Source organism: Cannabis sativa, chromosome 2 (genome assembly GCF_029168945.1).
Source record: "Cannabis sativa cultivar Pink pepper isolate KNU-18-1 chromosome 2, ASM2916894v1, whole genome shotgun sequence".
Taxonomy (NCBI): domain Eukaryota; kingdom Viridiplantae; phylum Streptophyta; class Magnoliopsida; order Rosales; family Cannabaceae; genus Cannabis; species Cannabis sativa.
Window position 1 is genome coordinate 70753189 of NC_083602.1, and position 72089 is coordinate 70825277.

The 72089-nt window shown below is 37.6% G+C and overlaps 1 protein-coding gene, 1 non-coding gene and 1 pseudogene across 2 annotated transcripts; 2 read left to right on the forward strand and 1 right to left on the reverse strand.

Annotated features, from left to right (window-relative positions):
* The first annotated feature begins 28455 nt into the window (after window positions 1-28455).
* LOC133035109 (uncharacterized) lies at window positions 28456-36949 on the forward strand (annotated as a pseudogene).
* LOC115708441 (small nucleolar RNA R71) lies at window positions 31323-31429 on the reverse strand. Its single transcript, XR_004009941.2, has one exon. It is a non-coding gene; the product is annotated as a small nucleolar RNA R71 (small nucleolar RNA).
* Window positions 36950-55229: 18280 nt separating the features above from the next.
* Window positions 55230-56335, forward strand: LOC133035108 (uncharacterized). Its single transcript, XM_061110839.1, has 2 exons — window positions 55230-56008; window positions 56107-56335. Exons 1-2 carry the CDS (start codon window positions 55486-55488, stop codon window positions 56112-56114), a joined length of 531 nt encoding a protein of 176 aa, XP_060966822.1. The 5' UTR covers window positions 55230-55485; the 3' UTR covers window positions 56115-56335.
* The last annotated feature ends 15754 nt before the right edge of the window (window positions 56336-72089 follow it).

Consider the following 72089-nt stretch of genomic DNA (forward strand, 5'->3'; position numbering starts at 1 on the left):
CTTAGATATTCTGTAGAAATTTGAATATTGCTTAATTTAGATATTTTGACATATAATTATGGTAATTATTATTTATTTGTTATTTTATTCCTAAAATAATAATTATCTAACTAAATCTATTTTAAAATTGGTTTATTTTATTAAATTATAAGATTTGAAAGTGATATTGAAGATTCTTTCTTTCAAATCATTGATCTTATTAGATATTTAATTTAATTTGATTCAAATAAACCTAGATATTTTAAAATTAGTTTTTTTTTTTTAATTTTGAGATTTTAGGGTTTGTTTTAACAACCCTAAATTTTCAAAATCTAGTTGGTTAGTTTAAAAATAATAATTTAATTATATTAATATCTTATTTCACATCTGTTACATGGACAATGTTTGTTTATTTTTATATTGTTTATTCAAAACTTTTTTTAACAAACCTATTATTTATTTGATCTAAATTGCTATGATTAACTTGTTGACAGATCAAATGATCTGATTTTAATCATAGTCCAATTGTCAATAGATCTTATAAATAATTTATAACAGGTAAATTTTGTACTTCTTTCATCTGTGTAAACCTAGTAACATGATAGGACCCATCCAAATCATTTGACCTGTGTGAGCCTATATGTTTGCTATTGGGCTTAGATTTGGGCTTATTCAATGAATAACAATTGCTTATTTAAAGGTTAAATTCCTCTCTTTTGGGCCTTATGTGAGAGTTGGGGGCCAATAAAAGTGGGTACGACATACTGAACCCAGCTCCCCCTCACATGAACTACCCCAATTGTGAAGGCCCATTTGCCTTATATAAATAATTGTATTAGGTTAATTATATTAGTCTAACCTAATTAAAATTGAATTAGCAACATAATTAACTTTTAAAATATATGAAATTTATTTTTTATTTTAATATTTTAAAGTTAATTTTAGAAAAACACTTAGTTAATGATATATGTTGTAGATTGTTATTTCTATACTAGTTATTATTTCTAATATTAAAATAGGAAAATATCATTGATTGTGAAATTAATTGTTTAATAATTAATTTTTGTACAATCTAAGTTAAGTATATTTTTCCTAGTATTAAACTAGAATTAATAATTAAGTTTCCTCTATACTTAATTATTTATTTCTTGAATTTAATACATTTAATTTAATTGAAAATTTCAATATCTAAGTTGATTTTCATCATGATACTTAAATATTGTTATTTTCATGTTATTTAATTAAAGTGAAAAATTATTTTAACTTTGGAATCTTATTTCAGAATAACTTAAATTTGAATAATTTTTCAAAATATATTTTATTTTATTTTACTAATCTTTTTCCCACAATTTCGAAATTGCATTTCTTTATGCAGAAATTTCGAATTTTATTTGAAAAATAGATTAAAGTTGAAAATTATTTATTTTAATTTTGGACCAACTTGAATCAATGATTTTTTCATTTAATGATTAATTAAAATAAATGAACTAAAATATATTATAATTAGAAATTGAATTAATTAGTCAAGGAAAGTCTAGATAGTTATTATCTGTTTTGCTTGAAGTATTTTTCTAGTGTATTTAATTAAATAGAAAATTAATATTTAAGTTGATTCTTAATCATGATACTTAAATATTTGAAATTTTTCTTAAATATTTATTAAATAGGAAAATTATATTTTTGTTGTAAATTAATTTTATTAATTAATTTTGGGCCAACATAAAATTAAGATAATTTTTCCAATATTTATTTTTATTTTATTTTAAAGCATTTTCGAAAGTAGTATTCTTATACACTTCATTTTTCGAAATGCAATATATATTTATAGAAAATTAAATTTGAGTTGTAAATTAATTTAAATTAATTTTGAAACAACTTAAATTGCATATTTTTCTAAATATTTTTGGAAATTATTACTAAGATGGAAATAATTCACGTTATTTTCATATCCATCTAAGTATAATTTATAAATATTACATTTAAATTTATATTTAGAATTTTTCATTCTAAATTGGAAATTTTAATTAAATAAATATATATATTTAAAATAAATAAATTAAAATAAGTTTCAAAAGAAAATACAACTTTCATTAAATAATGAGCTTTATTATTAGGATATTCGATCTCCATTGTTGGTTTTACATAGCTATTGTTTCAATGAGTAATCCTTCCTAATGGAGGAACGTTCATTAGCAAGTTAGCACCGTTTAATCTCGAAAGATAAGTAATCTTGTAAGTTTTTTATATAGTATTGATCACCCTAATGGTGGCGACTGTATAAGACTTGCAAGAATATGAAACAATGGTGGAAGCTCATAAGATAGACTTGACTCTCGCCTAAACGGGACAACGCGGATTCCAATATTGATCGAATAAAAGGTTGCAAGAATGTTTATCATTTTAGATAAGCTCACAACTCTATTCAATGGATGGTAGCTTTGACTCTCGCCTAAACGGGACACTGATATCAGTTTGTTGAAGACCTTGGAAATTATTTAGGATTGTATGTTTTAGTATTTTCACTTGTCATTCCTACTTGCTATATGTTTAATAATTTCTGAATTGTGTATGAATTTATATTGAACCATGTTATGTTCTGTTATTAAATTGTAGTTTAATTTCGAATCTTCATTGTTAGTCTAACTTGGTTTGTTTTTCTAATGAGATAAATCCCTAATGGATTTTCACCATTAGACTAACATAATAGTGTTAGATCTCGAAAGATAAATATTGTATATGCAACATCTAGCTATTCATCAATTGATGACACCTTAGACTAGTATTTTACAATATGAAACAAGAAGATTTTATAAATAAGATTACTTTGACTCTCGCTAATCGGAGCATCGTTGGATTCTTATTTAAATACGAAATTATCCTAATTCCTCTTAGCTTATTCATTTTGAATTAGCTCAATGACATATCATTGGATGAATGGTCTATAAATCATATAAAGTCATTCTATTTTTTCTCTTAAGAAATTAAATGACGAATATGATTATATTCCCGAAATTCTATCCTGAAATGATATAAATCCTCAATCTTAGAAATCTCCTACTTGTATGGGCAAATCAGACTTAGAGTTAGATTAGTAGTGGTGGTCCAAGAAAGAATTATTAATTATACAGTTACACTTTCACAAGTGTTCAATAACCATTTTCTTTCAATGGATTCAAACTGTATGAGTTTAGTATTTGTGACCAGAATCTACTTGCACTATTCTAAGAACTCTTTGATGTAACTAAACCTAAGTCATAAAAAGATACAACCACATATTTTATAAATCTATGGCATTTGTATCTTGTTCATAGTGTTTTGACAAGATCATTCTCTGTAAAGAGTCAATATGCCTATATCCACTGAAATTAAGTTCAACTCATGCAGATGGATGTACATTCAGGGGTGGATATGAGTCTTTGTTGTATTCTTAAAACGATCACTCTAGATTTTACCTTAAGCAAAAGAAATTTGAAATGTTTGAAAAATTTCATGAATTTTTAGCAATGGTGAAAACCATTAAGGTAAGTGGTTAAAGATCTTGCGAATTGATAGGGGTGGAGAAATAGTTAGTTGATATGCAGTTCAAAGATCATTAAATTGATTTTTTGAATTATATCCAAACTTACCTCCCCAGAAATTCAATTTGCATACTGATAATTAGTTACTAGTCGTTGCCTAAATCCTTCTATGGTAATATAATTTCAGAATGATGCAATGGTTGTATACTTAATGTAAATTATTACTAGATTCAAGGATGACCTAATCGAAATCTTAAGAAAAGCTAGAACTGTTAACCTTGGTTTGCATGTTTGTTAGCTATTCTAAGTGATTAGGAGTGGAACATCCCATAGTCAATAGATAAGAAAGTGTTTGTTTAAACAAATACTACTTTTTTAAGAGAATGACTAAGTCTGAAAAATAAAGTAGCAAATAAAGGAGATATTTTTTTTCTTGATTCCATAAGTGTTCTATCATCTTATTCGTTATAAGATGATCCCACTGCCTCTGTTGTCTTAACGCAACCGAAGAGGTCAATACCATTTAGTTTTCTTAGACATAATTCACGGTACCTTGTCGTAGTGGGAGAATTTCAAGGAACTCACTCTTCTTATGACTTGGAGGACACTAGTGATTAAAATCCATTGTGAGTTTAAACAAGTAATGGATTGTCAAGATAAGAAACTAAGAAGAAAGCCAAGAGAACTATGGTTTAATCCATTCACATGGAGTAACCTAAAGTTTTCTATTACAAGGACATAAAAGGAAATTTTCGTTAATAAGTCTATTCAATGGACTTAACAAAACTTCCTGTTCCTAGTATTATAGGTTTGAGTTTATCTAAACCGATGGCTTGTGGTATACCTGGTAATTACTTACTCTAAAGCAAGCAACTTACTTTAGTAAGATGCTGAAGCATCTTCTTTCCAATAGAAATCTATAGAAGCTTCACAACTTCTAGACATAGATTTTATTTATCTAAGGAAAAGTCTCAACTATTCCAGAAAAGATAAAGCCATGAAAGAATTTCTTAAATCAACAGTGAGATGTCTCAGATATGCTTTAGTATGCCTTAGACTAGACACCTGCTGTTGAGTGGGAGTAATGAGTAGGTATCAGATTAATCCAGGAGAAGAACATTGGAAGACAATCAAGTAAATTTTAAGATTAAGAAGAGGAATTATATGTTAGTCAATAAGGGTGGTTTTAAAACTCTTAGACTACACCACATCAGATTTCAAAACTTGCCTTTGTGCTAGAAAGTCTGCTGATAAAATGGTGATTACTCTGGGGGTGGAGTAGTGATTTTGGAGAAGTGTAAAAACCTATCTGAAGTCTCTTAGTCTACCAGAAAGAGACTGAATGTTAAAGTTGCAGGAAAGGTACTTATTCAGTCTAAGGAAAGTTCTATACAATTGTGGCACCGTTCCAACTTGTCTTAACTACTAGTGTTAATTTTCTGATTAACCAAAAGTAGTTGCCAAAGGTATAGAATCCAGTATCCCAAAAGAGTAGACATATAGAGAGGAATTTCACAATATCAAGGATTTTGTGATTAAGGGAAAGTAATGGTGGAGAAAAGGTTGTTGTTAACTCAACCTCTCAGATCCTATTACGAGGAGTTTACTACTACTACACTTGATTTGTATATCAAAGTGTTAATGATTATTTGAAATCCACATTTTGTTTTATATTAGTGCAAGTGGGAGTTTGTTGGGTTTTGTGCCCTAAATAAAACCCATTTCAATATAATCAGATTTACTTATTAATAAAGATCAGAAATAACATTTTATGTTGCATGGTTCACATGATTTATTTCATGATTATATACATATAATGTATGAATTCTATTTAAGTCCAGAACATATGAATTTGTTAAAAATTATAGTGTTGTCAGCACAGTGGAATATAATCTTAATTATATGTTCGAAAGTTTATTCCCTGATTTGTCAGAACACTGGATTTAGACTGACATGATATAATCAGTGATAGGTATTCTTACACCTTGGAAAAGTGTTATGTCCTTTCCAGGACATTGGCAAAGTTTACCAGTATCGGATGTATGGAGTATACATCGGAAGGGACCGATATTGAACTTTGATTAGATATATTAAAACTTACCGTAATATCTATTCAATTCAATATAACCTGTTGATCCTAGATCAAATGATCTTAATCCTTATATGGTTAGGTTCGATCTCAAGAGTACTATACATGTTCTTTGATTTGTTAGTTAAGCCTACTTTTGGGTCAGGGTGATACGTACATTTTGGGAACATGATAGTATAATTGAGTGAGAGCGCTACCATAAATATGGAATCTATAACTTCTATAGGAATTTAGAAGTGAAACGATGATATCCTTTGAGCTTGGCTAAACAGAGATAAATGGTGGACATCTCATTTCACTTTGCTGAAATATCATTTATACGGAGCTAAGTGTTTTAAGGATAAAATACATTGAAGGTGTGACGGTAACTTAGTGCCTTTTCAATGTAGATCATCTATTAGAGGGTCATTGATCACATTAGGATTATAACAATGGATAACTAATGACGTGTCTATATCATGGAACATATAGAGCGTTCTATATGACTGAGAGTGCAATTCCAAGTTCTAAGTGTGGATTCAATAAGGAATTAATAAGTTAGGGAATTTACTTGGTAAATTCGGTTCGACTTATTGGAAGCTCGATTATATAGACCCATGGTCCCCATACTAGTTGAGACCATACTGCTTGTAAGACTCAGTTAATTGATTTTGATTAATCAATTATAATTCTAAAGTTAGACTATGTCTACTTTATGAATTTTCACTAAACAAGGGCAAAATTGTAAAGAAAAGAGATTCTAGGTTTATTTATTAATTAAGATATTTTATATGTCTAAATTAATAAATATGTTAAATGACAATATTATTTAATAATTATTCTTAAGTTATTAAATAATTAGAATTGGCATTTGAATGGTTAAATTGGAAAATTGACATTTTTGAGAAAATGGGAATGAAAAATAACAAATTGGGAAAGTTGCAAAGTGAGGCCCAATTTCCTTATATGGGCTGCCCACTATGCATAGGCTTTTACCATTTTATTTTTTCATTATTTTAATGCCATACAATTCTAACCTAAACCTAGATGACATTTTATAAATAGAAAGTGTTGGCTTCAGGAAACTCATAACTTTGCACACTTGTTTCTTTTAGAAAAAGCCTACACGTCACTTTCTCTCTCTTTTCCTCTCTAAAATTCGGAAACCCTTGAGTGATAGAGTAGTGCCCACACACATCAAGTGGTACCTCAATCATAGTATGTAAGACAATGGAAAATCAGCACCAACAAGAAGGAGAGAAAGAGATCCAGATTCAGATTTTGATTATGCTCTGCTATAGAAAGGAATCAAGGGCTAGAGATCTGAATGGAAGGAGTCATATTATTTCGCTGCACCCAGTGTAAGATTTTCTTAAACTCTTATGTGTTTATTTCATTATTTTAGAATTCATATTAGGATGTTAATCAAACATACTTGGTAGTAAATCTAGATCCTGTAATAATTTCCAACAGTTTAGAGATCTAGATGAAGAAGATTCTAACGATGACCCATCGGTGGAATGTGTCAAAGGAAACACCAAGGAAAACCCTACCAATGTTGGAACCTCTGCTCTTGCACAGAACAAGGGGAAGGCAAAGGTAAGTGACCCTAAGAACCCACATGCTCTTGTACCTCCTCGGAAAAGTACGAATCCAACCAACAGGCCCTCTTAAGAGCAGAAGGCGATCGACGCCTACAAGCTCGGACGCCTTTCAGCCTCGAAAGGCCCTATAGCGCCAAAAGGGACTGGTACAAAAGTGCCAAGGCCCAAGGGAAGGAAAAACTGTTGGGATTTTATGCCCTAAATAAAACCCATTACAATCTAATCTGATTTGTATCAATAAGAGATTAGAAGTGATTTATGTTAACATGTAGTTTTCGTGTTTATGGTTTAATATATGTACAAAATCTGTTAAGTCCAGAACATATAGTCATTCACAATTATAGTGATGTCAACACAATGGAATGTGATTGTGATTATATGCTTCGAAAGAAAAAGTCCTTGTTTCATCAGTACATTGGATTTACACTGATGTGATAATCAGCGATGAAGTGTACTTACTGTTTGCATAAGTGTTATGTTCTTTCCAGAACATTGGCAAAGTATACTAGCTTCGAATGTATCGAGTATACATTGGACTGGATCGATATTGATCTTAGTTAAGATATTATAATACTTACCGTTGTATCTTTCCAAGACAATATCACTAGTTGATCTTAGATCAAAAAATCTTAATCCTGATATGCTTAGGCTCAATCTCAAGAGTGTTATTCATGTTCTTTGATTTGTTAGTTAAGCCTACTTTTGGGTCAGGGTGATACGTACATTTTGAGAACATGATAGTATGATTGAGTGGGAGCGCTAAACATAAATATGGAATCTATAGCTTCTATAGGTATTTAGAAGTTAAGTGATGATTTCCTTCGAGCTTGGCTAAATAGATGTAAATGGAAGAGCTCTTGTTTCAGTGATTATATTTTAGTTCACTAAAACATCATTTACAGGTAGCTTAGTGTTTTAAGGATCAAAATACATTGAGGGGTGAAACGGTAAATTTATCCCTACTCGGTGTAAATTATCTATATAGAGGATCTTTGATCATTGAGATTATAACGATGGTTAAATGTGATAGCGTATCTATATGGTGGAACATATAGAGCGTTCTATATGACTGAGAGTGCAATTCCAAGTTCTAAGAGTGGATGCAACAAGGAATTAATAAGTTAGGGAATTTACTTGGTAAATTCTAGTTCAGCTTATTGGAAACTCAGTAATATAGGCCCATGGTCCCCATTCTAGTTGAGACCATACTGCTTGTAAGACTCAGATAATTGATTTTAATTAATCAATTATAATTCTAAAATTAGACTATGTCTAGTTTATGAATTTTCACTAAGCAAGGCAAAATTGTGAAGAAAAGAGATTCTAGGTTTTATTTATTAATTAAGAGACTTTATATGTCTAATTAATAGTTATATTAAATGACAATATTATTTAATAATTTATATTAGATATTAAATAATTAGTTTTGGCATTTAAATAGTTAGAATTGGAAAATTGGCATTTTTGAGAAAATAGAAATGAAAATTGTCAAAATTACAAAAGACCAAGTGGGGCCCATTAACACTATGGCCGGCCACTTTGAGAGGTTTTTTCCAATTATTATTGTCATTGTTTTAATGCCAAGTAATTACTAACCTAAACCTAGTGGTTACCTATAAATAGATAGTGATGGCTCACACTTAATAAGAGATTGAAAATCAGAAATTTTGCCTTCAGAAAAATTGAGCCTCCTATCCTATTGTCTATAGCTGAACCTCTCTCTCCCTCTTTTCTTCTTCAATTTTCGAAACCTTGAGTGATAGAGTAGAGCACACACACATCAAGTGGTATCTCAATCATACTCTGGAAGATTGTGAAGAATCCAAACTGAAGAGAAGGACATTCAGACTAAAATCTTGGTGATACTCTGCGACAGAAAGGGTACAAGCGTTAGAGATCTGAGTGGAAAGAGACATATTATTCCGCTGCTCCCAATGTAAGGTTTTCTAAACTTTATATGTGTTTAATTTATTATCGTTTTAGAAGTTCATATTTAGGATGTTAAACAACATACTTGTTAGTAAATCTAAGATCCTGGTAAAATATTTCCAACAACTGGCCTCAGAGCCATGGTAATTGATATACTTTCAAGAAATTTGGACTTAAAACGATTTGTCTGTGATTTGGATGGTTTCATGTTGATCTGTGTGTTATTTGATGATTGATTGATGTTTGTAAAATTTTATGAAAAATAATGGAATTTTCGTTTCTAAAATTATTTTTGTTGGATAATTTGGAAAAAATTAAGCAATTCACTTTTTTACAGAACTTAATTTCGATTTATTTGAATTAGTTATGACTTTTTGAAAATTGAAAAAATTAGGGTGACATCACTCACCCTACGCGCGGATCCCCTGGTTCCTCGGACGCGTGCGGCTTCGGACAACCTTGTGTCCGAGTTCTCTCGGTCAGGACAGGGTGACATTGTCTGAAGACCACCCTGGGCGCGCGCGGAGAGGCTGCAGCCTCCTGTGCTGTGTCCTCTTGGTCAGGCCCCCCATCTTGTGCGTTTGGACAATATGCATTGCATACTGTTCGTACCACTTACAATTTTTTTCGTTTTCTTCGATTTTTCATGCTATTTCATGGAATTAACTTACTATTTTTTGTGTAGTTTTGTATTTTGATTTTACTTTTCAAATTTCAAATCTAATTATCAGAATTAATTAATTGGATTTTTTTTAAAATTAATTTAAGATATTAGTGTAATTTAAACTTGAAAATACGTAAATATCTATTTTTTTTTGCTTAATTACCTATCTTATTTAAATTTTTTGATTATTTTATCTTATTTTTTTTTTAAATTTAATGTCAGATATTAATATTTTTTATTTATTTTTTAAATAAATTGACCTTATTTAAATTTTAAAATAAGATTATTATAATGATATTTTGAATAAAGATAGGATATTTTGCTAACTTTTAAATTTTGTTATTTTTTTTATTTAAATTAAATTATAAAATCAGAAAAAGGATATTAAATTATCATTTTATTTTATTGAATATTTAATTTATAAAATAACATGAAATTTAAAAGATGATTAGCATTTTTTTGAAAAGATATTTAGTTGAAACCTAATTTTTCAAAATTGATGGTTTAATTTTAAATTTTTTAAATTTTTTTTTAAAAGCCGAAAATATTTTTTTATTATTTTCGAATTGTTTTTATATAATAAATGGGAAATTTGATATATTATGCTAAAAAATGATAAAAGGTGTTTAATTATACCAAAAATTTACACATAGTAAAAGGGTGTCAATTTTTCAATTTCCTTCCAAAATTACCCCCATCCTTTCACTTTCCCCCTTTCTCTCTAACAACCCTCTCTCTCTCCTCCTTCACTCTCCATTCGAACATCACCGTCGAACCCAAGAAAAACCATTGGAACCATCACCCACCTCCCTCTCCGTTTGAACCAAAACCCTCCGCTGTCGCATACATTTGAACCACGACCCACCCACGAACCCACCCACCCCCTTGATTTAATCAGACGCCCCAAGAACCACCCACCCCTTCGTTTTGAAGCAGACGACCCACGAACCCACCCAACCCCTCCGTCGAACCCACCCACCCAACTTGCACCGTCGAACCAGCACCGTCAAACCCACCCACCGCACTCGCACCAGTCTCGGAGCACCGTCCCTGCCACTGCCACCGTCCCAATCGAGTAAAAGAGGTATTTTTTTTATATTTTTTTAATTTATCTTAGAAATATGCCTTAATTTGTGGATAAATTTGTGGTTAAACTGAAATTGTTATTTAGTATGTGTTTTTTGTGATAAATTGTGCAAGAAAAATCTGGGGAAATTATGAGTTTTGGGGTAAACTCTTTTTTCCTGATGTTGTGTTTTTTGCGACATTATGCAATTTATATGCGATTTTCGCCAAGGTCAATACATTTAGGAGATGTTTAGCAATTTTTAGGCGGCATTTTGCGATGTTTGTGCGATGTATGGGGTATGGAATAGGTTGTGCGATTTTGCGATGAATGTGCGATGTTAACTGACAGAAACTTGATTTGTTAGTTGTTTTGTTCTGCATTTTTTTAGCGATATTATGCGATTAATGTGCGATATTTATGCGACTCTAATTGACAGTGGCCTATTTTTTGCTGTCTTTATGCGATTTTAGGCGATGTTTGTGCGATTAATATGCGATATAATCTAATTAATCTTTTTAAATGTAGATGGCTCCTGAACTTATTCTCCCATTGTCAGAGCACTTTCCAAGGCGTATAACATACAGAGGGAACTGATACTTTGCTTCAATAAAGGCTAAATTTGAAGCTTTTAACTTGACTCTGAAGGTGAAGGAGACGCCCTTTGGTGTTTTTCGGAATGCCAGTGAATTGAAATTCAGTGGGGTTATTGTCCATCAGCTGTTACTAAGGAAGAAGAAAGTGAGTGAGGCCAAAAATGATGAAGTGTGGTTTTACGTAGGTAAAACCGAAGCTAGATTTGGGCGGTCTGAGTTCAGTTTGATCACTGGCCTAAAGATGAGCGGTGGTCCTTCGTCAGAAGAATTGACTACACAATGTAATTCTGATCGGATTTTGCGAGACTATCTCAACAATTCAAAAAGGGTGACCTTTAAAACCCTTTGGCTAGCGTTTGAGGCATGCGATGTTACAGACGATGTATACAAGCTGGGGTTGTGTGCATTTGTCGAAGGTGCTCTGCTGTCACGGGCCGAGGGTGTGTATACCTGGACAGATATGCTAAAGTTGGTAGAAAATGAAGACAACTTCTTCGAGTATCCTTGGGGTCTTCTTTCTTATCAGAAGTTGTTGTCTTCCACAACTAAGAATATGTAACAACTCAGGCAAAACTACATGGATAAGGTGTCGAGTAAGAACGATAATACTAAGAAGAAACACAATTAGGAGAAAAAGGTTGCTCAACCAGAAGCAAAGTACAATGTGTACGGATATGCACCTACCCTGCAATATTGGGCATTTGAGGCCATGCAAGTTTTGGGGAAGAAGTATGGCGAGTGCAAAGGGACTTGATTCCCTCGAATGTTGAACAAGAGCACCCCCAACTCAGTCACGAAACACGATGTGAAGCAACCTGATGTGGCTGCACTGTTTGAGAAAAGGGTATGTGAATCTTTCTCTATTTTTGCTGTTTATCTTTGCTATAAGTGTAATCTGTGTTTATGTGCGATATTGATGCGACATTGTGCGATATTTGTGCGATTTACTTAACAGTGCATTATAAATGTTCAGTTGTTTAGTGTATTTTTTCTGGCGACTTTATGCGATTTGGTTGGCAGTCTCTTATAACTCTTCACTTGTATTGTTGTATATTTTTGGCGACTTTATGCGATTACTGTGCAATCTTTGTGCGATTATTAATGATAGTAGCTTATAAACTTTTCTACTTATGTATAATAGATTTTTGGCGATATAGTGCGATTACTATGCAATCTTTGTGCGATTTTTAATGATAGTAGCTTATAAAGTTTATTAGATTTTGGTCGATATAGTGCGATTTATGTGCAATATATGTGCGATTACTATGCATGAAATTTTGCGAGCTCCTGCGATGTTTGTGCGACATGATTGCGATTTAACGTGATATTCACTTTTTACAGATGGTTGTTCTTCAAATTTTATATCCTCGGAATTGGGAGGTTGATTATTGGAAGACCAATTGTGAGGGTGAGGTCCCCACAGTGGAAATGGGCTTGGATGAGGTCGAAGAAACACAAGCTGGGGAGCAAGATTCGACTGCATTCGAGACCCAAGCAAGACGGGTGGCGAATTATGTTCAAAGTGCAAATATTATTCCACCATCCTCACCCAAAACTGCACCAGACCCCTCCACATCTACAACTGTGCCCCCAACCCCTGCCTCTGTGCTGCCAACTGCTGCTGCAGCTAATGAGTTTGAGTACCTCTTGTTGGCAAAGAGATTGGAGAAGGTCGAAGCGCAACAACTTACGATTCCACTGCCCAAACTGAGATGAAGGCTGACTTCAAGAGAAGTCAGAAAGAGATGAAGAATCTTATCATGGATCAAATTGCGACCGTGATAAGTTTGTTACAGAAGCAGCCTTCAGAGCCGACACAACCATCAGGGCCGGCACATCAATCATCGCCAACACATCCATCAGACCTGGCAGAGCCATTATAGACGATATATCCATCACCGCCGAAAGATGATTTTGATGAGGATGATGTCTATCCAGAAGATTGGGAACCCAACGTAGATGAGGTTCCTTCTACTCCTGGAAACGCCATTGTGATTGCCCTGGGTGATACAGAATCTCAGGATGTGGAAAACTTGAATGGGCCACCAGCTGGGGTGGACTTCTCCAAGGTTAGGCGAAAGCGAAAGCCGGTTTTCTTGAAGGACTACACAGCGGGGAAGAAGAAACAATGACATGGGCCCGTTGAAGTAGACACTGTGAAACCGGCGGACTCCCGACTGTTAAATTTTTTCCAGAAGTGGATCACTTATGCTAGGGACAACGACCGTCCTAGGGATGTTCACACTAGCCCAGCCAATCGATCCTGGTTCGTGAAACTGATGGTGCAGGGAGAATGGCTTGACGATGCTGTAAGTTATTTCTTAACAGAATTAATTTATTGTGTTTTAAAATTTTTGTGCGAGTTTAATGCGATTTATATGCCATTTGTATGCGAAATCTATTTAACTAGTTTCTTTTGAATCTTTATATGTGACATTTATGCGACTTATATGCGATTTTATGCGATTTATTCACTTCTTTAATTTATGTATTATTTGTGCGACTTATGTGCGATTTTTGTGCGATTAATGAAATAGTTTTTTAATTTCTCTTGTGCGATTTCCTGCGATAATTGTGCGACATTTGTGCGATATCTGTCTTACTGTTTTCTTTTGGAACACAACAAATTGATGCCATGGCGCACTTAATGAGAAGAAGACAGAACCTCTATCCAGAAGTCTACACTCAAAAAGGTGTAATTTTGGAGACATCTGCTCCATAGATATTCTCCATGTATTGGAATTACTATGAGGGTGACAAGAGCAAGATGAAATGGGATGAGGCCGTTATGCATTATGTGAAGGGGATGGAGCACAGACACTTGCCATGTTGGGAGAACCAAGATTATATCTACTTTGTGTTGAACCTTCCCAAAGAGCACCACTGGGTGGTAGTTGAGGTGGATATTGATAATTGGGAGATCATTGTATATGATTGTGATATCGGTGCCACCCCTGAGCAGAACATGGAGTCATATTTGAAGCCTTACAGCGAGCTATTTGCAAATCTAATTCGAGCTAGTGGTTATTTTGAACTGAACAATTATGTACTTCCGGTTGATTGCAGTGATCTATGTCAGCTCCTACCCCTACATTATAGAAGAGCTACCTCTGAGGTTGTACCACAAACGGATACAAGGTAAATCTCTCTCTCTCTTTTTTTTTTTTTTTTAATTTAAGTAATTTATTTAATTTTGCACTCCATTATGAATTACTTAACTTAATTGTTGCTAATATTTACTATTTTTTTAATTTGTAGTGGCGATTGTGGAGTGTTTGCCATGGAGTACATTGAGCACTGCATGTTGGACAGATCGTTTCAGCATGTTAATGATGATAACATGCTCACCTTTAGACATAGGTGGTGTGTGGACTTATTTTACCAAAACTTGACATGGTAGTTTTTTGCAATGTTATTCTTATATACACATAAACTTTTGCAATTATATTATATTATACTGTGAAATGTTAAATCGCTCAAATGTCGCACATATATCGCATAGACATCGCAAATAATATCACAGTTGTAATAATAACTTGCTTAGCTCGCTAAAAATGTCGCACATACAAGCGGTATAGGTCGTTTTTGCCTGATTTTTCTCTCCGTACAACCTGCGTACAGATTGGGGCCATGGCAAAAACTAGGGCAAAAATACAGGGGAAGGCGAATATGGATGCAAGGAGTTCGAGGAAGACGAAGAAGAAGGGTCCATCATCTTCGGGTGATGTGAAAAGACGAAGCGGATGGAGGAGGTTCTTGAAGTCGAACCGCTGGCATTCTTTGAGGATGTAACACCCTAACTAACATAGGCGTATTACGTGATTTTTAAACATGCTGTGCAGCTCATTGCTAATCAACGAGGTTTATGGAAAACGTGATTAATTAAAAATTTTGCTTTTTAATTAAACTTATAAAATAATATTACAAAAGACTCGGGATCCCGATTACAAAATCATTTACAAAAAGATTTTACTGTTTATACAAAATAATGTCGCCTAGCGACTAGTTACAAAATCAGCCTCGCTGTCCCGATGATCGTACGCTCCAGGCCTAACCGCCCCGACATGTACAACCTTCATAAGCTCGCTCACGGTCCATCAGCACTAGCCTTGCCTTTACCTACACATCAACGTAGAACTGTGAGTCGACAGACTCAGTAAGAAAAGCATAATAATATTCATACATATTCCCGGTCATGATCAGACGCCCATACCCCTAATCATAACCCTAACTGCCGTGTCCAACACGATACTGAGTCCCGCTACTGCCGTGTCCAACACGGTACTGAGCCACTACTGCCATGTCCAACATGGTACTGAGTTCTGAACGTTCATAGGGACGGTACTATTGACACGTAACAACCTGATCGGTCGAACCGGTCATACTCCGCCGCTGGTCATACTCCCGGCTGTCACCAGACGTGTTACTATATCCTCCTGATCGGTCGAACCGGTCATACTCCGGCTGCTGGTCATACTCCAGCCTGTACCGACGTGTTACTATATCCTCCTGATCGGTCGAACCGGTCATACTCCAGCTGCTGGTCATACTCCAGCCTGTACCGACGGGATACGTCAATAGTACGGAACCACCAACCAAGTGTCAGCCTGATCGGTCGAACCGGTCATACTCCGGCTGCTGGTCATACTCCAGCCTGTACCGACGTGACAGGGTTGGATGGTTCGAAGCCAACATACATAACTAATGTAATCTAACAGGCTTCCTACATGCACGCTAAACATGTAATCTACATATGCATACTGTTATACTAATCTTACCTGGATTCCGAATTCAGGTGTCTTGGTCAACCCGATCGCAACTTTAGCTGAGCGGCGGATTACAGGCTCCTAAACCATAAAAATCACAACACTATAAGTGACACGCTAAATCACTTCCCGGGGACTTAAACTAGGAACTAAAAGTTTCCCTATCGATAAAAAGCATGGCAATACCCCCTAAAACATAAAAACGAGGAAAACTAGGGTCCCTGAATTTTCCCCAACCGGTAGACCGGTTGCCCAACCGGAATTCCGGTTCTGGAAAATTCAGAACCCTCATCCGGAATTCCGGATGCACAACCGGAATTCCGGTTCCTCGCAGGCAGCAAACCCAAATCATCATAACTTGCACAAATCAACCCCAATTCACATGAAACCTCCCAGACCTGTTCTATACCTCCCCTAGAACATTTCTAAGGCATCAAATCTACCCAGAACTCACAGATTCACAAAACACCATTAAAGCTCAAGCTTTGAGTTCTAAACTCAAACTTGAGCAAAATCACCTAACAAGCATTCAAACCAACTTAAATCCTCTTAAACTAGCATATTATAACCTCTGAAAACAATTAAAAAACATTAACAACAACCCAGCAACAGATTACAACATTTTCTTCAAAAATCACATTTTTGCACAGAAAATCATAACTTTAAATAATCTAACAATCAAGCATTACAAGAAGCTTAATTAAACTCTATTCAACATGCTTACACCTCAGAAAACAACAACAAGATCACAGCAGCAACAATATTTCAAATTCATGCATGCATTACACCAAATTTTCTTAAAACTCAAGAAAACACAAAGGGAAGTTACAAGTGATCAAACCTTGACTAGGATTACACAAAGAGGAGATGAAAATCACAAGATTTGAGCAGAAAAATCCCAGCCCTAGCAGCCCAAGTCTTGGCCGAAAAGAGAGAGAGAGAGAGCTTTGAGTGTGTGTGATTTTGAAATGTTTTTTCTAATTTTGACTAAGTGTAGAAAATGAGAGAAAATGGCTTTTAAGGCATATAACACTTAATTTCAGCCAAGTAATACATAATTAAACATTTTATTTTCATTTAGCAACACAGAAAGACAAAATACTAATGGGGCAAAAAGACCATTTTGCCCCTCCACACAAAAACCACATAAAACATACTAAAGGGGTATTTTTGGGACATTCTAAATTCCCGGCCATTCCCGACATTCCCAATGTCTAATAAACCGCCCCAAACTACTAACATACTAAGTTGTGATTTCTACTCAGCCAAACGCCGGGTTCCAAAATACCGGGCACCGGAAATGCAAAATATGAAAACTACTGAATGACATAAAATGCATCACTGAATTCCATAAATAACAGTATAATAAATTATTTAAATAGCTATAAATAATTTTCATAATTAATCATAATTAACTGCTAATTTCCAAATTAACTAAGCGGGCTTTACAACTATCCCCTCCTTAAAAGGATTTCGTCCCCGAAATCTAACCTGAACAACTCTGGATATTGAGCTCTCATATCTGACTCTAGCTCCCAGGTGGCTTCCTCCACCTTGCTGTTTCTCCAGAGAACCTTGACCAATGCTATGGTCTTATTCCGAAGGACTTTATCCTTTCTATCCAGGATCTGCACTGGCTATTCCTCATAAGTCATGTCTGGCTGTAGCTCAAGGCTCTCATAACTGAGTATATGAGAGGGATCTGAAACGTATTTTCTCAACATCGAGACATGGAATACGTTGTGAACTGCTGATAAAGCTGGAGGCAATGCTAACCGGTATGCCACTTGACCTATCTTCTCGAGAATCTCGAAAGGTCTTGTAAATTTAGGGCATAACTTGCCTCTTTTCCCGAAACGTTTAATCCCCTTCATCGGAGATACCCGTAAAAACACATGGTCCCCTACTTGGAACTCAATATCTCTGCGTTTCGGATCTGCGTAACTCTTCTGTCTGCTCTGTGAGGCAAGCATTCTAGCTTTTATCTTCTCTATCGCCTCATTGGTCCGCTGCATTGACTCTGGACCTAGGTACTTCCTCTCCCCTATCTCATCCCAGTGGATAGGAGATCTACATTTCCTACCGTATAACAGTTCATAGGGAGCCATCCCTATCGTACTCTGGTAACTGTTGTTGTAAGAAAATTCTATTAACGGTAGATACTTATTCCATGAGCCTTCAAAGTCCATAACACAGGCTCTCAACATGTCCTCCAATATCTGAATTGTCCTTTCGGACTGACCATCTGTCTGAGGATGAAATCTTGTACTAAATTTCAGCTTTGTACCCATTGCCCGTTGCAAACTTTGCCAAAATTTGGAGGTGAACTTCGGATCCCTGTCCGAAACTATAGACTTCGGTACCCCGTGAAGTCTTACTATCTCTCTGACATACAACTCTGCCAACTGATCCACTGTAAATGTTGTTCTAACCGGCAGAAAATGAGCAGATTTCGTAAATCGATCCACCACTACCCAGATGGAATCAAATAAACCCGTGGTCCTAGGTAACCCGACCACAGAATCCATCGTGATATCTTCCCATTTCCATTCTGGTAGGGTTAGAGGCTGCAACAACCCTGCTGGTCTCTGATGTTCAGCCTTAATTTGCTGATAGGTGAGGCATCTCGATACGAATTCTACCAAATTGTTCTTCATACCGCTCCACCAGAAGTACGATTTCAAATCTTGGTACATCTTAGTGGTGCCGGGATGCAGAGAATACGGGGTAGAATGAGCCTCCTCAAAGATCTCATTCCTAAGTTCCACACTATTCGGAACACAAACCCTGGATTATGCAAAAGCATCCCACTGTCTGATACTGAAAAGTCCTTGGCTTGACCAGCCAACACCTCATCTCGGATCTTCACTAACTCTGAACCCGTCATCTGAGCAACTTTTATTCTTTCCAACAGATCAGATTGCAGCGTTAAGTTATGAAGCTGACCTACCACAAACTCAATGCTGGATCTAACCATATCCTCTGCTAGCTGAGGTGAGATCCGAACCATACTAGCTACTTGCCCGGGACCCTTTCTGCTCAGGGCATCGGACACTACATTGGCCTTTCCGGGGTGATATAGGATCTCACAGTCGTAATCTTTCACTAATTCCAACCAACGCCTTTGTCTCATATTCAAATCCTTCTGAGTAAAGAAATACTTGAGACTTTTATGGTCGGTATAGATCTCACACTTTTCCCCATAAAGGTAATGCCGCCAAATCTTCAATGCGAAAACCACCGCGGTCAACTCTAGGTCATGAGTCGGCTATCGCTGCCCATAATCCTTTAACTGACGGGAGGCATAAGCGATAACCCAATCGGCTTGCATCAACACACACCCTAAACCCTGTTTGGATGCGTCACAATAAACTACGAACTTCTCCTTGTCTGAAGGCAAAGCTAGCACTGGAGCGGTAATCAACCTCCGCTTTAGCTCCTGAAAACTAGCCTCACACTAGTCTGACCAAATAAATCGCTGATTCTTCTTTGAAGCTTGGTTAGGGGCATTGAAATTTTTTTGAAAACCCTTTCACGAACCTACGGTAGTACCCAGCTAAACCTAAGAAGCTTCTGATCTCTGTCACTGTCTTCGGTCTCGGCCAATCCCTGACGGATTCAATCTTCCCGCGATCCACCTTGATCCCATCTTTGCTCACAATGTGCCCTAGGAAGGACACCTGAGATAGCCAGAACTCACATTTCTTGAACTTGGCATAAAGCTTATGTTCCCGAAGCCGTTGCAGTACCATCTGAAGATGTAACTCATGCTCCTCTTCTGATTGAGAGTACACGAGGATGTCGTCGATAAACACCATCACACAGATATCGAGGAAATCCTTGAATACTCTATTCATCAAGTCCATGAATGCCGCAGGAGCATTGGTTAGTCCGAATGACATAACCAGAAATTCGTAATGTCCATACCTAGTGCGGAAAGCCGTCTTCGGAATGTCCTCCTCTCGGATTCTCAACTGATGATAACCCGAACGGATATCAATCTTAGAAAAGACCGTCTTCCCCTGAAGCTGATCGAACAAATCATCGATCCTAGGTAATGGATATTTATTCTTCACCGTCAGCTTGTTTAATTCCCTGTAGTCGATGCACATCCTCATAGATCCATCTTTCTTCTTGACGAATAAAACCGGGGCTCCCCAGGGTGACACACTGGACTGAATAAACCCTATGTCAAGCAACCCTTGGAGCTGAATCTTTAATTCCTTAAGTTCAGCTGGAGCCATCCTATACGGGGCTTTGGAAACCGGTTCCACCCCTGGTGTCAAATCTATCACGAAGTCAATCTCCCGCTGAGGTGGTAACCCTGGAAGTTCTTCGGGAAAAACGTCCAAAAATTCCCGAACCACTTTGATGTCCTCTGGCCGAATGGTATCTGGCCGAGTGGTGTCCACTACCACGGCCAGAAACCCTAAACAACCGCCATGCAATAAATCTCTAGCTGACATGGCCGAAATCACCGGGATCCGGGATCCCTGAACTGAACCAACAAACACAAATGGTTCTTCACTTTCCGGTTGGAAGATCACCATCTTCCTCTTACAATCGATGCTCGCCGAATATTTAGATAGAAAATCCATTCCTAAAATAATGTCGAAGTCTACTAAACTCATCTCTATCAAGTCAGCACTTAACTCTCTACCATCTATCCTGATCGGCATAGACCTAATCCACCTATTGGAGATAACCAATTCTCCACCAGGTAAAAGGGTTCCAAACTCTGATTCATATCTATCATACGATCTTTCCAATTTTCTAAAGACTCTGGCTGCCACACAAGACATCCTTGACCTAAACACTCACCCAGAGGATGCCTCTTACTAATGAGACACTCCCGTAGGAATAACGGGTCTCAACACTACCCTGACGACCGTCTTGATTCTGGTTCCCTCTGAACCTCTTGTTCTGCCTCGAGCCACCGGATGCAGTGGATGATTTCCTCCTCCAGTCCATGGCCGAACCACTACCTCCCCTGCTGAAGCCTGACGCAGGAGGGGTAGGAGCCCCGCCACATTCCGGAGTCCTAACTGATTTCAGCATACATCTAACTGCGCCCTCAGCTTGAACTGCCTCTTCCACCATCACAGCATAGGTGGTCTTGTCGTCGGTAGTAACCATAAGGTCATACTTGATCTTCACATCAAGTCCATCAAGATATTTTTCTTTCTTACTGAAATCGGTTGGCACGAATCCCGAGGCTAACCTCGCCAACCGGTTGAACTGAGTAATATATTCCGTCATGCTCATATTCTCTCGCTGGGTTAGGTGGGCGAACTCTTTCCTCTTGGCGCTTCTGACCGCCTCGTTATAACATTTAGCGCTGAAGAGTTCCTAAAACCTTTCCCAGGTCATAGTGATGACGTCATGGATCTGAGACACCATGTCCCACCAGACCAGAGCGTCTACTTGAAACTGGAAAGTGGCACACACCACTCTGTCATTACCGGTGACACCCATGAAGTTCAGGATCTTGGTAATCACCTTCAGCCACTGCTCGGCTTTCAGCACGTCCTGACCTCCCAGGAAAACCGGTGGTGCTTGCTTCCGGAACCGCTCGTACAAAGGTTCCAATCTATTGGCCGCCACCACTATCTCGGCCTGGGCAGCAGGGGCAGGTGCCACTGGAACTACGGGCACTGCAACTGCGGGAGCACCCTGCTGTCTCAACCTCTGAATCTCGAGGTCTTGCTCTTCAATCCGGGCTTGCATTTCAGCAAACCTAACTTCCCAATTCTGGGCTTCTTGATTGACTTGGGCAGCCTGCGGCGAGTTAACATCACCCCGACCGCGAGCCCTGCCCCTGGGACCTCTACCTCGGCCCATAACACTTGAGGGGGACTGAGCTCCTCGACCTTGATCTGACCCAACTGAGATGCCCTGACTCCTAATATTTCGTCTGGCGTCCATCTAGTCTAAACCGCCTCGAAATCCCGAGTTGGCACTTCAGGTCACGATCATTGAGAGCTTACTAATGCCGCTTAATTTGGAAATTAAAAGCAAAACATGCGCCTATTCTACTATCAGGCTACTAACATGCATCCTAACAGGCTTTTCTTTTTCATAACTGAATAAATAAACGACTAAAGCAATAAAGGCTTACTGAACCGTGAAACGAGCTAACTGCTGATGATGATTGTACATGTCGTGACGATCTTCAGAAGACAACCTGGCGGCTTTGATACCAAATTGTAACACCCTAACTAACATAGGCGTATTATGTGATTTTTAAACATGTTGTGCAGCTCGTTGCTAATCAACGAGGTTTATGGAAAACGTGATTAATTAAAATTTTTGCTTTTTAATTAAACTTATAAAATAATATTACAAAAGACTCGGGATCGCGATTACAAAATCATTTACAAAAAGATTTTACTGTTTATACAAAATAATGTCACCTAGCGACTAGTTACAAAATCAGCCTCGCTGTCCCGATGATCGTACGCTCCAGGCCTAACCGCCCCGACATGTACAACCTTCATAAGCTCGCTCACGGTCCATCAGCACTAGCCTTGCCTTTACCTACACATCAACGTAGAACTGTGAGTCGACAGACTCAGTAAGAAAAGCATAATAATATTCATACATATTCCCGGTCATGATCAGACGCCCATACCCCTAATCATAACCCTAACTGCCGTGTCCAACACGATACTGAGTCCCGCCGTGTCCAACACGATGCGAGCCACTACCGCCATGTCCAACATGGTACCGAGTTCGAGCGAACGTTCATAGTGCGGGATTACTATAGGGACACGTAACAACGATCGGTCGAGCCGGTCATACTCCCATTCTTGGTCATACTCCAGCCTGTACCGACGTGTTACTATATCCTCCTGATCGGTCGAACCGGTCATACTCCGGCTGCTGGTCATACTCCAGCCTGTACCGACGGGATACGTCAATAGTACGGAACCACCAACCAAGTGTCAGCCTGATCGGTCGAACCGGTCATACTCCGGCTGCTGGTCATACTCCAGCCTGTACCGACGTGACAGGGTTGGATGGTTCGAAGCCAACATACATAACTAATGTAATCTAACAGGCTTCCTACATGCACGTTAAACATGTAATCTACATATGCATACTGTTATACTAATCTTACCTGGATTCCGAATTCAGGTGTGCCGGTCAACCTGACTGCAACTTTAGCTGAGCGGCGGATTACAGGCTCCTAAACCATAAAAATCACAACACTATAAGTGACATGCTAAATCACTTCCCGGGGACTTAAACTAGGAACTAAAAGTTTCCCTATCAATAAAAAGCATGGCAATACCCCCTAAAACATAAAAACGAGGAAAACTAGGGTCCCTGAATTTTCCCCAACCGGTAGACCGGTTGCCCAACCGGAATTCCGGTTCTGGAAAATTTAGAACCCCCATCCGGAATTCCGGATGCACAACCGGAATTCCGGTTCCTCGCAGGCAGCAAACCCAAATCATCATAACTTGCACAAATCAACCCCAATTCACATGAAACCTCCCAGACCTGTTCTATACCTTCCCTAGAACATTTCTAAGGCATCAAATCTACCCAGAACTCACAGATTCACAAAACACCATTAAAGCTCAAGCTTTGAGTTCTAAACTCAAACTTGAGCAAAATCACCTAACAAGCATTCAAACCAACTTAAATCCTCTTAAACTAGCATATTATAACCTCTGAAAACAATTAAAGACATTAACAACAACCCAGCAACAGATTACAACATTTTCTTCAAAAATCACATTTTTGCATAGAAAATCATAACTTTAAATAATCTAACAATCAAGCATTACAAGAAGCTTAATTAAACTCTATTCAACATGCTTACACCTCAAAAAACAACAACAAGATCACAGCAGCAACAATATTTCAAATTCATGCATGCATTACAACAAATTTTCTTAAAACTCAAGAAAACACAAATGGAAGTTACAAGTGATCAAACCTTGACTAGGATTACACAAAGAGGAGATGAAAATCACAAGATTTGAGCAGAAAAATCCCAGCCCTAGCAGCCCAAGTCTTGGCCGAAAAGAGAGAGAGAGAGAGAGCTTTGAGTGTGTGTGATTTTGAAATGTTTTTTCTAATTTTGACTAAGTGTAGAAAATGAGAGAAAATGACTTTTAAGGCATATAACACTTAATTTCAGCCAAGTAATACATAATTAAACATTTTATTTTCATTTAGAAAAATCACAAAAAGACAAAATACTAATGGGGCAAAAATACCATTTTGCCCCTCCACACAAAAACCACATAAAACATACTAAAGGGGTATTTTTGGGAAATTCTAAATTCCCGGCCATTCCCGACATTCCCAATGTCTAATAAACCGCCCCAAACTACTAACATACTAAGTTGTGATTTCTACTGAGCCAAACGCTGGGTTCCAAAATACCGGGCACCGGAAATGCAAAATATGAGAACTACTGAATGACATAAAATGCATCACTGAATTCCATAAATAACAGTATAATAAATTATTTAAATAGCTATAAATAATTTTCATGATTAATCATAATTAACTGCTAATTTCCAAATTAACTAAGCGGGCTTTACAGAGGACGACAACGATACCCCTGCTCTGAAATCTGTGGAACGGGATCAGAAGGACCTGTTTCGATCTCCATTAACGCCCAGGTCGTCTCTGCAACAGATCAAGCTGCAGGAGGAAATTCAATCTGACTTCGAGTTCTTCTTATCAGCAAACCAGAGGTGTGCAGATTTGAGCATTAAAGGTAACCCGACTATCCCTCCTGTATTGCGTTCTGGCACTGTGATTAGGAATCTGGAGAATTCGTTTAAGAATGAATAGGGTGTTAAGGCTAAGGTTAAGATTACTACAGAGGATATAGAAGATGAGATTGAATTTTGGAGACCCTCTATTGCGTGCTATGTGTTTGGAGTAAATCCTCCATTATCTGTAATTGAAGGATTTATTCCAAGGGTCTGGAAAGGGGAAGTAGATAGAGTGGGGATGCTTACATGTGGTGTCTTCTTGGTTCGGTTTGATTCTGTACAAACCAGAGATAGAATTTTGAATGGGGGATATGTGTTTTTCAATAAGAGACCAGTGATAATGAAGGCTTGGGACCCTGCCACTAATTTTAGAAAGGAGGATATATCTATGGTGCCCATTTGGATCCAAGTAAGAGACCTAGAACTGAAATATTGGGGTGAGAAATCTTTGTTCAAGATTGTAGGCCAATTGGGGAATCCATTGCAAGTGGATTCAGCAACTAAAGAGAGGAACAAACTTACATTTCCTTGGGTTCTCATTGAGGTTTCTTTGCATCAAGAGTTCCCGGATGTAATATGTTTTGAGGAATATGGGGGAAATGTTAAAGTGCCTATTAACTATGAATGGAAGCCTCTAATATGTGCTCATTGTAAAGGATTGGGGCATGCACCTGATGAATGTAGGAAAAAAGAAGGTGCTAATAAACAATGGGTGGTCAAGGAGAAAAACATTGGAAGCAAGGATGGGGAGATAGCAGGTCCGGTTGTGGACTCGGATGGATTTCAAGTAGTGACTAGAGGTAAAAAAGATAGAGGGAAGGAGGTGATTGCTGAAGTACACACAAGCAACACTTTCCAACCTTTGTCAATGCCAGCAGGGCCTTCGGGTATGGCTGGAAATGAGAAGACTGAGACACAAGTAATTACTATTGGTAGTCATGAGAACGAAGCAGCTGAACATACAAGAGGAGGGGGAGATCCTCCTCTCCAACATGGATAGGATCCTTAGTTGGAATGTCCGAGGAATCAATGACCCCCAGAAACAGAAAACGGTTAAGAATTTCATTCTTAAGCAAAAAATTGGGTTAGTTGGTTTGCTCGAGACAAGGGTAAAAGCCCGGAAGTTGGGGGCTTTATATCTAAGTATGTTCAAGGGTTGGTGTTTTACAACTAATATTGCTTGGCACAAAGGGGGAAGGATTATTGTAGCTTGGAATCCCCATAGTTTCAATGTTAGCATTCTCAAGTGTACTAGCCAACTTATCCATCTATTTTTTTCCACTATAGATGGTAAGTTTAACTTTTATACTACATTTGTTTATGCTTTCAATGAAGCTGATAGGAGACAGGATTTATGGAGAGACTTACAAGGATTGTTTGTGAAAGAGGAATGGGCGATAATGGGAGACTTTAATGACATATTGAGGAAATAAGAGAGAATAGGAGATGTTGACTGAGGTTTTCGGCAACTAATAAAATATTATAAAGTTACTGAGCTGTAAGAAATTGAGAGAAGGATTTTTACGTGGTTGGGGCGTTAATGAGCCTTAGTCCACGAGTCTTTGTTATTTATGGATGTCTTTAATACAGAGAATGTATTTGGGGAGTGTTTCACTCTTATAAATACAGAGAATGTTCTTGGTGAGTATTTACTCTACTTGCTCATATGCAGCCCAAGATTCTCGATCCCATTTAATGAGCTTTGAGGGGGTATTTATAGTGTTTTTGGTGGGGTGATCCCCAGAGTTATCCTTACAAGTGTATCTGTAAGTATCCATAAAGTTGGGAATTCCCAATGAATATACCATGGGTAATGCATGGTCAAATCCCTAGGTGTTGTAGGGTTTTTATGTGGAATGTCCTTATTGCCTTTTGACTGATGTGACTCTTCACAGTGTAGCCGTCGCTAGACTTAAATGATCAGTACTGTGCAGCTGTTGGTTGGAGGTTGTGTCGTCAGACTTTATTGCGTGTAGCAGTCCCAACACGTTTCCTCCCATGCGGCATTTAATGCGACTTGATTGCTCAGGAGAAACCTGACACCTCGCGGAGATGCCTTAGCGTTATTCGAGCTTCCGGGAGCATATGGAGTTTCATGTGCCTTCTCTGGGGGCTACGTCCCGGACGCTACCTTATGGCATAAAGACTTAGAAAATATTGTAAATTGCTTCATCCACGTGTCCTTATCTGGTTGGTCCACGTATATTGGGCAAAATCAGGGGCAACATTTACCCCCCAAGCCTTGTTTATTTGAAAAATGAAACAAGGCTTGTTCAAGTGCCTCCAGTTGACTCCTCGGTTTCCTGGCTCGAGCTTTGAGCGCGTGAGGGTGTATTTAATGATGGCCTTTAATACAGGGATTCACTTTTTGCAGGGGTCGATTCGTTTCGCGCCCATTGATTGATACGGCGCATTAATGGTGTCAGACGGATACTCAAACGTTTCCACCGCCTTTATTGCAAATCGATCTGGTCCGTTGATCTTTGAGCATTCGAATCGTGCGCTTCCCCCATCGTTTGATTGGTAGGTGATGACGCCTGTTCCTCATGCAGCTTTGCCTATAAAAGCCACCACCTTTTCTTCATTTCGGTTACTTCCCATTTCTTGCCAACTTTGCTCAAATTTCCCAAAGAGAAAATTCTCAGACCCAAAACAACACCTTTAAACACTTTGCAATTTTCTCCAGTTCCTCTTCGTTCGTTACTATCAGTCCTTCTTGCCTCTATTCGATTCACAGCAGGACCCCCAGTTTCAAGACTTCATCGTAAGTTCTTTGCACCCTTTGCTTTATTATTGAATGGCATGCTGTTACTTATCTGTATGTTCTTTTCTTGGTTTGCATTCGAATTTTCTGGGCATGCAAGTGTTTAAACCTTCATATAATCGGTTTGAGTTTACTGCTGATTACTGTTGTCACGCCTCTGTTGTTATTTTTTGTAGAAGACCATACGTTCTTCGTATAATGGTTGCTTAGGGCATAGGACAAACTTTTTTCTTTCTATTTTCTTTAGCGTGTAAGGCCATCTTCTGTGAATTAATTGCACCCGACTCTTGTCCAGGGAATCCTCCTAGGGTTTCCTGTATGACATATGTCCGGAGGGGGCCTCTTTCCAGCGGTTAGGGGACCCCCATTCCCTTTTTCTTGATTTAGGGTTTGGTATGGGGCCTAACTGCTGGAATCTTACTCTTTTTACAGAATCGAAAAATATCTGCTTCTGGCTCAAAATCATCGAAGAAAAGCGGTAAGCGCCTGGCTACCCTTGAGGAGGTCTCCCTGGGTCCTGTTGCCCAGGAGGGGTACCAGTCTCGGGCGACCGAATGGGAGGCGGCCGAGCTTCACTCCACTCTGACCTGTCCCCATCATTTGGAGAACATCGTGGAGGTAGCTGGAATCAAGCCTTCCACATCAGGGACCTACCATCGGCCACCTCGCGACGCGGAGACGCCCAATCACAATTACGGGGGCTTCGGGGTGATTAGTGGTTACAAATACACTTTTATTTATTTTAAATGATAAAATAAATTGAGTTTTAATTGATATTTTCATGAAATTATTGTAATATATTTTATAAATGAAAATATTTGATTTTGATTCAATTTATGTCTTTCTTGTAGGAATTAAAGTGTATTTTTATTGAAAGAAAGAGGAAGGAGCAAAGTTGAAAAGAAATGAAGAAAAAAATGGCATTTTTGTTGAAGTCCAAAGCAACCCAACCCAAAAAGGTTAAGCCTAGCCCATGAAGCTCATCATCAATTTTGTCTCTTCCAAAGCATGTGATGCAATGATGATAAGTCTAGGTCATCATCAACCCTATTTTCCTCTTCCACACTCAACCTTCATCCAAAGAGTAGAAGTCAAAATCACAATGATAACAAAAATAATATTAATTTTATTTTTGATTTGAAATGTCAAATTTAATCTTAATATTTATTTTATAATCCCAAATTTTTATTTATTTATTTTTAGTCCTTTTATGGCTCTATAAATAGGAGCTCATTTTAGTAATTTGGAGTGTGTAATTTTTAGTGTAGAAAAACTATAGCAAAATTCTCTCAACTTTTCTTCTCATCTTTTCTCTTTAGAAATTTTAGGAGAATGATTAGCATAATGGCTTAATCTTCCTTGGAAGGTTAGGGATGATTCCATATGCAAAGTGAGGTTATTTTGTATCTTTGATTCACTTTTTTGTTGTAATGTTTATTTGAGTAATGCAAGTTCATATTCCACTTTTATTTTTATGTTCTTCTTCCATCTATACTATCTATGCTATTATACCAAATATATATATAGACTTAGTCATGCTCTTTCTATATATTTTTATTTAGTGATTATAGTAATGGTAGTATTGCTCATTTCTATCTTTTATGTTCATTTTTATTTACTTTTTGTTAAATGATATATAGGTTTAGTCATGCTCTCCCTATGTGTCTAAAAGTTAATAAAAGTAATATTAATGTTCATTTCCTTCACTATCACCTCCATCTCCATCTCTATCTCTTTGTCATTATTTTTACTAAAAATATATAGGATTAGTCATGCTCTTTCTATGTGTTACTATTTAGTAAAAATAATATTGATGTTTAGTTTTATATTTAATCTTTTATTGCATTATTGCTTGATGTATAATGTCATTTCTAGGTTCTACATAAGATTAAATTATTTCTTTTATTTTTAAGAACTTGTATACTCAAAATATAATGAACTTTAATGTTACATCATTTGTGTCAACTTAGTGAATCAAAGGTACAAAATAGCTAAACAAGCATATGGATGATTCTTGAAGCCTTTCTCTCTTTTACTATTGATTACACATCTATTTGCTTTCTTTTAATACTTATTATCAAATTAAAAATCACAAAATCATTGGTTACTATTATCACTTATTATTAACCTTTTGTTTTTATTTTTCTACTAACGCTTTTGTCCATAATCACCTTCCTGTGGAATCGACCGCCCGATCTATACTACAACCACCGCTAGTGGAAGTCACATTTGGGCGTTAAACAAATTTTGGCGCTGTTGCCGGGGAGGTAATTTTTCGAAAGCTAGTGAAATCTACAATCAAGAGGTTAGTAACTTTTTTTTTGTTACATTTTATTTTCTTGTGAATATTGTCTTATGCTGTGTAAATATTTGTAAAAAAAAAAAAAATTTACCAAGAATTCAAAGTATGCTCTAAGGTTGCGGTTTTATCCGATCTTCCTTATCAGAAATGATTTCTTGAAAAAAAAAAAAGTCTATTCCCTTTATTTATTTATTTATTTATTATTTTTTTATTTTTTTACTTTAATTTTTGTTTAGTGTGATTGTTTATACTATCTTTTAGTTATTGTTTCTTTTTTTTCATTAGTGTTTTATTTGTCTTTTTCTTAGTACTCATAGCATTTAAGTCCTCTAAAAAATCATAAAATACAAAAAAAAAAAAAGTAAGTTATAAAAACTTCTTCATAAAACGCTTAGTATTTGGTACAACGGTGTAATATTGTATATGACACAAACCAAGATTGTTCTGTCTAGAAAGATTGGTTTTTAAATAAGGTTTGTGTTAGTGTACCCTCCACCTTACCTGGGAACCTCGGTTCTGTCTAGGCAAGGTTGGGACGAAGCGGTACCTTGGCAACCTTTCCAATTGGCCTGGGAACATTTTTGTGTTAATCATTGTAATATTACATTTTTGTGCTATTTACTATAACAAAAACAACCTTGTTTTATCAAAAATAAGCAACTCATTTTTGCTTAGAAAGGTCTTTGGTCGAAAAGGTTAGTGAACCCTTCACACTTACCTGGTAACCCCGGGGAGTTCTAGTAAGTTGTGAAGGACCATTCTAAAAACCTCCAAAGTAACCTGGGAACAAGTTGAACAAAAAAATTAAATATATTTAAAAAAAAAAAAGCAAACAAGAGTGGATGAGTAACTCTTCTTCTGACGAAACCACTTCTAGTGAAACTTCGTCCAATCCATCCACTACTCCTTCTCCCATTCACACGATAATCGGTAATCCTTTCGCAATGAATAATAATAATGAAATACAACAGAGAACACTTAATGATTACCTTCACCCCACCCAAACTTCCATACCATCATGCTTCATATTTCCTCCTAATATGCCAAGTCTTGGTGTCAAACCCGGCATTATTCAACTTTTGCCAACTTTTCATGGAATAGAAAATGAAAATCCATACGTGCATATTAGGGAGTTTGAGGAAGTTGTTGACACTTTTTATGACCGAGCAACCATCAATGATGCTGCACGCTTAAAGTTTTTTCCCTTCTCCTTGAAGGATAAAGCTAAAAGTTGGTTGTATTCTTTGAGATCTAAGTCTATCGGAACATGGGAAGAAATGACCAAAACATTTTTTGTTAAATATTTCCCTGTCCATAAGACCAACAGTTTGAAAAGACAAATCTCAACATTTTCCCAAAAAGACAATGAAACGTTCTATCAAGTCTGGGAGAGATTTAAAGATCTCTTAAGTCAGTGTCCACACCACGGGTACGAGAGTTGGCGCATCGTCAGCTACTTCTATGAAGGCCTCACAAGTCGTGAGCGCCAGTTCGTAGAAATGATGTGCAACGGTGAGTTCCTTCAAAAGGAACCCGAAGAAGCTCTTGAGTTTCTCATTGAGCTTGCTGAAAAATCTCACACATGGACTGGTCCAAGTGCTGCTGAAAGCACCAACAGAAATCGACCAGCTGGGATTTACCAACTTCGGGAAGAGGATAGCTTAAAGGCCCAAGTCGAAGCTTTAAAAAAGCAAATTGAAATCCTTACGACTAAAGATGGCCAAAAAGGGCACATGGTTGCCCAAGCACAAACTAGACCACTCGAACCTTGTTTCGTTTGTGGAGAAAATGACCATTTAGCTAAGGACTGCTTAGTTTACAAAGAAATGAAGGGGGTTCATGAGGAGCAATGCAATGCCTTAGGGCAATATAACAAGCCATTCTCCCATGCGTACAACCCTGGTTGGAGAAACCACCCGAATTTCAGTTGGAGAGATAATTCCAACCAAGGTCAAACGTCTGGAGGACAATGGAGAAATGAGAATCAAGCTCAACCTCCAAAGGCATATCATGCACCTCAATACCATGCTCAACAACAAGGAAACTCCCTTGAAAATACCATTCATGCATTCATTGAGGAACAAACGAAAATCAATCGCCAATTAAAGGAAGATGTCCAAGAAATAAAAAGTCAATTTTCAAAATTGAACACATCCTTAGCTATTTCTGAGAAAGGCAGACTTCCTTCCCAACCTCAATTCAATGCACAAGGGCAACATATGGCTGAAACCTCCACCTCTAATGATCCCATCGTTAAAGGGGTTAACGCCATCACAACAAGAAGTGGTAAAGCTTTGGAAGATCCATCCATCAAAACCACTACTTCAAATTCAAAAGTTTCCCCTGACAGTGCACCGATAAATGCTCAAGCAAAAGTACCATTTCCCCAGGCTCTTAAACCTGTTGGGAAAATTCCTGAAAACCGAGCTGAACTCCTTGAGCACTTGACACAAGTGAAGATTAATCTTCCTTTGCTTCATATCATAAAACAAGTGCCAGCTTATGCCAAAATCATCAAGGACTTGTGCACTGCTAAGAGAAAGCACCATGTCAAGAAGACTGCTTTCTTGACTGAACAAGTGAGTGCGGTGATCGAACAAAAGACACCGCCAAAATACAAAGATCCTGGTTGTCCCACCATTTCATGCCAAATTGGGACTCATGAAGTCAGCCAAGCTTTGCTTGACCTTGGCGCGAGTGTGAATCTCATGCCTTACTCTGTGTACTCGCAACTTGGTCTTGGAGAAATGAAGCCAACATCTGTTGTGCTGCAGCTTGCTGACCGCTCTATCAAAAAGCCTCGGGGTATCGTTGAGGATGTTCTTGTTCAAATTGAGAAATTCTATTATCCCGTGGACTTCCTTGTTCTGGATACTCAATCTGTGGTCAACATGGAATCCAAAATTCCCATCATCCTTGGAAGACCATTCCTTGCCACTGCAAATGCTTTGATCAATTGTCGTAATGGTCTAATGAAAATATCATTTGGAAATATGACACTTGAGGTCAACATTTTTCACATTGGGAAACAACTTCAAGAGGATGAAGAATGTCATCAAACATTCATGATTGACAATCTTGTTTCTGAAGAGATTCAATTGCAAAGAAATTTCGTTAATCTTGATGAACTCCTCTCACGCCTTGAAAATGAAAATCCCAGTTTTGTTGAGTCCGCTCTTGCTACCGTTGATCAATTGGACACACAAAACAGAGGGAAGAAATTTTGGAAGCCACACTTTGAAGCATTACCTCGTGAGAGGGAAACGCTAAAAGCTTCTGCCGAAGAACCTCCCAATGTTCAACTGAACCAACTTCCAAAGGGTTTGAAACATGTTTTTCTGGGAGATGGCCAAACCTTTCCAGTTATCATCTCGTCCGACCTTCAACTTTCTCAAGAATTGCAGTTACTCGAGCTACTGCAAAAATACAAACTTGCGATAGGTTGGACGTTTGCTGATATCAAAGGTATTAGCCCTCGAATTTGCACCCACCGAATTAATCTAGAAGAAGAAGCTATCCCACGAAGGGACCCTCAAAGAAGACTGAACCCACCAATGAAAGAAGTGGTGAAAAATGAAGTGTTAAAACTTCTTGATGCTGCTATCATTTACCCGGTGGCCGATAGCAAATGGGTCAGTCCAGTTCAGGTAGTACCTAAGAAATCAGGTGTTACTGTTGTCCAAAATGAAAAAGGGGCCCTTGTTCCCACCAAAACTGTGACGGGTTGGCGCATGTGCATTGATTATCGAAAATTGAATGCCGCCTCCCGTAAAGATCATTTTCCACTCCCATTCATTGATCAAATTCTTGAGCGCGTAGCTGGTCATCCTTTCTACTGCTTTCTCGATGGTTATTCAGGTTACTATCAAATTGAGATTGCATTAGAGGACCAAGAGAAGACCACTTTCACTTGTCCTTTTGGAACATATGCTTTCCGGCGTATGCCATTTGGACTGTGTAATGCACCAGCTACTTTCCAAAGATGCATGATGAGTATTTTCAGTGACATGATTGAAAACACCATGGAAGTTTATATGGATGACTTAACCGTCTTTGGAAAATCTTTTGACGCATGCCTTCTCAATCTTGGGGCTGTTTTAAAACGTTGCATCGAGAAAGGTCTTGTGCTTAATTGGGAAAAGTGTCATTTTATGGTATCTTCTGGAATTGTCTTAGGCCACATTGTTTCTGAAAAAGGGATTGAGGTTGATCAATCTAAAATTGCCCTCATCTCTAAACTTCCTACCCCTAAGACTGTCAAAGACATTCGGTCATTTCTTGGCCATGCTGGTTTTTATAGGAGGTTCATAAAGAATTTTTCAATGATTTCTCGTCCATTATGCAACCTCCTAGCCAAAGATGCTACTTTTGAGTGGACCCCAAAGTGTGAGGAGTCCTTCCAAACACTTGTGAATTCACTCACTTCTGCTCCCATTATTCAATCACCCGATTGGAGTCTTCCTTTTGAAATCATGTGTGATGCCAGTAATTTTGCTGTTGGAGCTGTTCTTGGACAACGAAGGGAGGGGAAACCTTTTGTTGTCTACTATGCAAGTAGAACTCTTAATAGTGCTCAAATGAACTATTCCACAACTGAAAAAGAGTTGCTTGCCGTTGTCTTTGCTCTTGACAAATTTCTAGCTTACCTGATTGGATCACCTATTACGATCTTCACCGATCACTCTGCCCTTAAGTACCTCCTTTCCAAAAAGGATGCTAAGGCACACTTAATAAGGTGGATCCTTCTCTTGCAAGAATTTGACATAACAATCAAAGATAAGAAAGGTGTTGAAAATGTAGTCGCGGATCACTTGTCCCGACTTGAATTTAGTGATCCCGCTGATGGCCCACCTATTCATGATGATTTCCCCGATGAACAATTATTCGTTGTTACTAAGTTACCGTGGTATGCGCACATTGTTAACTACTTAGTAACTGGTGAGCTCCCTTCTGAGTGGAGTTCACAAGACAAACGCAAATTCTTGGTCGAGGTGCGAAATTTCTTTTGGGATGATCCATACTTATTCAAGTATTGTCCCGACCAGATTATGCGAAAATGCATTCCCGATGATGAGGTGTCTAGTGTGCTAAATTTTTGCCACAATGATGCTTGTGGTGGTCACTTTTCTGTGAAGAAAACCGCTGCAAAAATCTTACAATGCGGTCTTTACTGGCCCACTTTGTTCAAAGACACCAATGATTTTTGTCGCTCTTGTGTAAGGTGCCAAAAGTTAGGCTCCTTGTCCCGTCGGCACATGATGCCCTTGAACCCAATTCTTGTCATTGAAGTATTTGATTGTTGGGGGATAGACTTTATGTGACCATTTCCACCTTCTTTTGGTTACCTTTACATCCTTCTTGCTGTGGATTATGTTTCAAAATGGGTCGAGGCAGTACCTAGTCGAAATAATGATAACGCGACTGTTGTGAAATTCTTAAAAGAAAATGTGTTATCGAGGTTTGGTACCCCTCGCGCTATCATTAGTGATCAAGGCACTCATTTTTGCAACCGATCTTTTGAGGCTCTTATGCGAAAGTACGGTGTACTTCACAAAGTTGCCAATGCCTATCATCCACAAACCAATGGTCAAGCTGAGCTAGCTAATAGGGAGATCAAAAACATTCTTGAAAAAGACGGTAAATCCCGACCGCAAAGATTGGTCAACACGTCTTCAAGATGCACTTTGGGCATATCGCACTGCTTACAAGTCCCCTCTTGGGATGTCTCCCTATCGGCTTGTCTATGGGAAAGCATGTCATTTACCTGTCGAACTTGAGCACAAAGCTTATTGGGCTATTAAGGCCCTGAACTTCGATCTAAGTGCGGCAGGTATGAACCGAAAACTTCAATTGTCTGAAATTGAGGAGTTGAGAAATGATGCTTACGATAATTCTAGGATCTACAAAGCAAAGCTGAAAGTTGCTCACGATAAACAGATCCTAAGAAAACATTTTGAGCCGAATCAAAAAGTACATTTGTACGATTCTCGTTTGCATCTCCACCCCGGTAAGTTGAGATCGAGGTGGACTGGTCCATATGTGGTTAAACAAGTATTCCCCAACGGTTCTGTTGAAGTTAAGGACCCAACCGATGGGAGAATTTTTCGAGTCAATGGCCAGAGACTGAAACATTACATTGAGAGTGTGAGCCTTGTTGAAGAGGTCCTTCTTGAGGACCCAGATTATACATTCTGAAATGTTTATTTTCCCTATCTATATATTATAGTATTTTATTTGATTTTTATTTTTGTTTTGTGTTTTTGTATTTTTGTATTTTCTATGTTTGTTTTGGGTTACTGTTATCAGGTTATCTCCACTCTCACCCCGTGCATATTATCGTCGATCAGGTGTACTCTTTTCCCTATTATTTTCATTTCATATTTTTTGTGACATTGAGGACACTGTCTAATTTTGAGTTGGGGGTGGTGAGCTCTGGTGAGCGTTCATTTAGAGAATTATAATTGTCTTGTTGAATTTTTTAAGTCAAATTTTTTCAAAATTATCCAAGCATGATAGTAAAATTACAGTTTGAGTCAATATTTGCTATATTTTGTTACCAAGTTGTGATTTTCAGAGTTCTTTTGTGCACTTTCCAAACATGTGGTAAAATAGTTGTAAACATATATAGTTAAGAAAAATTTTGAGTGTAAAGTTTTTCATTTTTTGTGAGTTGTGAGAGTTGAGAAAATAACTTTTTGAACTTTCATTGATCATTTGAGTTGGTAAAGTTAAACTTTTGGAATTTCAAACATGACATTTACTAGAGGGATTAATTTATTGTCAAAAGAGCCTTTGTGTTTATTTCTTTGTAACTTTATTATATTTCTTTATATCTTTATTTTTATATGTTGTCTCTTGTCAAAAAAAAAAAAAAGAAGAAGAAGAAAAAAAAAAGTAAAAAAAAAAAAAAATCATCAAAAAAATATATATAATGAAAAAAAAAAAAAGAACAAGAGCAACATCATTTTATTTTGATTTTCAAGTAGTCTCCATCTTTTTTTTTTTTTTTTGAGAAAAGAAAATAGAAAAAATAAAAATAGCAAAAGTAATATCATTTTATTTCTATTTACCTCCATTCTTTCCATATCTAAAAAAAAAAATCACGTTAGTTTATTTTAATTAAAAAAAAAAAAAAGAAGCATCACATGTCTCTCTAAAGAAAAAAAAAATTGTTATTATATTTCTTTATTTATTAGTTAGTTAGTTGGCTCTTTATTTTGTGAGTTTTTCATGTAAATCCCAAAGGTTGTTTGTCATTTGAATTCTATTAGTTTGATATGTCTATCTTGTGATCAATATTTGTTCAAATTGCTTATCCTAAAAAGTTTATCCTCTCTCATTTGTGCGTTAATTGTTACATTTCCAACTCCAAAGAGTGTCACCCTTCCAATATAAATACTTTCAATACCCGTGAAAAAAATTGGAGTTGAGACCTTTACACTTTTGAGATTTTTCGATACTATTTGTGTTAAGACTTGAAATAAAATAAATACAGTTTGGTGCACACACACACAACTCTGTTGTTACAACTGAAATAACACTGATAGCAATCTTTAACTCTCTACTAATATTTTGAAAATGCTTGGATATTTTTGCGTGATTTGACTTGTTTATTCAATTCGATTATTTTTTTTCTCCGCTTGAATTGCTAGGGACTAGCAATAAGCTAGTTGGGGGTTGTGATTAGTGGTTAAAAATACACTTTTATTTATTTTAAATGATAAAATAAATTGAGTTTTAATTGATATTTTCATGAAATTATTGTAATATATTTTATAAATGAAAATATTTGATTTTGATTCAATTTATGTCTTTCTTGTAGGAATTAAAGTGTATTTTTGTTGAAAGAAAGAGGAAGGAGCAAAGTTGAAAAGAAATGAAGAAAAAAATGGCATTTTTGTTGAAGTCCAAAGCAACCCAACCCAAAAAGGTTAAGCCTAGCCCATGAAGCTCATCATCAATTTTGTCTCTTCCAAAGCATGTGATGCAATGATGATAAGTCTAGGTCATCATCAACCCTATTTTCCTCTTCCACACTCAACCTTCATCCAAAGATTAGAAGTCAAAATCACAATGATAACAAAAATAATATTAATTTTATTTTTGATTTGAAATGTCAAATTTAATCTTAATATTTATTTTATAATCCCAAATTTTTATTTATTTATTTTTAGTCCTTTTATGGCTCTATAAATAGGAGCTCATTTTAGTAATTTGGAGTGTGTAATTTTTAGTGTAGAAAAACTATAGCAAAATTCTCTCAACTTTTCTTCTCATCCTTTCTCTTTAGAAATTTTAGGAGAATGATTAGCATAATGGCTTAATCTTCCTTGGAAGGTTAGGGATGATTCCATATGCAAAGTGAGGTTATTTTGTATCTTTGATTCACTTTTTTGTTGTAATATTTATTTGAGTCATGCAAGTTCATATTCCACTTTTATTTTTATGTTCTTCTTCCATCTATACTATCTATGCTATTATACCAAATATATATATAGACTTAGTCATGCTCTTTCTATATATTTTTATTTAGTGATTATAGTAATGGTAGTATTGCTCATTTCTTTCTTTTATGTTCATTTTTATTTACTTTTTGTTAAATGATATATAGGTTTAGTCATGCTCTCCCTATGTGTCTAAAAGTTAATAAAAGTAATATTAATGTTCATTTCCTTCACTATCACCTCCATCTCCATCTCTATCTCTTTGTCATTATTTTTACTAAAAATATATAGGATTAGTCATGCTCTTTCTATGTGTTACTATTTAGTAAAAATAATATTGATGTTTAGTTTTATATTTAATCTTTTATTGCATTATTGCTTGATGTATAATGTCATTTCTAGGTTCTACATAAGATTAAATTATTTCTTTTATTTTTAAGAACTTGTATACTCAAAATATAATGAACTTTAATGTTACATCATTTGTGTCAACTTAGTGAATCAAAGGTACAAAATAGCTAAACAAGCATATAGATGATTCTTGAAGTCTTTCTCTCTTTTACTATTGATTACACATCTATTTGCTTTCTTTTAATACTTATTATCAAATTAAAAATCACAAAATCATTGGTTACTATTATCACTTATTATTAACCTTTTGTTTTTATTTTTCTACTAACGCTTTTGTCCATAATCACCTTCCTGTGGAATCGACCGCCCGATCTATACTACAACCACTGCTAGTGGAAGTCACTTTTGGGCGTTAAACACGGGGCCTGGAGCCAGACGCATCTGATGGCTGGGGCCATGCTTCCTCTTCAAGATTATTTTGTTAATTTTTTAGTTTTTGTCGGCCTTGCGCCATACCAACTTATTCCCCAAGCATACCGCCTGCTTTCAGGCTTATTTATTTTTTATTCCGCCCGGGGATGGGGATCTCCCCGCCTGGCGGAAATATTGTATTTTTACGAACTTGTCTCCGTCCCCAAGAAGGGAGACAACTTAAGGATGATTTTTACGGGTTTCGGGCCCATCCTGCTAACGAAGGGGTGGTCCCGTATAATAGGCAAACTCGCGTTAAGGAGTATCGCCATCGTTTTTTCTTCTCCTCCGGGTCCGGGCAGTGGACCATCCGGAGCTCCTTACTGAGTGGGTCAGGATTCCTCCCTATGAACGGACTACACCTACTCAGGTCTTTCTTCGGAGAGCCCATGCCTTTGCCTCTTACGACCGGGCTGATCTTGACGTCGGGGGCCTGGTCACAACGGAGAACTGCAGGAAGGCAAAACTCATCCTTCCGCACCAATCCGTGGAGGACTCTAACCTTTCCCGGGTTATTTGTCCCAACGTGAGGGCGTCGGTCGCGGAGAAGACCTTCCGGGACGAGATCATTGCCATTACAGAGAAGAAGTACCAGGAGTATCTCTACCGGAAGGCTTAGGAGAAGGCATACTCTAACGCCCAGGCGGCTTCCGTGAGGTCACTTCGCGTGGGGAGCCCGGTGGAGAGAAGGAGTCAGGCGATCGCCGGGAAGCCCCTTCATATTGGGGACTAAGCGGAGAGAAGGGCTCTCAGGCCACAGCCTTCGGTTTAGGAGCCGAACACTGGGGCTCCTGGTGCCAGCACTTCCGGCGCCGGCGGTAAGTCTCCTTTAGTAGTTCATTATGTTCCTTCTATTGGCGAGTATGCCAGTCTTAGGCCCGTAGGGTTCGACGAGCGTCTTTATAGGTTTAGGATGCCCTCCACCCAGTGGGGAGACCATTTGAAGGAATTTTATTTTTCAAACTTAGGAGATTTCCTAGGTCGGTCCTGGATGGGTTCTGGTCCTCCGGAGCCCGTTCCCTTAGGCCCTTCAGCTTACATTACATCCAGCTGGTTCCGGCCTTCGGACAGCTATCTCGGAGATGATGCTGCCAGAATCAAAATTCGGAACTTTGCTAGGGCCGAATTAGAGAGTCAGGGTAGGACTAGCTTGCTTGTCATATCTTGTGTTGGTGGTTTCCCACGGATGTTCTAACACTTGCTTTCTTTTGTTGTAGCAGGTGCTTCTATGGACGCCATTATGGTCGAACTTGCCGAGGTTCACACTCCTGAGGCTCCTCCTCCCTTTACTTCTTCCCCGATGGCCCCCGCTTTAAAGATTTCTTCCAGTGCTCCTCCAGACACTATTGATTTAGTGGATGACGAGGAGGTGCTGCCGGGAGAAGGTCAAGAAAAGCAATGGGGCTTTTCTGAGGAAGTTGAAGAAGGTGCAGGAGGGCTCCGGGATCTTCCTAAGGAAGCTAAAAAAAATGAAGAAGAGCAAGAAATTGCTCTGATTTGCAAACGTAAAGGCAAAATGATTGCCCATGAGGAGCCCAAGCGGCTTCAGAGAGCTGATACTCCGGCCCACGGTCTCGATGGCGGGGTCTCTCCTATGGAAGAACATACTGCCCCTCCCAATATTGTGTTGACTCCGGTTCCTGGAGATGAGGCTAGACAGGAGCTCCGGATAGCTAAACACAACTACGCCATGGACGAATACTCCCGGGGGTATGCTGAGGTGGAAGCCCTTCGGAGGGTCTTGCGGGTTGAGATGCAAGACACCATCAACAACCCAGAATACCAGAATCCGTGGGACCTAAATTTGGACCCCCTGTCGGACTGGTTCCGTCGCTTCCTTGGGCCCACTTTAGCTCCCTTTGCTGCGGAGATGACTGGCGAGTTTGCGTCTCAGCTTACCCGGTGTGCGCCTAAGCGGTTCGCTACTTGTGCATCCTTGAACTCCATCTACCAAGTCCAGGATCTCAGCCACTCCCTCACCGTGGTAAGTATTTTGTAGTTTGCTTTTCCCCTTATTGTTTTCTTTTTTGGAGATTCTTTCTTATACTTGCATTGTTTTTTAGCTTGCTGCTGAAGCCGGCCGTCTCTCCAAGAACATAATCAACCATGGCTTCCACCTGTCTGATTTTGGGGACATGGACGAAGTTAGGAAGATTCTTCAGGATCTTACTGCTGAGAGGCGGCTTTACCAAGAGGCTGCTGAGCGCCTGGAGGCCGCTGCCAAAGCTAATGAGGAAGAGGCTAAGTGGAGGGAAGCCCAGGCGGAGGCGATGATCCGGGAGGAGGCCCTGCGGAGAGACAGGCTGGAGGCCAGGCACCAAGAGGAGCTGAGGGCGGAAGGCGAGGCCACTGCACAGGCCAGGCGGGAGCTTCGGGAGGCCAGGGAAGCCTTGGACGAGATGGCTGCCAAGGTGAGATCCTTAGAGGAAACTCACCAGGCAAACTTAGAATCCAGGGCCACTCTGGCCGCGGAGCTGAAGGAGCTCAGGGACTTCAAGGAACAAGCCTCAAAGAAGGCAAAAAGGGCTGAGCTTCTTTCTCCCGTTTCCTGCAGCCGGTGCACTAAGCGCTTTGACGATGGCGTCTTCATGGCTTGGTCTACCAACGACCAGAATATCAAGCTTACCTTCTACCCCAAACCTGAGGAGATGATCGCCAAATTTCGGAAGAAGAAGAAAAAGCTTGATGCCATGGTGGAGGCACGCATCGGACCTCGTCTCCCTCCGCGCATTGATTAGGCCGCTCGAGATTAACCCAGTACAACCAGGATTTCACCCAATCTCTTTTTTTGTATACATATTTGTTTACATACAGCTATTTTGAGACAATATTTATATAGCTGTTTTTATTTAAAGGGGAGACAATTTCTAAGGCCTGTCCCCGGGCCATTTGTATATATTTTGACCTGCCCTTTAGGGCTAGGATATTTATACGTGATCTTTTTTGATGCACATATTTCTCTTTTTGACCTGTCCTTTGGATCAGGATTTTTATACTTATGCTTTTTTATTTTTGTGCATACTCTTTTTGACCTGCCCTTTGGGTCAGGATATTTTACTTAGTTTGTTTTCTGTCTGTCCGTGCGGTATACCCTAGTACCCCCCTGAGTGGCATAGAAACTTTGTTTTTAAGGCACTCAGTTTTATTCAACATGGGGAGGATGTATACATTTAGACGGTACAAACTCTTTAAACAAAGTCTAAGTTACATTCTTGGCTATTGGTAATATTTTCTGAGGTGATCGGCATTCCAGGCTCTTGGCACAATGGTTCCATCCATTCTTTTTAGCTTGTAAGTGCCTGAGCCGATTTCGTCCTCGATTTCATATGGTCCTTCCCAATTTGGCCCAAGTACCCCCACTCCGGGTTCCTGGGTGGCTGGGAAGACTCTTCTTAGGACCATATCCCCAATAGCAAATTTTTTGTTTTTAACTTTAGAGTTAAAATACTTGGTCACCTTCTTTTGATAAGCTGCCATCCGTATTTGAGACTCGTCCTGGAGTTCTTCAACTTGATCCAAGGCTTCTTGAAGCAAAGCCTGATTTGTGGCTGGATCGTAAGTCGTTCTCCTGTGGGACGGGAATAACGTTTCTACCGGGACCATCGCTTCACAACCGTACGCCATTGAAAAAGGCGAGTGACCGGTCGTGGTTCTGGGGGTCGTCCGGTAGGCCCATAACACTCTAGGCAACTCTTCAGGCCAGTTGTTTTTGCAGGCCAGCAGCTTTTTCTTCAAGGTGACCTTTAGGATTTTGTTGACTGCTTCCGCTTGACCGTTTGTTTGAGGTCTGGCCACCGCGGAGAAGCTTTTCACTACTCCGTGTTGGTTGCAGAAGTCAGTAAATTCCTCGCAATCGAATTGCTTTCCATTGTCAGAGACTATTTTGTGAGGCAAGCCATATCGACACACTATGTTTTTGATAACAAAGTCCAGTGCTTTTTTAGCAGTTATGGTCTTCATGGGCTCAGCCTCCGTCCATTTGGTGAAGTAGTCTACTGCTACTATTGCATACTTTACTCCTCCTTTTCCTGTTGGCAGGGACCCAATCAGATCTATTCCCCATACCGCGAAGGGCCAGGGACTAGTCATCAGGGTGATTTCATTTGGAGGAGCTCTCGGTATGTTCGCGAACCTTTGACACGAATCACACTTTTGGACGTAGTCTATGCAATCTTTTTTCATTGTTGGCCAGAAGTACCCCTGTCTCAATATTTTCTTTGAGAGACTGGGTCCTCCCGTATGATCTCCACAGAACCCTTCGTGGACCTCTAGCATGATTTGTCTAGCTTCAGGGTCCGATACACACCTTAAATAAGGCATGCTGAGTCCTCTTCGGTAGAGAATTTGATCCATCATTACATAACGATGAGCCTGATACTGAATCTTCCGAGACAGTGCCCTTTCTTGGGGCAACTCACCTTTTGTTATGTATTTTATGATGGGGACCATCCAGCTGGGTTCTTGCCCAACCGTTATTGTGGTCTCTTTTATTTTGATGCTTGGCTCTGCCAAGCGTTCCACTGGTACTACCCCCAACTCTTCGATTTCGCTATCTGAGGCTAACTTAGCCAGACAGTCCGCGTGAGCGTTCTTTTCCCGGGGGATTCTTTCTATTTTGTAGTCCGTGAACTCGTGGAGTAGTTCCCGGACTATTGTTACGTACGCGGCCATTCGCTCGCCGCGTGTTTGGTATTCTCCGGATATCTGGTTTACGACCAGTTGGGAATCACTATAGACTTCCACTCTTTTGGCTCCTACGGCTTTTGCTAATTTCAGTCCTGCTATTAGGGCTTCATATTCGGCCTCATTGTTTGAAGCTGCGAAGTCGAACCGTAGGGCCGCCTGGAGTCGCAGTCCGGTTGGTGATATCATCGCCACTCCGGCTCCGGAACCATTTTCATTGGAGGCTCCGTCTACAAATACTCTCCATGTGGGGATTGGCGGTACCGGCATATTCGCGGTAGCCTCGGCTTCGTTGCATTCAGTAATGAAGTCCGCCAAGGCTTGGCCTTTTATAGAAATTCGGGGTATGTAGTGCAAGTCAAATTGACTTAGCTCCATTGCCCACTTGAGGAGCCTTCCGGATGCTTCAGGTTTTTGGAGGACTTGCCGGAGCGGGTGGTTGGTCAGTATCTTGATCGGATGTGCTTGGAAGTATGGCCTCAATTTCCTTGACGCCATCAGGAGGCAAAAAACCAGCTTTTCAATGACTGGGTACCTTGCTTCGGCTCCTATCATGCGCTTACTGACATAGTACACAGGATGCTGAGTTTTCTCTTCTTCCCGGACTAGGGCAGCACTGATCGCGTGTTCGGAGACAGCCAAATATAGAAATAGGTCTTCTCCGAGAACGGGTTTTGATAGGATAGGAGGCTTGGCCATGTGCTCTTTTAGTTTTTTGAATGCCTCCTCGCACTCGTCCGACCATTCAAACTTTTGGCACTTCTTCAATATGTTGAAGAAGGGTATGCACTTGTCCGTGGACCGTGAGATGAAGCGGCTTAAGGCCGCTACCTTTCCAGTCAGGCTCTGCACATCTTTATGCTTTTTGGGGGATGGCATGCTCAGGAGAGCCTGGATTTTTTCCGGATTTGCCTCAATCCCTCTTTGACTGACGATGAAGCCCAGAAACTTTCCTGACTTGACCCCAAAGGTGCATTTCTTTGGGTTGAGCTTCATGCCGTATCTCCGGACCACTTCGAAGCATTCCTCTAAGTCGCTTGCATGGCTGTTGCATGCTTTGGATTTGACGAGCATGTCATCTACATAAACCTCCATATTTCGCCCCAGGAGGCCTTTGAACATCCGGTTGACCATTCTCTAGTAGGTTGCTCCAGCGTTTTTCAGTCCGAAGGGCATGACTAAGTTACAGTATACCTCCTTATCGGTCCTGAAGCTAGTGCACTCCTGGTCTGCCGTATGCATCTTTATTTGATTGTACCCAGCATAGGCATCCATGAAGGATAGCAGTTTGAACCCAGAAGTGGCGTCTACCATCTGGTCGATCCTGGGCAGCAGGAAGCAGTCCTTCGGACAAGCTTTGTTTAGATTAGTGAAATCTATACAAACTCGCCAAGTTCCATTCGGCTTGGGCACTAGGACCGGATTGGCTAGCCACTCCGGATAGTATACGTCGCAGATCATGCCGTTAGTCAAAAATTTGTCCACCTCTTTCTCCAGAGCCTCGGCTTTCACCGAGTCGAGCGGGCGTCGCTTTTGCTGGACGGGGGGCATGTCCGGATTGACGTTGAGTACGTGGGTGATGACATGAGGGCTTATGCCAGTCATGTCTTCTTGGCGCCATGCAAAGATGTTGATGGCGCCCTTCAGTGTTTTTATTATTTTTTCTTTTTCCTCCGGATCTAGGTTCTTCCCCAGCCGGAGTACTTTAGTGGAGTCGAGGTCGCACAATGATAATTCCTCAACATCCTCCATCGGTTCCACAATTCTTTCGGACCCCACACGGGGGTCTAACTCATCTTCTTCAGCCACTTCTGGCTCAACTGACTCCCAGACCATTAGTACGGGCAGGTGGGTTGCGACATTGTAACATTGTCTTGCTTCCCCCTGGTTTCCCCTCACCGTTCTGATCCCGGCTTCCCGAGTAGGGAACTTTAGGCACAGGTGCCGAATCGATGTGACTGCGCCAAAGTCTACCAAGGCCGGTCGACCGAGGATCGCGTTGTAAGCTGTCAGACAGTCCACCACTACGAAAGTGCAGTATTTAAATGTGCTCTGGGGGTGTCCGGGCACAAGGTGACTGGGAGCCTTACTTTTCCCATTGGGATAAGTGTCGTCCCGTTAAACCCTGTGAGCTGGGAGCCACTGGGCGAGAGGTCCCGGTCCGTCAAGCCTATTGCGGTGAAGGCTTCCTTAAAGAGTAGGTTCACGGAACTCCCATTGTCAATTAAGACTCTGGCCACCACTTTATTCGCGATGGGGGTCTCTATGACCAATGGGTCATGATGAGGGAAGCGCACTGTCTTGGCGTCTTCTTCCGTGAACGTGATGGGTTGGTCCATCAGCCGGGGCCTTTGAGCTGGGAGTTGAGTAACCTCCCAAATCTCATTGTGTTTCACGGCCCCTGCGTATCGTTTAAGCTCCTTGCGAGTAGTTCCTCCGATATGGGGACCTCCGGAGATCATGCTACCCTCCCATTAGGCCTGGGCGGCAGACCGGGGATGTGCTGGGCGTCGCCCGTGGGAGCAGCTGGAGCTAATGCCCCTGTTGTACCCCCCGGTGTTCCCTGAGGCATACCCACAGTCGCCTGGCCCGGATTAAGGTGGGGCAACCTGTTTTTGATCCACTCGTAGAGGTGGCCTAACCGGATTAGGTTTTCAATCTCGTCCTTGAGATTCTTGCATTCATTGGTGCTATGACCGATGTCGTTGTGGTATTCACATCTTTTGCTCGGATCTCTCCGGGAGCTATCCTTGTACAACGGTTGTGGCCTCCGGTAGTGTGTATTTTTCCTAGTAGCAAAGTACACACGCTCTTGGGAGTCTGACAGCTCCGTGTATTGAGTGTACTGGGGGTGTACCCCCTTTTCAGGCACTTCTCCCCCGTCCGAGTGCTACCCTTGGAGGACCTTTTACTCCTCGAGCCCTGGGAAGGGCCTGCCAGGCTGGCAGCCGGAGCAGAGTGCGAAGGAGTTTGTCCATTTATTCCGGACGGGTTGCCGAAATGGGATGATGCTGGTGCCAAGGCCTGGCCCTGACTATATCTGGGGGTAGCATAGAATTGTATGCCACTTGCTTGTGGAGTTGCGGTCGGGGTAATACTCGAGGGCGATACTCCGGGCGTATATCCTGCTATCCCGGTGGGATAGTATCCTCCGTAAGCCACGATTTGGGCTTCTTCGAGGTTGATATATTTTTGGACTCTCTTCTAGAATTCCTGAAGGCTAGCGGCTCCTTCTTGCTGTAGTTCATTCCAGAAGGGAGTCCCAGTGCGGATGCCTGCTTGGAGTAGCGCAAGCTGTTGTCCGTCGTCAACTTTCTTGGTTTTCGAGGCTTCCTCTCGGAACCTCTTTATATAATTCTTCAAGGTCTCGGTGGGCAGTTGCTTAATATTAGTCAAGGCACTGACCTCCAGGTTGACCTTTCTTGCGGCGACAAACTGTCTCCAGAAGTTGGTCTGTAGCTTGTTCCAACAGCCCACGGATCCCGGTTCCAATTTTTTGAACCATTCCTCCGTGGACCCACTTAGAGTAAGCGGGAAGCACAGACATTTGGCATCATTACTGACCCTCATGACCGTCATGACACGGTTGAACCGTGACAAGTGGTCGCTAGGATCGGAGTTCCCGGTATAAGCTGCCATTTCGGGCATCTTGAAGTTCTTAGGGAGCTCCGCCTCTAAGATGTGCTTAGCACATGGCTCCCGATCCTTGCTGTCTGAGTCGGAGTCATCTCCTTTCTGTCTCCGGGAGACTCGGGCAATGTCTTTTCGAAGTATGGCGAGTTCTGCCATAATTCCTTCATTTAACGTACCCGTGGAGACCGCGGGTCCGTATCTTTTTTGGTCAAGGTGATATTGGAGATCACCTTGGTTCCCATTGATTTGATTTCTCAGATCAACGGGAGGACACCTCTGTCCTCTTCTCCCTCTACCCCGGGGCTCTTGGTGCACGGAAACGCTTTTTCGGTCCTCTCGATCCTGAGGGCCAAAGCTCCCTTTTTGGGGCTTGCCCCTCTGCGGACCTTTCCCTTTAGGGAAATCTGAGCGGACCTTTCGCGGATCCTGCGCCTTTTTCTTTCGCCCTGGGGTAGAGGTAGGGTTTTTTGTTTGGTTCCCTTCAGCAGGGTACCTTATAGGGCTAGGCTCCCTAGATTTCTGCTGTTGGGAACTAGGCGAGGACGTCGCTGGTTCCTTGCCAAGTCCAGCGGTCATTGCCTTGGGGTGCACGTGAATGCCAGCCGCCTCCATGGCTTTTTGCATGGCCAGCATCACTTCTTGCATTTTCTGGTTTTGCGCTTTCTGAGCTTCGATCTCGGCTTCGTGATCGATAGCTTTTTGTCTGAGAAGCACCAATTCCGATTAACTACCTTCGTCGTAGGCATACTCATCGAGGTTTCCCTCGTAGTCATTATCTGGAATTCCTTCTTCTTCCTCGGAACCCTCAGCTGCTCTTGAGGCTACATCTTCCTCATTCGGGTCTTGAGCATCTTCGAGAGGGCGAGGCTGACGAGTACTTCTAGTCTCCACCATGTTTGTGAAGTCAAGTGTTCGTTTACAGTAGCTTTCTTCAGCTCTCAATGAAAGCACCAAAATGTTGACCGAGGTTTTCGGCAACTAATAAAATATTATAAAGTTACTGAGCTGTAAGAAATTGAGAGAAGGATTTTTACGTGGTTGGGGCGTTAATGAGCCTTAGTCCACGAGTCTTTATTATTTATGGATGTCTTTAATACAGAGAATGTATTTGAGGAGTGTTTCACTCTTATAAATACAGAGAATGTTCTTGGTGAGTATTTACTCTACTTGCTCATATGCAGCCCAAGATTCTCGATCCCATTTAATGAGCTTTGAGGGGGTATTTATAGTGTTTTTGGTGGGGTGATCCCCAGAGTTATCCTTACAAGTGTATCTGTAAGTATCCATAAAGTTGGGCATTCCCAATGAATATACCATGGGTAATGCATGGTCAAATCCCTAGGTGCTGTAGGGTTTTTATGTGGAATGTCCTTATTGCCTTTTGACTGATGTGACTCTTCACAGTGTAGCCGTGGCTAGACTTAAATGATCATTACTGTGCAGCTGTTGGTTGGAGGTTGTGCCGTCAGACTTTATTGCGTGTAGCAGTCCCAACACGCTTCCTCCCATGCGGCATTTAATGCGACTTGATTGCTCAGGAGAAACCTGACACCTCGCGGAGATGCCTTAGCGTTATTCGAGCTTCCGGGAGCATATGGAGTTTCATGTGCCTTCTCCGGGGGCTACATCCCGGACGCTACCTTATGGCATAAAGACTTAGCAAATATTGTAAATTGCTTGATCCACGTGTCCTTATCTGGTTGGTCCACGTATATTGGGCAAAATCAGGGGCAACAGGAGACAAGGTGAAATACAAGGAAGCGGGTGACTTTGTTAGATGCATTGAAGAGTGTCAATTAGAAGATCTCAAGTCAAGTGTAGCTTCTTTACTTGGTCCAACAAAAGACAAGGCAAAGAGCAAATTTACTCGAAGATTGATAGGGTGCTAGTTAATGATCTATGGCTGGAGAAGATGCCCAATTCAGAAGCTGTCTTTCTCACTGAAGGCACCTTCGATCACACTCCAGTTGTTATGACTATCTATCCAGAAATGCTTAGTGGCAAAAAACCATTTAAGTACTTCAGAATGTGGTCATTGCACAAACTTTTTCCTAACATTTTGGCAAGAATTTGGCAGGTCAAAGGCACTAGAATGTTTCAGCTTGTGACTAAACTGAAGATGCTAAAGTCTGAGTTGAAGAAACTGAACAAGGAAGCTTTTTCTGACATAGAAGCAAAGGAAACCGAGTTGAAAGATCTGCTTATTGTTCTTCAAGGAAATCTTCAGGAAGATCCTTTTAATGATGAACTGCAAAAAAAGGAGAAAGACACCAGGGAGGCCTACATACAAGTGCAAAAGGATTTATTTTCCTTCTTGCAACGAAAGGCAAAAGTTAATTAGCTCAAGGGAGGAAATGACAATACAACATTTTTTCATACTAGCATTAAAGACAGAAGGAGGCAAAATAGAATACTCTCTATAGAATCAAAAGAAGGTACAAGATATGAAGATCCAGAGCAGGTAACAAAGGCCTTTCTTGATTTCTACAAAAGTCTTCTTGAGAGTAAAATGGAGAATAGGAAGCAAGTGAAAAGTTCCATTATGGACCAGGGACCACTGGTAACAAGTCAACAGGCTGAGATTCTACTTAGAGATTTCACTAGAGAAGATGTCAAGGAGGCCTTGTTTGGGATCCCTGGAACCAAGGCTCCTGGGACAGATGGTTACTCAAGTTTCTTCTTTCAAGACAACTGGAAAACTATTGGAGAAGAACTTTTTGGAGCTATTTCATCCTTTCTTCAGACTGGTCAACTTCTCAAGGAAATAAACTCCACTGTTATCACACTTGTCCCCAAGATGAAATGTCCAAACACGGTGAGTGATTATAGACCTATTGCTTGCTGCAATATCATTTACAAAGTAGCAACAAAGATGATTTGTACTAGACTCAAACAAATATTGCCTGATCTTATAGCTCAGAACCAAGAGGGCTTTGTTTCTTGGAGGTTCATAGCTCATAATATAATGCTTTGCCAGGATTTAGTTAGACATTTTGGGAGGAAAGTTACCAAACCAGGATGTGTGATTAAACTTGACATTCAGAAGGCTTATGATACACTGGATTGGGATTACTTGGAGGAAATTTTGCGTGCCTTTAGGTTTCTCTACAAGTTTATAAAGTTGATCATGAATTGTGTACGGACTCTTAGATACTCTCTGATGTTTAATGTGTTAGGTTTTATGCCCTAAATAAAACTCCATTTCAATGTAATCTATTTTATTCAACATCAATAAAGAAACAGAAGTATTTTTCATTCATTTGTGTATGTTTTGGCTCACTTTATCAATTGCTTGTCTAATTGATTTATAAATTCATCTTAAACCCTTTTCACATACTTGATCATGTTTATTGTGCTGTCATCACATTGGAAAGTAAACATGACTATGTGAATAAAGTTTTCTAGATTTATCAGACACAGGGTTTTACTGATATGATAATCTACAACAAGAGTTTACTTGTATTTGGACAAATACTATGTTCTTTCCAGAACATTGGTTAAAGTAAATCTCAGGTTGGATGCATGGAGTATGCATCGGAAGGGACCGATATTGAACTTTGACTTAGATTTAATTAAACTTACCGTAAAATCTATTCAAGTCAATATCGCCAAGTTGATCCTAGATCAAATGATCTTAATCCTGTTATGATTAGGCTCAATCTTGAAAGGCTATTCGTGTTCCTTTGAATTGTTAGTTAAGCCTACTTTTAGGTCAGGGTGATACATACTTTTTGGGAACACGGTAGTGCAATTGAGTGGGAGCGCTAGCATAAACATGGAATCTATAGCTTCTACCTGGCGAATAGTAAGCAAAGGATGATTTCCTTCGAGCTTGACCAAACGAAAATAAATGGTGGAGATCTCATTTCACATAAGCTGAAATATCATTTATATGGGGTCAAGTGTTTTAAGGATAAAATACATAGTAGGGTGTCACGGTAGTTTAATCCCTTTACTGTGTAGATCATTCATATAGAGGATCATTGATCACATTAGGATTATAACAATGGATAACTAATGATGTGTCTATATGGTGGAACATATAGAGCATTCTATATACTGAGAGTGCAATTCTAAGTTCTATGCGTGGATTCAACGAAGAATTAATAAGTTAGTGAATTTTAGTGCTAAATTCTTGATCTACTTATTGGAAGCTCGGTTATATAGACCCATGGTCCCCCCACTAGTTGAGATAATATTGTTTGTAAGACTCATGTAATTGGTTTGATTAATCAATTATAATTCACGAATTAGACTATGTCTATTTGTGAAATTTTCACTAAGTAAGGGCGAAATTGTAAAGAAAGAGTTAATAGGGGCATATTTGTTAATTATGATACTTTGTATGGTTCAATTAATAAATATGATAAATGACAATATTATTTAATAATTATTTATAGTTATTAAATAGTTAGAATTGGCATTTAAATGATTGAATTAGGAAATTGGCATTTTTGAGAAAATCAGATACAAAAGGTGTTAAAATTGCAAAATTGTAAAAATCAAGGCCCAGTCCACCTAGCCATGGCCGGCCACCTTTATAGGTATTTTAAGTTGATTTTTTCATTATTTTAATGCCATATAATTCAAATCTAACCCTAGTGGAATGCTATAAATAGATAGTGAAGGCTTCAGGAAAATTACACTTTCTGAATCAGAAAAACCTAAGCCTCCACTCTCTCTTCTCTAGCCGCCACTCTCTCTCTTGCTTCTTCCTTTGAATTTCGAAATTACTTTAGTGATTAGAGTAGTGCCCACACACATCAAGCAATACCTCAATCATAGTGAGGAAGATCGTGAAGAAAGATCATCAGCAAAGGAGATTCAGCATCAAGGATTCAGAGAAAGAGATCCAGGTTCAGATCTTGATAATACTCTGCTACAGAAAGGATTCAAGGGTTAGAGATCTGAACGGAAGGAGTCATTATATTCCGCTGCACCCAATGTAAGGTTTCTTAAACTTTATATGTGTTTAATTTATCGTTTTAGAAAGTTCTTATTTAGGATGTTAATAAACATACTTGTGAGTAGATCTAAGATCCTGGTAAAATAATATCCAACAACTGGTATCAGAGCCATGGTAATTGATTTACTTGCAAGAAATTTGGACTTTAAAACGATTGTTTGTATGTTCTTTGGATGGTATCATGTTGTATTGAGTGTTATTTGATGATTGATTGATGTTTGTGAAATTTTCGTGAAAAATAATTGCGATTTTATCTCTGGAATTATTTTTATTGGATAGTATGGAAACAATTAAGCAAGTTAGCCTTTTACAGAACTTAATTTGGATTTTATTTGAATTAGTTATGATTTTTTGAAGATTTGAAAAAATCGGGGCTATGCTAATATTTTCCGTACAGTTTCGAATTTTTTTGTTTTTCTTCGATTTTTCATGCTTTTTCATGGAATTAACTTCCAATTTTTTGTATAGTTTTGTATTTATACTATTACTATTCCTAATTCAATTCTAATTATCATTTTGAATTAATTTAATATTTTTTTTAATTTAATTCAAGATATTAGTGTAATTTGAATTTGAATAGAATTAGTATCTATCTTCTTGCTTAAAAATCTATCTTATTTTTAAATTTGATTATATCTTATTTTTTTTTTAATTTAAGGTCAAATTTTATAAGATATTTATAAAATCTTTTAAGATATTTTTAAGATATCTTATCTTTTAAGATATTTTTAATTATATCTTATCTTTTAAGATTTTTTTTAAATTAAATCTTTTTAGATATTTTGACCTTATTTAAATTTAAAATAAGATATTTATAATCATGTAATTTTAAATAGATGTAAGATATTTTGCTAACTTTTAAATTTTGTTATTTTATTTATTTAAATTAAATTTAAAATCTGAAAAGATATTTTATTTATCTTTTCTAATTTTTATTTAATTTTTATTTTTAAAATAACATTTAATTTTTAAAAGTAGTTAGCAAATTTTGAAATTATGTTTAGGTTGGTTGAAACCTAATTTTTCAAAAAGTAGGTTTAATTTTAAATATTTTTTTTAAATTTCGAAATTTAAATTTTATTTCCGAAATTAAATTTTTTTTTAAATTTTATTTTATTTTTCGAATATTAAAATATTTTTTAATTATTTATTTTTTCGAAATTATTTATTTAAAATTAAATAAATCCTACTTCCAACTATCCAGCTAACCTTGTTGTAGGAGTATGTGGTTTTAGCTTGTATGTAAGTTTTTAAAACCTATTATTACTTGATTGCAAATAGCCATGGTTACCTTTTGCCAGATCTAATGATCTGATGGCTCCCTTGGTCAAGATAATAATTTGTAACAGGTATATTTACAATCTTCTTTCATCTGTGTATGACCTAGCAACATGATAGGACCCATCCAAAGTGTGCCTGTGTGAGCCTATGTGTTTAATTTTATTATAGATGCATATAGGTTAATGTTGCTAAAATAAATTATCATAGTTCTTGATAGAATTTATTTAGGCCCATTTAGTTTTTGGGCCTATTCAATTAATAACAGTTGTTCTTATTAAGGTTAAATTCCTCTCTTTTGGGCCTTGTGTGAGAGTTGGGAGCCATAGAAGTGGGTACAACATACTGAACCCAGCACCCCCTCACATGAACCACCCCAATTGTGAAGGCCCATTTGCCTGATTTGAATAACTGTACTAGGTTAATTACACTAGTTTAACCTAATTAAAATTGATTAGCAACATAATTAATTTCATTTATTTTGAAATTAATTTAGAAAATCATAGTTTAAAGAATTTTATATTCTAAGCTAAACTATATGTATTTTCTTGTATTTAATTAAATATAGAATAATAACCATCTAGATTCTTTCTGGAACTTAATTTAAATTTTTTCATTTAATATTCCTATTTAAGTTGATATTTAGTTATCTACAACTAACCAACTTAAATCTGAATATCTTTTGAATTCAAAATTTCAAAAATTAAGTTGAGGAATTTTAGGCATTGGTTATTAAGATTCTTTAGATATTTTTTAGGTTAATATCTTTTCGAATATTAACTTAAAAATGGAATATCTTCAAAATTAAGTGGTTACAACTTAATTTTAAATTTAATTAAATCTGATTTGAAAGATATTTAAGTTGATTTTTTAGATTCTTCTAAAACAACTTAAACAAGATATTTTCAAATTTGCTCCATTTTTATTCAAATTTATTTTTTGAATTTAATTAATAATTGAAAATTAATTAAAGTTGATTTTTTATTTAAATCAATTTTGATTTGTAATTTTTCATTATTATATTATGGAACTTGTTCGATATTTATTTGAATTTATTTTTCAATTTAAATAATAATTGAAAATTAATTAAAGTTGATTTTTTATTTAAACCAACTTTAGTTTGTAATTTTTCATTATTATAATATCGAATTTAAATGATTATACAAAATACATATATATTTTTTTTAAATAATGAGCTTTTAATCAAGAGATATTCGATCTCCATTGTGGGTTTTACACCGCGTTTGTTTTAGTGAGTAATCCTCCCTAATGGAGGAACGTTCATTAGCAATTTCGCACCGTTTAACCTCACATGATAAGTAATTTGTAAGTGTTTTGTATGGTATAGATCACCCTAATGGTGGCGACCATACTTGACTTACAAGTTATGAAACAATGGTGGAAGCTCATAAGATAGAATTGCCTTGACTCTCGCCTAAACGAGGCAACGCTGAATTCCAATCTTGATCGAATAAAAGGTTGCTAGAATGGTTATCATTTTAGATGAGCTGACAACTCTATTCAATGGATGATGCTTTGACTCTCGCCTAAACGGGACACTGTATCAGTTTGTTGAAATGCCTTGGAAAATAAACTATGTTAGATTTAGTATTTCTATAACATATGTCATTACTTGTTATTTTCTAAATTGTGTATGAATTTATGAGCCAAAACCTTACTTCTGTTTTATTGATGTGTTGTAGTGTCATTATGAATAACCCTCACCCCGATCCTCTCTTAGTTACTATCTTAGCAAAAGAACTCTATAGTGTGAAAATGCATCCTGGTAGTTGCATTACTTCGCACCTGTTGATGATGAATCTGAAGTTCCAAAAGGCAAATCTACTAGGAATTGATTTATCAAGAGAACAATGGGTCCAACTTATCCTTAATAGTCTTCCTCCGGAGTATAATGAATTTGTTATCTCTTACATGATCAACAATTCTAACTCCTCCGACATGGACAAGCTCGAAGCAGAATTACGAGCCCATGAACGGAACTTGATTGCAATGGGTCCCCCTAGGTTTGCAATCAATAATCGAAGGAAAAGGACTAGGTATGAAGGATCTAGCAAAACTGCTTCTTCAAGTACAATTATCAGACATAATCTTCTATGTTCGAATTGTAATGGAAAGGGTCATCATGAAGAACGATGTCCCAGGCTTCTAAACAATTCAAACGAAGGTAATGCTTTTTTCTTTGAATCATGTGTTATAGAGAACGACAAATCCATCTGGATTGTTGATTCTGGGTCTACTAACCATGTATGTTCTTCACTGCAGTTGCTTGAAACTTGGGAAAATCTGCTTCCAGGAGAGTTACAGCTTAAAGTTGGCAATGGCGAATTAGTATCGGTCAAAGCTAGAGGAAAAGCCCGCATCAAGTTTCAACAAAGATTTTTAATTTTAGAAAATGTTTTATTTATTCCAAACTTTAGTAGAAACTTGATTAGTGTCTCATGTTTGCAAACACAATCTTATATTTTGAATTTTTCGAGTACAAATTGTTCAATTTCTCGTAATGGATTTCAAATATGTGTTGCTATAATGGAACAAGGGCTTTATGTTTTAAGACCGAGTACTCAAATCTCACTAAATAGTGAACTTTTCAGTGTAGCTAGACCTAGAAAGCTAAAAAGAAAAGAGATTGATAATGATGATCAAATTTATCTATGGCATTTACGTTTAGGTCATATAGGCTTTGATAGACTCAATAGGCTCACCAAAGACGGTCCATTGAAAAATGTCGTCTTAGGTGAATTGCCAGTATGCGAGTCCTGCCTAGAAGGAAAAATGACTAAACGTTCTTTCTCTGCAAAGGGAGAGCGTGCCAAAATCCCTCTAGGGTTAGTGCATTCCGATGTCTACGGACCTTTGAATGTCAAAGCCCGAGGTGGTTATGAGTATTTTGTCACTTTCATTGACGATTTCTCTAGATATAGTTTTCTTTACCTAATGCAAAAGAAATCTGAAACGTTTAAAAAGTTTCAGGAGTTTCATGCTTTGGCCCAAAACCAATTAGGTAAATCATTAAAGATCTTGCGAACTGATAGGGGTGGAGAATATATGGATATGCAGTTCAAAGATCATTTAATTGAACTTGGAATTGAATCCCAATACACTGCCCCAGCTACTCCACAACAAAATGGAGTTGCAGAAAGAAGAAATCGCACTCTTTTGGAAATGGTTAGGTCTATGCTGAGTTATTCAACTCTGTCTACGTCCTTCTGGGGATATGCTATACAAATGGCAAATGACATTCTAAATGTTGTTCCATCTAAAGCAGTCCCTAAGACACCCGTCGAACTTTGGAATGGTCGAACACCTAGTTTACGCCATTACAGAATTTGGGGGTGCCCTGCTCATGTCTTAAGAAAGAAAGAAGGCAAACTTGAATACGTACCGAAGTATGCATGTTTGTCGGAAATTCTAAAGAGACTAGGGGTGGACTATTTTATAGTCACAAGGATAATAAAGTGTTTGTTTCTACAAATGCTACTTTCCTTGAAGAGAACTATATTAAAGACTACAAACCGAAAAGTAAAGTTGTTCTAGAGGAATTGCTATCAGATATAAGTCCTTCCAATGTTCCGTCCTCTTCCACTCGTGAAGAAGACGATCCCACTCCCTCAGTTGAACAAACTGAGAAATCTACTACTAAAGTTTCTGTTCAGAAGACAACCGTACCTCTTCGTAGTGGGAGGGTTTCAACAAAACCTGCTCGTTATGGCTTGGATGGTGAAATCAATATGGTCGTAGGTGACGGTATTGATGACGATCCATTAACCTATAAACAGGCAATGGCTAGTCCGCAACGGAAATGATGGTCAGCCGGAATGGATTCAGAAATGGATTCCATGAAAAAGAACAAAGTCTGGGTATATGTAGACGCACCTGACGACTATCATCCGATAGGATGCAAGTGGGTTTACAAGAAGAAAAGAGGAGCTGGAGGCGAAGTCGAAACTTTTAAAGCTAGACTTGTAGCCAAGGGTTATACCCAAAGAGAAGGCGTGGACTATGAGGAAACTTTTAGTCCTATTGCCATGCTCAAATCCATCCGAATTCTTCTCTCCATAGCTGTTGCTTTCGATTATGAAATCTGGCAAATGGATGTCAAGACTGCCTTCCTTAATGGGGTACTTGAAGAAACCATCTATATGGAGCAACCAGAAGGTTATGTTCTTCCTGGGCAGGAAAAGAAAGTTTGCAAGTTAAACAGGTCTATCTATGGACTTAAGCAAGCTTCTCGCTCATGGAACAAGAGGTTTGATGAAATCATCAAGACCTACGGCTTTCTTCAGAATGAAGATGAACCTTGTGTTTACCAACTCAAGGAAGACCAAATAGTAGTATTCCTGGTCCTTTATGTTGATGACATTTTGATCATTGGAAACAATGTCAAGAAAATGACTCACATTAAGGAATGGCTCAACACACAATTAGAAATGAAAGATTTGGGTGAAGCAGCCTATGTTCTTGGTATTCAGATTATCAGAAACCGGAAGAACAGATCCCTTGCTCTCTCTCAAACAGCCTACATAGACAAAGTCTTAGAGAGATTCTTCATGAACAATGCCAATGGGGCAAACATGCCCTCTAGATTTGGTATTCGTCTATCTAAGGAACAGTCACCGACTGATCCTCAAGAGATAGAAGACATGGCAAATATTCCCTATGCCTCTGCAGTTGGAAGTCTAATGTATGCAATGTTATGCACTAGACCTGACATCTGTTATGCTGTTGGAATAGTGAGCAGGTATCAGTCTAATCCAGGACAAGAACATTGGAATGCAGTTAAGTATATTCTGAAATACTTAAAGAGTACAGGGAATCTTGTGTTAGTCTACAAGGGTGGTGCTTTAAATCCCATAGGCTACACTGATTCAGATTTCCAGCAAGTCTTGAAGACAGGAAATCAACATCTGGGATGGTGTTTAATCTTGGGTGTGGAGCAGTGGTTTGGAGAAGTGCTAAACAAACCTCGATATCGGACTCAACTATGGAAGCTGAATACATAGCAAGAAGTCGCTAAAGAACTTGTCCGGCTAAGAAAGTTCTTCACCAGCATAGGAGTTGTTCCTGGAATGGAAAAGCCTCTGGTACTACTCTGTGATAACAATGGAGCAATAGCAAACAGTAAAGAACCTCGAAGCCACAAGAGAAGCAAACACATTGAAAGGAAGTATCATATTATCAGAGAATACGTGGCAAGAGGGGATGTACTAGTTGAGAAAGTTGACACAGAGGACAACCTGGCTGATCCATATACCAAAGTCTTGGCCGTGACAGCCTTTGAAAAGCACCGTCAGAATTTAGGATTAATTGATATGTACTAATTAGTTTTATATTAGTGCAAGTGGGAGTTTGTTAGGTTTTATGCCCTAAATAAAACTCCATTTCAATGTAATCTATTTTATTCAACATCAATAAAGAAACAGAAGTATTTTTCATTCATTTGTGTATGTTTTGGCTCACTTTATCAATTGCTTGTCTAATTGATTTATAAATTCATCTTAAACCCTTTTCACATACTTGATCATGTTTATTGTGCTGTCATCACATTGGAAAGTAAACATGACTATGTGAATAAAGTTTCCTAGATTTATCAGACACAGGATTTTACTGATATGATAATCTAAAACAAGAGTTTACTTGTATTTGGACAAATACTATGTTCTTTCCAGAACATTGGTTAAAGTAAATCTCAGGTTGGATGCATGGAGTATGCATCGGAAGGGACCGATATTGAACTTTGACTTAGATTTAATTAAACTTACCGTAAAATCTATTCAAGTCAATATCGCCAAGTTGATCCTAGATCAAATGATCTTAATCCTGTTATGATTAGGCTCAATCTTGAAAGGCTATTCGTGTTCCTTTGAATTGTTAGTTAAGCCTACTTTTAGGTCAGGGTGATACATACTTTTTGGGAACACGGTAGTGCAATTGAGTGGGAGCGCTAGCATAAACATGGAATCTATAGCTTCTACCTGGCGAATAGTAAGCAAAGGATGATTTCCTTCGAGCTTGACCAAACAAAAATAAATGGTGGAGATCTCATTTCACATAAGCTGAAATATCATTTATATGGGGTCAAGTGTTTTAAGGATAAAATACATAGTAGGGTGTCACGGTAGTTTAATCCCTTTACTGTGTAGATCATTCATATAGAGGATCATTGATCACATTAGGATTATAACAATGGATAACTAATGATGTGTCTATATGGTGGAATATATAGAGCATTCTATATACTGAGAGTGCAATTCTAAGTTCTATGCGTGGATTCAACGAAGAATTAATAAGTTAGTGAATTTTAGTGCTAAATTCTTGATCTACTTATTGGAAGCTCGGTTATATAGACCCATGGTCCCCCCACTAGTTGAGATAATATTGTTTGTAAGACTCATGTAATTGGTTTTGATTAATCAATTATAATTCACGAATTAGACTATGTCTATTTGTGAAATTTTCACTAAGTAAGGGCGAAATTGTAAAGAAAGAGTTAATAGGGGCATATTTGTTAATTATGATACTTTGTATGGTTCAATTAATAAATATGATAAATGACAATATTATTTAATAATTATTTATAGTTATTAAATAGTTAGAATTGGCATTTAAATGATTGAATTAGGAAATTGGCATTTTTGAGAAAATCAGATACAAAGGTGTTAAAATTGCAAAATTGCAAAAATGAAGGCCCAGTCCACCTAGCCATGGCCGGCCACCTTTATAGGTATTTTAAGTTGATTTTTTCATTATTTTAATGCCATATAATTCAAATCTAACCCTAGTGGAATGCTATAAATAGATAGTGAAGGCTTCAGGAAAATTACACTTTCTGAATCAGAAAAACCTAAGCCTCCACTCTCTCTTCTCTAGCCGCCACTCTCTCTCTTGCTTCTTCCTTTGAATTTCGAAATTACTTTAGTGATTAGAGTAGTGCCCACACACATCAAGCAATACCTTAATCATAGTGAGGAAGATCGTGAAGAAAGATCATCAGCAAAGGAGATTCAGCATCAAGGATTCAGAGAAAGAGATCCAGGTTCGGATCTTGATAATACTCTGCTACAGAAAGGATTCAAGGGTTAGAGATCTGAACGGAAGGAGTCATTATATTCCGCTGCACCCAATGTAAGGTTTCTTAAACTTTATATGTGTTTAATTTATCGTTTTAGAAAGTTCTTATTTAGGATGTTAATAAACATACTTGTGAGTAGATCTAAGATCCTGGTAAAATAATATCCAACATAATGGGACTATGCATGGCTACTTTGAGGCTAGCAGGGGATTAAGGCAAGGAGATTCTATGTCGCCTTTGCTCTTTGTGCTTGCCATGGAATACTTATCTCGAATACTGGTAAAAGCAGGGGAAAAGGAGGAATTCAAATACTTTGAGAGATGTAAAGATCTTAAACTTAACCACCTCTGTTTTGCAGATGATGTGATTTTATTTTGCCATGGAGATTTCAGAAGCATATACTGTCTATTGCAAGCTTTGAAATTGTTCTCTTGCTCTTCTGGATTGGAGCCTAGCCCTTCAAAATCAGCGGTCTATTGCTGTGGCATGGAAGATAGGGAAATTCAGCGAGTGGTGGATATTTCAGGCTTTTGCAAGCAAGAAGCTCCATTCAAATATCTTGGCATCCCTATATGTGCTAAGAGGATCTCAAGCAAGGAGTGTGAAATACTGGTGGAAAAGATGACATCTAGAATCAGAGTTCGGAGCTCAAGGAACCTCTCATATGCTGGTAGAGTTGTTTTAATCAATTCAGTTCTACTAGCTATTCACTCATATTGGAGCCAAATTATGATTTTGCCTAAGAAAATAATAAAGCAAATAGAAGCCATATGTAGGGCCTTTTTATGGAAGGGCCAAAGTGTTGGAAATATTTTACCAGGATCTAGATTTACTTCGAAGTATGTTTCATTAACATCCTAATATGAATTCTAAAACAATGAAATAAACACATATAAAGTTTAGTAAACCTTACATTGGGTGTAGCGGAATATAATGACTCCTTCCATTCAGATCTGTAGCCCTTGATTCCTTTCTGTAGCAAAGCATTATCAAGATCTGAATCTGGATCTCTTTCTCTCCTTCTTTGATGCTAATTCTCCACAGTCTTACACACTATGATTGAGATACCACTTGATGTGTGTGGGCACTACTCTATCACTCAAGGATTTCAAAATTGAATAGAGGAAAAGAAAGAGAGGGGCGGCTATGGCTTTTTCTGAAAGAAACAATGTGAAAGTCATGAGTTTCCTGAAGCCAATACTTTCTATTTATAGAATACCATCTAGGTTTAGGTTAGAATTGTATGGCATTAAAATAATGGAAAAATAAAATGGTAAAGGCTTGTATAGTGGCCGGCCCATATAAGGAAATTGGGCCTCACTTTGCAACTTTCCCATTTTGTTATTTTTTCATTCCCATTTTCTCAAAAATGCCAATTTTCCAATTTAACCATTTAAATGTCAATTCTAATTATTTAATAACTTAAAAAATAATTATTAAATAATATTGTCATTTAATATATTTATTAATTAGACATATAAAGTCTCTTAATTAATAAATAAACCTAGAATCTCTTTTCTTTACAATTTCGCCCTTGCTTAGTGAAAATTCATAAAGTAGACATAGTCTAACTTTTAGAATTATAATTGATTAATTAAAATCAATTAACTGAGTCTTACAAGCAGTATGTTCTCAACTAGTATGGGGACCATGGGTCTATATAACCGAGCTTCCAATAAGTCGAACCGAATTTACCAAGTAAATTCTCTAACTTATTAATTCCTTATTGAATCCACACTTAGAACTTGGAATTGCACTCTCAGTCATATAGAACGCTCGATATGTTCCATGATATAGATACGTCATTAGTTATCCATTGTTATAATCCTAATTTGATTAATGACCCTCTAATAGATGATCTACATTGAATAGGCACTAAGTTACCGTTACACCTTCAATGTATTTTATCCTTAAAACACTTAGCTCCGTATAAATGATATTTCAGCGTAGTGAAATGAGATCTCCACCATTTATCTCTGTTTAGCCAAGCTCGAAGGATATCATCATTTTACTTTTAAATTCTTATAGAACTTATAGACTCCATATTTATGTTAGCGCTCCCACTCAATTATACTATCATGTTCCCAAAATGTACGTATCACCCTGACCCAAAAGTAGGCTTAACTAACAAATCAAAGAACATGTATAGTACTCTTGAGATCGAACCTAAACATATCAGGATTAAGATCATTTGATCTAGGATCAACGGGTGATATTGAATTGAATAGATATTACGGTAAATTTTAATATATCTAATCAAAGTTCAATATCGGTCCCTTCCGATGTATACTCCATACATCCGATACTAGTAAACTTTACCAGTGTCCTGGAAAGGACATAACACTTATCCAAGGTGTAAGAATACCTGTCGCTGATTATCATGTCAGTCTAAATCCAGTGAACTGACAAATCAGGGAATAAACTTTCGAACATATAATTAAGATTATATTCCACTGTGTTGACAACACTATAATCAATAACAAATTCATATGTTTTGGACTTAAATAGAATTCAGAGATTATATATATAATCATGAAATAAATCATGTGAACCATGCAACATAAAATGTTATTTCTGATCTTTATTAATAAGTAAATCTGATTATATTGAAATGGGTTTTATTTAGGGCACAAAACCCAACACAAAGTACATCACAAGGGGCTGGTTTGGTAGCTTGGGATTCAGTTTGCCAATCCAAAACAGTAGGAGGGATTGGGTTTAGAAAGGTGGAAGAATGGAATTTGGCAGCAATGACAAAATACATCTGGGCGATAGCAAACAAAGAAGACAACATGTGGATTAAATGGGTGCACAATGTGTACTTAAAAGAAGAGAATTGGTGGAGTTATCAAGCTCCACTTCAGGCCAGTTGGTACTGGAAAAAGATAGTGGCAGCCAAGGAAAAGTTGAAGATCTCGGATGACTTTCAGCAGCTAATGATAGGGAAAAGCTTCCAAATCTCGAAGGCCTACAATTTGATCAAAACTGAAGGAGAAAGAAAGCAGTGGGCAGCGATTGTATGGAATAGATTGAACATCCCCCGGCATAGTTTTTTCTTGTGGTTAGCTGTCCAAAATAAGCTAAAAACAAGGGAAAGACTGTGTAAGATTAATGTCATACTAGATGATGATTGTTTGCTATGCAGGAATGACAAAGAGAAGTTGGACCATCTTTTTTTCTGCTGCAATATTGTAGCAGGTTGTTGGCAGCAGCTCAAAGAATGGCTGCAATGGCAGATTTGCTCAAGTTCACTTCAACAGATAGTGAGATGGCTGCAACGACACAAAGCAAACAAGTTCAAGACGAGAGTGTATGTTGCTGCTGTGGCAGCTTTAGCATACAATATTTGGCAAGCCCGAAATGGAGTATTTTGGGAAGGAAAGAGTGTGCAAACTGCTCAAATAGTAAGTAAAACAAAAATAGACATCTTGTATAGAATTAAAAGTGTTTGGCCTAAGAAAGTTAGTGCCAAAAATAGGTCATGGTTTGAAAATTTGGAAAGAAACACACATATGCATATTTGTTGATGCATAGATTATTTTCAGGTCTCGAATGAGATGCTAAATGGATGTTTGGAGTAATGATAATCTTGCTTTTTTTAAAAAAAAAATGTCGCACATACATCGCATAGAAATCGTGAAAAGTAGACAGCATAGCATATTAGGCATGTTACCAGTGAAATCGCCAAAAGTCGCTAGAAATCGCAAATAAAAAAAAATTAAAATAGTGCAGAAAATCGCACAATGTCGCATACATATCGCATACAAAATGCGCAAAAACAGCAGTTATAAATATGAGATAAAATCGCACAAGAATCGCATAAATGTCGCACAAAGTCGCAGACACATTAAAAATATCCATGCATATTGTTAAATATTCAAGCTATAGTCCTGTTAAACAACAACCAGCAATACAACACATATTCATTTAAATATTAGAGAAACGGTTCAAACTCGAGCTTTGCATGTAGCTCTATTGTGCCCTGCACCGTGACATAGCGAACAATGACGAGGTTCCACTACCACCTGACCACTAGACGGTCAACGCTTCATCGGTCTTCTACCTGCATTGCTCTTCCTAGGCCGACCTACTAGTTTTTTCTCCACTGGTACCCCGATTCTTATGTTCTTGATGTATTCCGGTAGTACCCACTCATCCTCCTCGCCAACAATATTAATTGTGGCATCGTAGATCTTCTTCCACGTTTCTTTTGTGTAATATGGAGAGCAAAGTGCGTACACGCTCACATTCTAACTAACTACTGCGACACACGCATGGGGACAAGGGATTTTGAGCGTTTGGAAAAGTCCGCAAGTGCATGTTCTCTCCACTAAGTTCACATCACCACCTCTCTCACCTTGAGGACTCGTACCAATGTTAAACAATTGGGCACCATTACGAAGGACAATCCTGAACATACTATCTTTGTGTTGATCCTTTAAATCATTTTCAAAAGTAGTAGCCAAAGGAGTAGCGCACTTACTAGCCTTTTCGAGACGAGAAGCAAACCAATTTTGAAGTGTGAACCTGATGAAGTCAACCAAAATAGTTACTGATATTTTCTGAATTCTTCTGTCACCTTGTTGAAGCTTTCGGCAGCATTGCTTGTCATTATGTTGTACTGATCGCCTGGACAATAAGGACGAGCCCACTTTTCAAACCTTATTTGCTCGACGTATGTAGCAATGGCAGGGTCCATCTATTTCAGCACCTCAAAATGTCTATCACATTCCGTCTTGTTCCATGCGTAAGCTACAAGCCATATTTGCTAGTTGCATACATCAGTCTTAAACTTGTGAACGACATTCATAGTAATATGCTTGAAGCATGCACAGTGGCATGCTTCTGGGAAAACAACCTCAACAGCATGTTCAATGCTTTGATGCCTATCCGATATGAACATAAGATTTTCAACCTCACCAATGGCTTCCTTTAACTTCCGCAAGAAATACTTCCAAGAGTCATGATTCTCACTTTCAACAATTGCAAAGGCTATTGGAAACAATTGGTTGTTTGCATCGTACGCAACAGCAACTAACAGTGTTCCTCCATACTTCATCTTCAAGAATGTTCCGTCAATACTAATCACAGGACGACAAAACTTAAATCCCTTCCTACAAGCATCGAGTGACCAGAAACAATACTTAAACCGGTTATCCTCGCTGACAATGTCAGTAATAGTACCTGGATTCTTCTGTTCCAGCATGTACAAGTAACCATATAACTTCATATAAGATTCTGCTGGAGTGCCCCTCTTGTACATAATTGCCTTCTCTCTGCATCTCCAAGCTTTCTCATAACTCATCTTGATGCCATATTCATCAAACATATCCCTCTGTATGTCTTTTGCCTTGTAGTTAGATCCATCTGATGTGTACTTATTCTTAATAATGTGACCAATAACCCACGGTGCTGCTTGCCGGTGATCAGAATGTCTAGAATCCAAGTTACATGTGTGTTCGTTGTGAAACACAGTAACCTCAAACATGTCACAAAGTACCTTCTTCTTCCCCCTTAATCTCCATTTACAATTTTCATCCTTACAAGTAACGTAAAACACATCAGTGCCAGACTTACTTACCATCCACTCAAAATAATTTTTCAGTGCATACCTTCCCACTACATTCTTCAATTCTTCCTTGTTTTTGTACAACTTGACAAGAAATATCACCCCTGAAGGCGTACCACTAAGAGATGTTGTACACACATTATTTTCCTCTATGTCTTCCCTTGTCCACACAAGATGTTTGAATTTAGTAGAAACTTCAAATTCAGATACTAGTTCCTGGTGTTTAGCGATTCTCACTACCGGGGGGTTTCTTTGTCGCTCTACTTGGTTGCTTGGAGTTAGTTCCATCCTCAGGGGATGTACATCTATAGCCACATCATCATCCACACCGAAATCAACCACAGGATCATTGTTGTAAAAGGGAGCATCGAACTCATCTGAATGATCAAATTCGATACCCACTCTCTCATCATCTATATTAGTGCCAAGTTGCTCATTCAAACCAACCCCCATATCAGTTTCTGGGACAAAGGTCCCAACAACACTTCTAGGGGTTACATTTCGGGGAGTACGCTCCAAATTCACATTCTTCTTCACCTTAGCCACAAATAGTGGCAACAAGTTGTCCACACTTATTTTTGCCTTCATGCTCAAGAACACTCGTAGTTGACTATCTTTCACTAAAACCTCAGGTGGAGACTTAGTGCCTTTCATGTACATGTAAAGAACTTCTAACTTCAATTCATACACCAAGGGGTCCACCTCCAACTCCTCATGCAAAACTTCACGCACCTTTTTTAGTGTAAAGTCAATGTCCAACATCAATGTCTTACTTTTTGAGGAATCAAATACCCAGTTGAAACCCTTTACAGTCGAAACGCCATCATACAGTACAGGCACAAATACAGTTGAATCTGTCCCAAAGAAATACAAACAAATAAACAGAAAAAATTAGCATACTATATCACACACTAAATCGCACAAGCTACTACGAATGTCGCACAATATCGCCTTATACAACAATAATATAAACAAGTATCATGTCGCACAATAATCGCACAAGAAAGGAAAAATATCGCATAAGGTCGCACAATAAAACATACATAACAAAATGGCATAACGATGCACAAATGTCGCACACAAATCGCCAAACATCACTATCGCACAACAATCGTACAATGTCGCCAAAAATTTAGCATGTCATCCCTAACCTCAGATTTCTCATGACATCACACAAAACATCGTACAATGTCGCATAAAATCGCAAAGGGAAATTTGATTTTTTATCCTTACATTTGTTTAAAAAAAAAATTCTAAACAAATAATAACTAATATTTGTTGGATATGACAATTTTCAAGATATTCCTAAAATACCCCCATTTACATCACCCCCATTTACACCATCGGACCACCCATTGGACCACCCATCGAGCCATCCATCGGACCATCCATCGGACCCATCGGACCAGATCTGCTACCAATTTTTTTTTTTATGTTTTTGTACATACAAAAGTAGCATCAGGTGACCATCGGACCACCATCGGGCCGCCATCGGACTACCAATTTTTATTTTTATTTTTTTTATGTTTTTGCACTACAAAAAAGTATGGGAAATTTGAGAGGGGTATTTTTGGGTTTTAGATAAAGTGGTCATATATTTTCAATGGTGATATGTATTAGTTTAGAAATAAAATATTAGGTATATGTAAGTATAGAAAATCAAATTTCCCATCGTAAAAAACAAAAAAACCCAGAAAAACACAGACTGTTAGGAACAAACCCATTTCAAGGACACAAAAGTCACAAATTACAACTAACAACGTTCAGATCCATGCAATACAAAAAAAAAAAATGACACTATTTACTAAGAAAAACACTTACCATTGCTTTGTTGAGTGAGGTGGACGTTGAGGGTGAAAATGGTGGAGGTGGCAGTCGGCCGGGACAGGGAGAGTTTAGGGTGGCAGTCGGCGGCAGTGATAGAGAGAGAGAGAGAGAGAGAGAGAGAGAGAGAGAGAGAGAGAGAGAGAGAGAGAGAGAGAGAGAGAGAGAGAGAGAGCAAATCGAGAGGGAAAGAGGGAGAAAGAGGAGGCTGGCAAAAACTTTTGGGTTTGAGGAGAGGGGTATTTTGGGGTTACCACTAAAAGATTAGGATAGTTACACAATTTTTAGGAGGGTGGTATAATTAAACACCATTAGTCATTTTTAAGCATAAAATGTCAAATTTCCCTAATAAATTAATTAATTTAAAATTAAATAAATCCTACATCCAACTATCCAATTCAACTTGTTGCAGGAGTTAGGGGTGTTCATCAAACCGTTCAAACCGCTCAAACCGCCCGCACCACACCGCACCGCAAAAAAAATGCGGTTTGAAATTCTTTGCGGTGCGGTCGCAGTTTGAATTTTTCCTAAACCGCGCGAAGCGGTGCGGTTTGCGGTTTTGAATTGTTAATATGCGGTTCAAACCGCATCGCACCACACATTATAAAAATACCAATTTTTATATTTATGTAGGTCCAATATGTGAATGTCCAACCCAAAGTCCAATAATTATTGTATTGCTGAAACTTAATTTTTTTTTTTGCATTTTTATTTTCAAGACTTATGGTTTTTTTGACAAGTGTTGCTCAAATTTTGTTGTATTTGTGATAGTTCAATCATTTGGTGATAGTCCAAACCGCAAAACCGCACCGCACCGCACCATTTTTTACGGTTTTTTCGTTTCGCGGTGCAGGTGCAGTTTGGGAAATTAGAAAAACTGCATGTGCGGGTTGGTTTGAAAAAATGATCGAAAACCGCACCACCCGCACTGCGAACACCCCTAGCAGGAGTATGTGCTTTAGCTTGTTTGTAAGTTTTCTAAAACCTATTATTGCTTGATCTAAATTGCTATGGTTAACTTGCTGACAGATCCAATGATCTGATTTTAACCCATGGTTCAATTGTCAATAGGTCAAGTAAATAATTTGTAATAGGTAAATTTTACATTCTTCTTTCATCTGTGTATGACCTAGTAACATGATAGGATCCATCCAAATCTGTGTGCCTGTGTGAGCCTATATGTTTACTTTATGTTTAGATGCATATAGGTTGTTCATTTAATTTTTAATTAAGATGAACTAGGTTGCTAAATAAAATGTCACACCATGATAGATTTTATTTAGGCCCATTTAGTTCTTTGGGCCTATTCAATAAATAACAGTTGATTCATTTTAAGGTTAAATTCCTCTCTTGTATGAGAGTTAGGGGGCCAATAGCAGTGGGTACGACATACTGAACCCAGCCCTCCCTCACATGAACAACTCCAACTGTGAAGGCCCATTTGCCTGATTTGGATAACTGTACTGAGTTAATTAAATTAGTTTAACCTAATAAAATTGATTAGCAACATAATAGATTTCAAAGTAAATGGAATTATTTTTTCATTCGTATATTTTGAAATTAATTTAAGAAAAACACACTTAGTTTAATGAAATTATTTCTAGATAAACTATATGTATTTTTCTTGTATTTAATTAAATAAAGAATTATAACTAACTAGATTCTTTCTGAAGCTTATTTTAATTATTTAATTAAATATTCCTATTTAAGTTGTAAATTAGTTATTTCTAACTAATTTTATTTATCAACTTAAATTTGAATATCTTTTGAATTTAAAATTAAGTTAAGGAATTCTAGGAATTGGTTATTGAAGATTCTTAAGATATTTTTTAAGTTGATATTTTTTTTAAAAAAAAATTGGATCAACTTAAAATGGAATATTTTAAAATTAGGTAGTTACAACTTAATTTTGATATTTAATTAAATCTTATTTGAAAAATATTTAAGTTGGATATTTTAGATTTTTTTTCAATAACAATTTAAATTAAATTTTTTTAGATTTTTTTTGGGAGAAATACTTAGTTAATTGAAATATATCTAGATAGTTATTTCTAGTACTATTTTTTTTTCTAATGTTGAATAGGAAAATATTTTAGATTGAAAATTAATTGTTTAATAATTAATTTTGGATCAATTTAAATAAAGTATATTTTCCTAATATTAAATTAGAATTAATAATTAAGTTTCATCTATACTTATTATTTATTTCTTGAATTTAATACATTTAAATAAATTGAAAATTAAATATCTAAGTTTATTTTCATCATGATACTTAAGTATTATTATTTTCATGATATTTAATTAAATAGAAAATTATTTTAAGTTGGAAATTTTTTTAAATTTTATAAAAACTTAAATTTGAATAATTTTCACAATATATATTTTATTTTATTTTATTAACCATTATTTTCGAAACTGCATTTAATTATGCAAGATATTTTTTTTTGAATTTTTTTTTTTTTTGAAAAATAGATTAAAGTTGAAAATTAATTATTTATTTTAATTAATTTTGGACCAACTTAAATCAATGATTTTTTCATTTAATGATTAATTTAAAATAAATGAACTAAAATATATTATAATTAGAAAATGAATTAATTAGTCAATGAAAGTCTAGATAGATATTATCTGTTTTTTGCTTAAAGTATTTTTCTAGTGGTGTTTAATTAAATAGAAAATTAATGTTTAAGTTGATTTTTATCATGATACTTAAATATTTGAATTTTTTTATATATTTAATTAAATAGAAAAATTATATTTTAGTTGAAAATTATTTTTTATTAATTAATTCTGGACCAGCATAAAATTATAATAATTTTTCAGGATTTATTTTTATTTTATTTTAGAGCAATTTGAAAAATTGTATTATTATATACTTTAATTTTTCGAAATGCAATATATATTTATAGAAAATTAAATTGTACTTGCAAATTAATTTAAATTAATACAACTTAAATTGAATAATTTTTTATATATTTATTGAAAAATTATTACTAAGATGAAAATAATTCATTTTATTTTCATATCCATCTAAGTATAATTTTATAAATATTAAATAAAATTTTTATTTAGAATTTTATTCTAAATTGGAAATTTTAAATAAATATATATTTAAAATAAATTGATTAAAATAAATATTAGAAGAAAATACATTTTAAATAATGAGCTTTATTATTATTATTATTATTATTATTATTATTATTATTATTATTATTATTATTATTATTATTATTATTATTATTATTAGGATATTCGATCTCCATTGTTGGTTTTATATAGTTATTATTCTAGTGAGTACTCCTCCCTAATGGAGGAACGTTCATTAGCAATTTAACGCTGTAGAATCTCGAAAGATAAGTACTTTTTGTAAGTGTTTATTTTAGTATGGATCACCCTAATGGTAACGACTTTAATAGGGCTTACAAAAGTATAAAACAATGGTGGAAGCTCATAAGATAGAATAGCCTTGACTCTCGCCTAAACGGGACAACGCTGGATTCTCATCTTGATCGAATAAAAGGTTGCTAGAATGTTTATCATTTTAGATGAGCTGACAACACTATTCAATGGATGGTAGCTTTGACTCTCGCGTAAACGGGACACTAATATCAGTTTGTTGAAAACCTTGGAAATTATTTAGGATTGTATGTTTTAGTATTTTCGCTTGTCATTCCTACTTGCTATGTGCTAATAATTTCTGAATGAGATTTTGTGTTAAACCTTGATTTCTATTTATTGTTATTTGTAGTATCAAATATGACAATGACCAATCCCATGTTGTCA

What these genes read in the sequence shown, in the direction of transcription:
- LOC133035108 (XM_061110839.1), top strand. Translation starts at nt 55,486, where the DNA reads ATGAGCCAAAACCTTACTTCTGTTTTATTGATGTGTTGTAGTGTCATT.